The sequence below is a fragment of the Cnephaeus nilssonii genome (genome assembly GCF_951640355.1).
Source record: "Cnephaeus nilssonii genome assembly, chromosome: 9".
Classification (NCBI taxonomy): Eukaryota; Metazoa; Chordata; class Mammalia; order Chiroptera; family Vespertilionidae; genus Cnephaeus; species Cnephaeus nilssonii.
Window position 1 is genome coordinate 78481257 of NC_137080.1, and position 72089 is coordinate 78553345.

The following is a 72089-nucleotide window of genomic DNA, read 5'->3' on the forward strand; positions in this document are numbered from 1 at the left end:
AGATGTTAGGAGCTCTGCCCACCAAAATGGGAATGGACACTTCAGAGCCCAATATAGTTGCATTGCTAATACACAAAGTGGTTCAACCATTGCTGAGGCACAAAACTCCTAGTACACATCTCCTTTAATGTGAGTGCAATTGAGGGAGAGGGAGGGAGGGAGGGAGGGAGTAGGGAATAGCTAAACTAGTATGAATTTGAATTCTGTAATTTGCCAGGCATTTTGCTAAATGGTTTACACTGCCTACTCATTTTGGAATATTCATATAAAGTGAATATTATAAATCCATTTTGCAGATGAGAAAGCTGAAGCTTGGGTTTTAAGCAACTTTCCCCAAGACCAAATAATTAGTAAGTGATAGAGCCAGACAGGCCTGATTGACTCCCGTATCATCCTTTTTCACTACACAAGGCTGCTCATCTCTCTTTTTGTTTAAGTCAGGGAAAATTCTTACCAAACTTTTCATTTATATCCCAGTTTCCATGTGTGGAGAAGTGCTGTTTCTACGAGGATGCCAGAAGTGTGATATGTGGCATCTAACCAGCTTAGTAACAAGAATAATTCCTGCACGTTCCAGTATTTACATACACATTGAGAACTGTATACCGTGTTTCTGAATTAAATTGAGTTACATAGATATTGACTGAAATGGGCCTGACTTAATGACTTTGGAATACCAGGCACAAGTAATTTGGAACTAAAGAATTACATTTTTTAATTTTATAAATTAATGTTCTGAAGAGGAATAAATAGCCAGGGCTAATTTCTTTCCTTAGGAAGAGAGAAAGCAAACACCGAAAAGTGAAGTCTGGAAATGACAGGTTCTGGAAATGAAATTTAAGCTCCAGGTCTTCAATGATTTTTTTCTAACTCTAAGACCACTTTCCAGAGAATGATCTGGAAGGCTCTCTGCACTGAGCAGATCTCTTTGGAGACAGCTCCGCATTTTCCTGCTCAGCTTCTTCCCTTTCTAAAAATGTTTCAGCTTGTCTTTGAAATGCTGTGGCATTAAAATGCAATTCTGTCTTCCCTCTTGCCTATTCTCTGAGCAGCAGTCCATAATTACTCCCTCTACCACCACCCATAAACCCCGAGAATGTCTGCATGTATAATGTATCATGCATGTGCTCAACAGAATTTTTCTATGTAGAGAAAGCCTTGGAAATCTGACAGTCTTCAAGTTTCTATAACAGTATATTTTTTCCTGCATTTAATATTGACCCCAGGCATCTTCTGTGGCTTTAAAGTCTACAGAATTATTATTCAATTTACATTCTTAGGGTTACATGAATGCCAGTTCCTCACAGGCATTGTGGCTAGCTCGTCTTGGGATACTTGAGTGGCCTTACCCCCATTTCTCTTACAAACTTAGTCAAGACTTTTAAAGTTCATGATTTTTATGAGTCTTTTGGATGTTATGTTTCATGAAGTGCCTCAAGCATGGTCTGGAGTTCTAAACTGTGTGCACAGTCACGTGCATCATCAACAGAAGCAACTTTGCTTTGGGTGTTACACCACTTGGGAAAGCTCCAGATAGAGGAAAATCTATCACAATAATAATATAGTATTAAGCGATTTGCAAAGAAATGAAATACCAGATGAATACCCAGCAAGAATATTGGGTGAATTAGACCTGCATGCCATTTAAAGAAAGAAAACTACTTTGTAATAGGAAAATTATTTTTATATCTCTGATCTCACCTGCTGCATTTCCCTTCCATTCTGCTGATAATTTCATACACTTTTATGAAGAGCAATTCCAGACTCCATTATTGTTCCAGAAGTTCTGACATTCTCATAGAAAATTAAAAACTGCCATAACAGTCCTTCCTGCTCATAAAAGTCCTAGAAGAGGTGAATCATACCAGAGGATCTTCTGACTTAGGGTAATTTTTTTTTTTATTCTTCTACATAAGTTCCCCAGGCAGGAAGAAGAAAGAAGTATTTCAAACCCAATTCCAAATATTTCACTTGGAATCACTCCTTGAGAAGAATGGAGCAGCTGCCAATTAGCATATCTGCAAATTTTCTGAACAAACTCAGTAATATTTTCATTAATAAATTGACTGAACAGAGTCCCCAGCTGCCATCTGGGTACACACCCAACAGGAGAATTTTAAAAATAAAATAAAGAAGGTCAGGTGATTATTTCTTAAAATGCCTTTGTAAGACATGGAGTCACAGGATTGAAAGGGCTCATAAAGTTCACCTGGTCTACCCTAGCTCTCTTATTTGATAGATGAAGAAACTAAGGCCCCAGGAGGTAAGGAGAGCTATACAAGGTCACAAAGCCAGCACTGGTGCCCAATATCCTTACCACTGATCTAGGTTTCTTCTCATACTGATAGAAATAATCTCTAATAAGTTGTTTCATTATTTTCTTCGAAATTAAAACAGTGATTTGTTTTGTGTTTCTCAAGAGGTGTTTTGTTTTTTTTTTAAATACATTTTTATTGATTTCAGAGAGGAAGGAAGAGGGAGAAAGAGGTAGAAACATCAATGATGAGAGAGAATCATTGATTGGCTGCCTCCTGCATGCTCCCCACTGGGGATCGAGCCCGCAACCCAGGTATGTGCCCTTGACCGGAATCGAACCTGGGACCTTTCAGTCCGCAGGCCGACACCCTATCCACTGAGCCAAACCGGCCAGCACTTTTTTTTTTTTTTAATATATTTTATTGATTTTTTTACAGAGAGGAAGAGAGAGGGATAGAGAGTTAGAAACATCGATGAGAGAGAAACATCGATCAGCTGCCTCTTGCACACCCCCTACTGGGGATGTGCCCGCAACCAAGGTACATGCCCCTGACCGGAATCGAACCTGGGACCCTTGAGTCCGCAGGCCGACACTCTATCCACTGAGCCAAACTGGTTTCGGCGCTTTTTTTTTTTTTTTTTTTTTTTTTTAATATATTTGTATTGATTTCAGAGAGGAAGGGAGGAGAGAGACAGAAACGTTGGTTGCCTCCTGCATGCCCCCTACTGGGGATCCAGCCTGCAACCCAGGTACGTGCCCTTGACTGGAATCAAACCCGGGACCCTTCAGTCCGCAGGCCGACGCACTATCCACTGAGCCAAACCAGCTAGGGCTTCAAGAGTTTAATTATACTTAGTAATCACATATTACTGCTCTTTCAGATATCCACTTAAACTCTATAATGTCACTAAAATGTAAATGTTGTGGTCCCATTTTCTTTTTTATCCCAAATGTTTATTGCAAAGGTCTCCCACACATCTTCATTCAGGGGCTTTTAGTGCTGCTTCCTTCTGAAGGAGCATCCTCCTGACAGCCTGGCTTTTCCTTCTGGAAGCTGAGAGAGCACAGTGGAGCAGCCAGCACACAAAATCGCCCTTGTGCGTGGCTACTGGCAGTGATGGCTTTATAGCACCCTGGGAATTTCATATTCATGAAGTAGGAATTGGGGCTCTGCACCAGGCACTTCTTGTATTCCCTCTTTTCTTCTGGAGAGGGATAAAAGAAATCTTTTATGGGAAGCATGTTCTCATGGGAGGTCGTCTCTGCAAGCAAGGTTCTGGTCCCATTTTCTGTTAAGAATACTGATATCACAATCACAAGCCTTAGTCTATACTCCCTCCAAAATTACCATATTATAGAAATAAAACTACACCATATCTAGTTTTTGTTGTTTCTTATTGCTCTCTGATTACCTCATGGATGCAGCAATTCCCCTCTTTTATCATGTCCTCATTTTGTGCATAATCCTTGACCTGTAACAGGCATTCTTTTCTTATTACAATACTAGCGTTCCCGTTGCAGGAAAAATCCTGCAATAGGGTTTCCTGCTGCACTCTACCCCACCCTGCCTGCTCTCCTCCCTTGTCCCTCGCCCCGCGATCTCCGCCAGCCCCCCTGATTTTCTAACTTCTCCGCCAGCCCCTCTCCTTCCTTCTCCCCCGGCCCCGCCTCCGCTCCTCCCTTCTCCCCCGCCCCGCCTTCTCCACCAGCCCGCTCTCCTTCCTTCTCCCCCGGCCCCGCCTCTGCTCCTCCCTTCTCCCCTGGCCCCGCCTCCGCTCCTCCCTTCTCCCCTGGCCCCGCCTCCGCTCCTCCCTTCTCTCTCGGCCCGCCTCCACTCCTCCCTTCTCCTCCCCCAGGCTTGCTTGCTTCTCTGCAGCTTTGCTCCCTTCTGCAGCTCTTGGCTTCTTTCTACGCTGTCGCAATATGCAAATTAGCCGCCATCTTTGTTGGGATAATTTGCATATTCATCCTGATTGGTTGGTGGGCGTGGCTTGGCTGGTGGGCGTGGCTTGGGTGTAGTGAAGGTGCGGTCAATTTGCATATTTGTCTATTATTAGATTAGAAGTTGAATTCCTATACAAGACTTCCTTGGTGAGCAAAAGTAAATAAGTAAAGTCATAATTTCAAGAATGTTTGGACATCCCTTAACTGTTTCAACATCAGAATAGATAGGAAAGGGCAAACACAGGGCCATGAAAGTTTCTGGAGTAGCCATGCGTTCAGCAGCCCCTACATCAAGCTTCAGAGGAGCCCAATTTGCAGAGCCCATTTCAGATGCACCAGAAGCAAACCCTTATGTAGATGGCTAAATGAAAGGAAACTTCTTTCTTCAGAAAAGCAAGTCATACTATTTTGCACTACCATTAAAAGCCTTTGCAAAGAAAAGAAAAAGGACGACAGACAAATCAATGTAAGATCCACCCAAACTTAAGTCAAATATAGCCTTTTCCCTGGCCCATGAGACTGACTCAGTTGGTTGACCGTTGTCCCATGCACTGAAAGGTCACAGTTTGATCCCCAGTCAGTGCACATGTCCAGGTTTCAGGTTCGGATAGGGGTGCAAACAGGAGGCAGCCAATTGATGTTTCTTTCTCACAGTGATGTTTCTCTCTCTCTCTCTCTCTCTCTCTCTCTCTCTCTCTCTCTCTTTCTAAAATTAATAAAAACATATTTTTAAAAAATTAAAAAATATAGCTTCTTACCTCAATAATCATAAAATGGTTCTCTATCCGGTGATTCGGGCACAATTAGTGGCCATTGCTTATTGTCAGAACTAGTGGCCTGGTGCACAAAATTCATGCACATAAAGGGGAATTAGAGGAAATATTTTTAATATTGCTATTTGCCCTTTCTCTATAATAGAAGTGTCAGAGAAAGAAAATTAGTAAAATGTATATGAAAATCTCCCTCCTGTCAGAGTCTGGGGCACACCACGGGACCTAGAGTCAAGTCCCCACCACCCGCACACGCTTCAAAAACCCAGCCCAGACCCAGCCAGCCTCACCCCCATTGGGTGAGACCCAGACCTGGCCGGCGCCACCCCCATCAAGCCCTTCCGGGCAGGGGGCGCAGCCTCAGGTCCCCTGGCCCTGGCGCCAGGGTGGGGGGGCGCTGCATGAGGTCCCCCGGCCCGGCACTGGGGCAGGGAGGGCACAGCCTGAGGTCCCCTGTCAAGCCCCGCAGGGTGGGGGGCACGACCTGAGGTCTCTCACCCTGGCCAGGCACCATGCAGCCTCAGGTCCCTGTTGTTTGGTTGTGACATTACGGCGTCCCAGCTAATTTGCATATTTCTCTATTATATATATAGATTATATATATAGATACCTGTAACAAGAGGAGCAGCCAACCAACAAATCACAGTACTTACCTGACTCTCAGTTGTCCTCAAAAATCACACCAGCTTTAAATTACAGTATTCCTAGGACATCCGAAACTCAGGTTGAGATCAAATAGGCCAATACCAGAGGCGGTCTTTCTGAGGACCTTAAATGAACAGTTAAGTAAGGGCTGATGAGATACAATGTCCTCAGTGTAAATTTGCCCAAACTAGAAGAGAACATCAAGTTGGATTCCAGGTTTGAAACTAAAGGGTTTATCTCAGGAAGCATCTTAGCTCAACCTGCTATAACAAAAATAACATGGACTGTATGGCTTATTAACAACAGGAATGCATTTCTTACAGTTCTTTTTTTAATATGTTTTTATTGATTTGAGAGAGAGAAAAAGGGAAAGGGGGAGAGAGAGAAACGTTAATGTGAGAGAAAAATATCGATCAGTTGCCTCCCACATGCACCTGAACCCACAACCTGGGCAAGTGCCCTGACCAGGAATTGAACCAGTGACCTTTCGGTGCAAGACTTTTCTGTGCATGTGATGCAACCAACTGAACTACACTGGCCAAGGCTATTTATCATAGTTCTGAAGGCTGGAAGTCTAAAATTAGGGTGCTAGCATGGTTGAGCTCTGGTGAGGCTCTCTTCCAAGTTGTAGACTGTTGAAGACGTGTCCTTGTATCCTCACCCTGGCCAAGAGCAGAGAAAGGAAGCAAGTTCTCTCATGACTCTTATAAGGCATTAATCTCACTATATGTGTTCTCACCACAAGGTAATCACCTAATCCTGATTACCTTCCAAAGTCCCCATCTCCTAATAAGGGGGTTAACGTTTTAAAATATGAATTTTCAAGGACAGGAGAAATTTCAGCAATTAAATTGTCACTCTTCGGGAAAAGAATGTACTATTTAATAATTCTTTAGTTTTAAAGAATTATTGTACTTCATTTTTAAAATATGGCCAGAGCCCTAACCGGTTTGGCTCAGTGGATAGAGCGTCGGTCTGCGGACTCAAGGGTCCCAGGTTTGATTCCGGTCAAGGGCATGTACCTTGGTTGTGGGCACATCCCCAGTAGGGAGTGTGCAGCAGGCAGCTGATCGATTGTTTCTCATCAGTTTCTAACTCTCCATCCCTCTCCTTTCCTCTCTGTAAAAAATAAATAAAATATATATTTTTAAAAATAAATAAATAAAATATGGCCAGATACATCCTTATTAACCATTTTAATCTTCTGGTACTTCAGATATTGCCCATCATCTACTCCAATTTTAAAATGCTCCTACTGATCTGGTACCAATGCTCCTAAACATGTCAGCATAGACACACAGAACACTTTGCCAACAGTTTTTCTCTTTTTTAAATGCATTTGTACCTCTAGGACACAAGCTCTAAAGTAATTTATGAATATCACACAAAATAAAATTAAAATATGATATGATTAATATCATAATACCAAAATCTAGAGAAAGGAAATATGCTGTACAACATTTTTAAGTATTTTACCCTGACATATATTTTTACATTAAAAATTATATCTGGGAATTCTAATAGTTCCCAAATTACCCTTTGATGACAGACTTCAGAGACTGAATCAATTGGATTTTGGTAGCAGCAGGTACTGCGATGTTGTGTTAATAGAAACAGTAAAGTGGTCCCTCCTTTTAACAACATCCTCTCCTTTTAACTTAGTGCCAAATAAACACAACTCCTGGAATAAAGATTTAATAGGGGGGGAAAAAGGGAAAACTTCCCAACAAATAATAGCAGCAGCTTTTAAAACACACGAAGAATTAAGATACATCTCTGCCACCAGATTAGTAATGAATAAACAGGGCCCACTAATTTTTATTGTGCTTGCAGTAAAACAGACCACACAGGCCTTCTCTTCTGGAATCTGTAAGTGGTACTTAAAAATCCTTACATGGCTTTAGCACCTGTAATGACTTAGGATGTTCAGGGATGTCTAGAGGAAAAGGTACTCAGCATTTTCTTGCATATACAGTTAAAAATAATTTCCTCGGTGTTAGCTACTGTGGCCCAGAGAACAGCTTCAGGCCCAAACACCCGGGGTATGTTTCTCTTCTCACTTATTATCTCCATCCGCTTTTCTTCAATGTGACTCATCAATTACCTCTATATAAATTCATCCTCCATCCCTAATGATTGATATAAATGTTCCCCATCCACGATAACATAATTTACAGTGCTAACTTCCTTTCATCTACAATTCTGCATAGGTTTTTGACTTGTACTAACATCCCATATCACTTTAATTTTTCATATTGAATTCGTTTCAAGAAGTGCACCCTGGGATCCCCACGCACATGACATCTCATTTTCAGGACAATCTGTAAACACTATGGCAATCTGTAAGCCAACCTGATAGGAGGCTATGTTTATAGAAACCCTAAGGAACTGCTGCTGCTGAAGGAAGAATCTTCTTACTGTGTGGCTGTCCCATATTTGTGAGTTCCTGCTAGCAGCTGGGTTCTGACTGATCTGGTACCAAGCTAATTCAGATATGACAGAAATCACTCTCTGGTGGATGTTTGGACAGTTGTACAGCCTTTAGTTCTCCAGGAACAAGGGAGGATCAGGAAGTTTATGCACAGGCAGAAAACCCCTATAGTTCCCCTTCCCAACCCCAAAATTCCCACTGTCGTTCTACTCTCCAGCTGTCTATGTTATGGAGGAAATTTGACAGTAAATAATTTCAGGGGGTCCCATGGATTCTGTGCATTGGCAACTTTTTTTCCCTATAGCACAATTCTAAAACTGCTGTTTTTAAAAAGAGGCATGCTTTCTAAAATTAAAATTTGGATCTAGGACCTATGTCATGTGAAAACCCACTGAAATCACTGGAAGGCATATATAGGACATATTTAAGAGGGCATGAAACAGTTAAAGAGCAAAAGCCTGTCAAGGCAACCAGTGAACAGCTTTTAACCAAGGCTGATGTCATGGGGGGTCGCTGATAGCAACACACAGGAAGTAACAATAAAGTAAATGACTTCTGAGTAGTGGGGGAGATGTTTTTCTGTGTGGTTTTTTTAACTAGTGCTCAGCCTGAACTTAGTTCCATTTCCCACCCCTAGAATCCAATAGGATCTTCAAAACCTCTCCATTGTTACTGCAAAGGAGAGATATTTATTTCTAAGCAGCTGTAGAATAACTGAACAAGTACCAAATGGGAGGCTAGTCACATTTCCAGGATTACCATGAATCCATGTAGCAGGAGATGGAAAGCAAATAGCTAAAGTACATAGGAGTTTGCACTTCAAATGCTAAACTTTGTTGTACATAGAGTAAGAATTCTCTATAATTCGTATATAAGCCCTGACACAAATAAGTGACCAGGCCTGTAAGGGCCTCTGTAAATTGTAAAGCATTAACATGGGACATGGATCAATGGGACACCAGGTGATAGAAAAAGCAAGTGGCTGGACCTGGGGCAGGGCACAGATGTTTTCCTAGCTGTGCCTGCTGCTTCCCATGGATATGGTGAGAAGAAATATAGAGAGACCACAGAAGTGGAATATCATTATTTTCAAATGTTACTTAGAGTTTGTTTGTTTGTTTTTACAGCTGTGTTTAAGTTAATGATTTAGCAAATACAAAATTTCATTGTATAATAAGCACTTAATTGTTAATTTTTTTATCTTTTAAAGAATCTTGATAAATGTTTTCAACAACTCCATGTCACCATTTTTAAAGAGAGAAAAGTCTACCAAAGTTCCCAAATTAGGTTTTGAAACAAGATCTTTATGTCCAGGTAAGCATGTTAAACAAAATGAAGTCTAACCTAGGCCTAGCTCTGTGTGAATATATCTTACAATACTTATTCTTTCATGCTGAGGACATAATATTATCTCATATATAACACATGTGTAAGCTATGCTGTCTGACCAAACTGGACCTTCAAAAATGACTAGCATTTTGCATTTTATGTAAAGAAATATGACATTATCTAAGCTTATTGCTTTTATTCACCAGTGAGAGCTGCTAAGTTATCAGTTATAGAAATACAGCCCAAATGCATAATTTGATTTTCCCCTCTTCAGCAGGAAAAAATAATCCTCTGTAAAAAGAAAATGCTTTCTCCACCTTTTAGAAACATTTTTTATGTAGAAATATTATCAAACTTACACAAGTATTGCATGAATAAAAGAACTTTTGTATTCACCCAGATTATCTATTTTATTATATTTAACTTCTTCTCTCCCTCTCTCTCCTAAACTACTTGAGAATAAGTTGCACACATCATGCCCTTTATCACAGTATGGTTATCAAATCACAAAACTGAACATAGATGTAAACTATTTTCTAATATATTGATCATATTTAAATTTCACCAACTTCCCCCAATAAATCCTTAAAATAACACATTTTTCTTTGATCCAGGTTCTAATAAGGATCATAAATTTCATCTGGTTGCATGTCTCTTTAGTCTTATTTAATCTGAAACAGTTCCTTGGCCATGCTTTGTATTTCACAACATTGATATTTTTTGAAGCATTCAGAGAGACCACTTGTTTTGTATAATGTCCCTAAATTTAGGTTTGTATGATGTTTCCTTGTGAACATATTCAGATTGTGTATTTTTCACAAGATGTCAAAGTGCATAATGACAACACCAGTGACATCTATCACATGGGGAGGGCGGGCACATGGAACTGGTTAAGAGAGTGGGATTCAGTAGCAACTCCATCCCATTATAGAAAACACAAAGAACATTTTAGTTACTCAACCTATACCCAAACAGAAAATAAGCTGAAATCATCCTTTATACTTTGACTAAAAATAATGTATACTATGTACTGTTTTACCTGTATATTTGTGTTTTAAAATAATTTATAATAAAGAATTAGAAAACTGCTGGATGTCAAGAAAATTTCTGGCATCAAACATCAAGTAGAAGAGATATTTAGGAGGAAGAAAGACAGTCTTCTTATGTCTCAGAGTCTTACTTAAATGTCTGGCTGACTCTAATTTAAACATAATATTTCAGAGTCCTAAAAACCAGGCTTTTAGTAAGAAAGAGCAGTGGTATTACTAGCCATTTCACTCACTTGCTCATTCCTTAATCCAATCTGTCCTTTATTTCTTCTGACTTTCTATCTTGCTTTCCTTTCTATCCTTATATGCCTTCAATCCTTCCTTCTTTGAACCATCATTTAACTTATTTTTTGTATTTCTATGCTTCACAGTCCTGATGGTTAGACGCCAGAAAACCATGATATGTTTCAAAAATCAGTACCCTTTCTTTCTCCTGTACCACTACCCTTGACCTGGACATAAAACCCCTCCTTAGGTACTAGATGATTGGAAACACACACACACACACACACACACACACACACACACACACACACGCTTTAAAATCATCTAATTCATTCTTACATTATTTACCTAAATAGCTCCAAACTGATAACTGTGCATTTTGTATTATTGTTTAGAGGACTCTAGTATGGCAGGATGTCTACTGCCAATGTGAAGTCTAGAAGACTTTCTGAGAATCGGCTGAAAATCTCTTCATTGCTTATCTCTGGAAGAACCTATTAACTTTCTCCAACCTCCTTTTATTCAAACAACTCCCTGTGACCCACAGTATTTCATAGAACTTGTGGAGGATTAAGTGAAACTATATATGTAAAGCACACTATAAACTGTAAAAAGCTAAACAAATTTAAACTATTGTTTTCATTATACTTTTCAACAAAAGATTTTCCTTTGCGTTTGCTTAAGGCCCAAACTAATATGCATGCTTATGGACTGATTTTGAATATACCAATTAAAAGAAGATATAGTGGCCCTAGCTGCTTTTGGCTCAGTGGATAGAGCATCAGCCTACGGACTGAAGGGTCCCGGGTTTGATTCAAGTCAACGGCACATGCCCGGGCTGTGGGCTCAATCCCCAGTAGGGGGTGTGCAGGAGGCAGCTGATCAATGATTCTCTCTCATCATTGATGTTTCTATCTCTCTAACCCTTTCCCTTCTTCTCTGAAATCAATTAAAAAAATTTTTTTAAAGAAGACATAGTGTCTCAAATGGAATGGTGAAATTTTTAAATAGCAAAATATACATAGATTTTCTCTATGTATATCCTAGGAGTCCTACCTTTGAAAATGAAGATTTGGTTAAGGAAGATGAAAATGGAAAAGAGCATATTATATATCTATATCTATATCTGTCTATATATCTTTATATAAATAGATTATATATGCACATATGGAGAGATAGATGATATAGATAGATAGATAGATAGATAGATAGATAGATAGATAGACAGACAGATAGATAGACAGACAGACATACAGACTGAGGGAGAGAAAACTTTTCTTGGCTTCACTTATAAATGTGCCAGAGAAAAAGAACAACAAGACCAACAACAACACTATAAGACAGAATATCCCTGGGTCTGGACAGTTCTGACTACACACTGAGGATTTCTTATGTAACGAACCCAACTTTAATGCTGCTTCTACAGTATACCTGATGATGACCCAGTGTCTTCTGATGGATGCTAAGTGTTAAGTTGCTTGTTTTTCTTCCCTAAACAAAGAGCCAAATACATTGCCTGTGCTTTGCTTTCCTTAATGCCACTATTGTTCAGGGATTCCCTCAGCAGCAAGGGGAATAGCATGTGGATACTGAATACAAAGAGGCAGCAGGTTCCAAATGCAGCCTCCAGAAGATGAGGCTGCTCCTGCACCCTGCATGGGATGAAACTGTTTTGTCCAAAATTAGAAAGCCTGACCTGCGGGTCCTTAGAGGAGAAAAAGATTTCCTACGAGGTGACATCTGGATTCTTTCCTTGCTTCTGCTACTACTGCTGTTTTTACCACCATTTTCTATATTCCCATTTCTTTGCTGAAACTGTCAAAATTTAAGTTTGGAAATATTTTACCCGGCCCTCTTGCACTAAATTGTTTGGGTAAAGGAAAAACTTATGATTTCTCAAGCGGATGTATTTTAAAAGGGTTTAAAGGCCCCACCATTTCTTCCAGAAATTTTAATAAGCATATAGAAATAGCCAGCTGGCTAATCCTGGGAATATCCCTCCTCCCTGTTCATTTTATAGAAAGATCCTGTGGTCAGGAAATATAAAGCTTTCAACACATTGACCACAGCTAGGATTATAGGCTCATATGGTAGAGATTTTTCCCACTGCCTTTTTCTGGGTGTTGGCAATATCCAGCCACCCTCTCATCATTGTTGAAGTCACCTTCACCCTTCACTCACCGGGGAGAACTTCAAGATTGACTGCACTAATGAGGGAGTCTGGAATTGAGACATTACATGGAAATCCATCAGTGTGATTAAACTTAGCATGCACACTGTGCATGCTTCGTACTTTCAAAGAGCCTGGCTATTAAATGGCTTCATATTTTTATACCTTTTGGCACCCTCATAAAAGGACTTAAGGAAACAGAATTTTTCCCTCCACTGCTACAGATGGACTATGGCAAATCTATGCTAAGAAGCTATAAAATAATTTGAAACGTCTCAGGTTCATTGATAAATCAAGTCAGTAGCTCTGCAGAATATTTTTAAATGTATAAAATCATATATATTAGTAAGGTTATATGTATATGTAAAAGCAGATATATGGTGCAAAAAGTTATTAAATTGCAAATAAAGTAAAACCTCATTAATTCAGACTCACTTAAATCAGAATTTCTGATCTAACAAAGGTCTGGCTGAGCAGAAGTTTGCCTTTACCATATCAATGGAGAAAAGACTTGCTGAACAAATTACTAGTGTAAATAAAGATTATAGGGAGAGTATATAAACTGCTTAAGAGGATACACTGTTTTTAGTATCCTCAAGCATTTAGGAGCACCCATTTACATACAAATAATTGAGAGTATAATTACAAAGCAACCTTAGGTATTAATCAAAGTTAGCATTGTAAGGACTTCTAAACAGAATCTTTCATTACTGCAGGTCCACTTCTTCTATATATTTGAAATAAGTAAAGTTGAATCCTTTTAAATATTGTATCATTCAAACTTCTCACATACGTATGCACATCTTTGTCCAGTCAATATAAATTAGTAAGCTGTTAAAAATATATCATGTTATTTATTCATTAATATGCTAAACTTGTTGTTTTTGCATTTCAAGTACTGTAACAAAACTTAGTATTTCTGCATTTCTATGATATGCATGGATACATACTTACCTTACAGCAGTATGGAACATAGAAAGAGCACAGAACTTAATCTGCTCCGCCACTTTCTTGCAAGGTGAGCTTGTGTCCCAACCAGAGCCTAGGTTTCCTCACCTGTAAAATCAAGAGAGGGGCTTTAGTACTCATCTTACATCTCAAAGCAAGGATCAAATTAAATGATGTTACCTAAATAAATGAAAGTATTTCATAAAGTAAAATGCAAATAGTTTATAATTGTGTAATCTATATAATACTTGTCTTTGACTTAGAAGGAAATGTTGATGAGGCATACCATATTAAAATATCCAGATTACATGAAAAATATACTGTGTCCTAACTCAGGGTGAAATGATAGTAAAAGAAATTGAAGCAATCTGTAAATACTTACTCATCCCATTTATCATCTAGAGTGCAGCATTAGGGATTAAAACCATAAGGTATTTTAGGAATTTGTAGAAACCTTTTAGATTTTGCAAATCTTAAATTCCTTGTGTACCTAAGTGGGTTTTATTTTTTTAATAATTTTTTTATTAAATATATTTCTTTATTGATTTCAGAGAGGAAGGGAGAGGGAGAGGGAGAGGGAGATAGAAACATCAGTGATGAGAGAGAATCATTGATCAGCTGCCTCCTGCATGCCCCCTACTGGGGATTGAGCCCACAACCCGGGCATGTGCCCTTGGGCAGAATCGAACCTAGGACCCTTCAGTCCGAAGGCCGATGCTCTATCCACTGAGCAAAACCGGCTAGGACCCTAAGTGGGTTTTAAATAAAATTATCACAAATGTACAGGATTTAGGAGTCACAGGGTGGGCCAATCCAAAGGGTGAATAAAACAGTCTGCCCAAACCAGCCTGGTTCATCTGTCCTAATGCAGCCAGAACCCAGCACAACGTCTGGAACATAAGAGGCACTCAACAATTATGTTGTACTAAGATGCCTCTTGGCCAGCTATCAGCTAATCCTAGATAGATTCACAAATTCAGGATCAACATACTTGCCTTCAAGGATAAAAGACTATAAATTTCACAAGATAAAAAAACAGGTCTGTCTTATTACTGATGTAGCCCCAGATTCTACAACTTAGTAACTGCTCAGTAAGAATCTATTGAATGAATGAACAACTACTACAAGCCACATTTTACATAAGCTGATTAAGACATGGTCTTTAAACTTAATATTTATAATTGAAGTGGCCAGAGAGAGACTTACAATAGAAAGGTAAGTGACATATTATGCAGAAAGTGCTCTGAGAACATAGGCATTGGTCTGTTATACCAATTAGAATCACCTGGGGATCTTCTGGAGTAATACCAGTGTCTCCGATTAAATAAACCAGAGGATGTGGCTTGGACATCAGTATTTTTTAAACTCCCTCTAGGTGATTTTAATTTGAGAATCAGGGCAAGAGATTTTAAAAAGAGTAATTATAACAGGAGGTAAAAAGAGTTAGGAAAAAAAATTTTCCCAGATGAGGTGATAATTATACTAAGCTTGTTTATTCCTATGATCCATCGATCCCAGAAAAACGCTAAGATTTCTTCCCCTTCCCTATTTCCAATAGAGTGTCTCTTCTCCAGGACTATGAGGACCAGTTCCTCCCACACGCTGTTCTTCCAGGCCCTTTGAAGTTCTAAGTCCCAAGGATTTAAAGGGGCCTCAAAGAATCTTAGGAGTCCTAAATCACACTTCATTGGAGAATTAGATTAAATATCTCAATGTGAAACAAAGATGAAAGAAAGGGAAGAACTAGGATCTTGTGATTCTCAAGTGGATGAACTGCCTTATATTGTCTAATTTTCTTCACTTTTGGAGTTTTTCATAAGTAGTCATACTCATGATAGCATGAGGACTGGCATGATCTGAGAAAACATTGTAAAATTTCAATCATGGTCACAGTTATGTTAACTTATACTCTTATTTATAATAAGTAAACAACCTGGTACATCATATTAGGAAAGAAAACAATGCAGTTCTTTATCTTATTATCCTGACCCTCCAATCCCAACAAAGTTGGAGGAACAATTTTCACCCTATGCTTATAATTTATGCCAAAAACTGTGATGCCAAAAAGTATTCGTTGTAATGGATCTCATTTTTAAAATACTATACTTTAGTCCTATGAGATCAGAAGTTTTTAAGCCCTCTTCTTAAAACTACTGAAAGACATGTAGAAAAAGATTCAACACTAACATATCTATAATAATAAACAGGTAATATGCTAATTAGACTGGCTGTCTTCTGGACGTCACTCCAGATGTCCATCCTGACAAAGCCGGGCCTGGAGGGAAGCAGGCCAGGTCCCGGGTGCCTGCTGGCAGCTAGAAGCCCAGGTCCTGGGTGCCAGAGGGAAGCTGGTGCCAGCATCCAGGGGAAGGAAGGCCTATTCTTGCATGAATTTTCATGCATCGGGCCTCTAGTCTATACTAATAAAAGGGTAATATGCTAATTAGACCAGACATCTTCCAGATGTCCTTCCGGACAAAGCCACGGTGGTGGGGGCTGAGACAGAGGCGGTTAGGGGCCATCAGGCTGGCAGGGGAGGGCAGTTGGGGGTGATAAGGCCGGCAGGTGAGCAGTTAGGGGGTGATCAGGCCAGCAGGCACAGGCAGTTAGGGGCGATCAGGCAGGCAGGCAAGAGGTTAGGAGCCAGTGGTCCTGGATTGTGAGAGGTATGTCCCAGATTGGAGAGGGTGCAAGCCGGGCTGAGGGACCCCCCTGGGCCTCTAGTATATATATAAAAGGCTAAGTGTCCATCCGTCCAACCAGTAGCTATGATGCTCACTGACCACCAAGGGGCAGACACTCGATGCAGGAGCTGCCATGATGCATACTGGCCATTTAAAAAGAAATGTCACCATGGGCCTGGCACCAACAAACCAACACTCGGCTTCTCCCAAGTGGGACACAGGCCCCGCCACAACCCCGGAGCGACACCCCACCAAATTGCAGCCAACACTGCCAAGACCCCATGGCGCAAAATGCGGCCCACAGCCCAGCCCGGAAACAGTCGCTGTGGGTGCTGGATAATGATGTCACGTAGCAACGCCCGGCTTCCTCTCCGTAGCAACCAGCCTCCTTGGAGTTTCTTCAGCCCAGGAACCTGACTTGCTTTATAGCCAGGTGCAAACATTTTACAGTTTAACCGAATATTTGTGAAGCGTTTTCCTGTGCTTCATCTCATTTGATCCTCACAGAAGTCCTGGAGTGGGTAGATAGGAGACTTGGTAGAATTCTACTTTTTTTTTTTCATTAAGACACAAATAGCAATATTAAAATATTTCTTCTAATTAATTTCCTTTCAATGTGCACAAATCCGTGCACTGGGACACTAGTATTAAAATAACAATCAAATTCCTAAGCTCTTTTGTAGAGGAAAAGAGCATTCTGGAACTAAAGTTCTAATTGCAGGTCTAGCAGGAGCTGCATGCATAAGGTTGGACAAGCCATTCTCTAAGCATCTGCAAAATGAAGTAATCAGGTTGATGATGTTACAAGAGCTTTTTCTATACTAGTATTCTGTCCCATTTTAAACTCAACATATTGACAGTTTCCAAATGCATTCAAGGCAGGCAAGAGAATATCCTGAGGTAAAAATAAGCCAAGCATCCCCCTAATGCTTTCAACCTTTGTTTATAGATTTCAACATTAAAAACCATTTGAAGCTGGATCTCACCACCACCACCTTTGGATAGGGCCTTTAATGTGTCACTCTTGGTATCTTCGCACCAAGGCAGTTCTATCCTAAGTTCTAAAGCATCCTGGAAGACTTTTTACATATGTAATATATACCTACTATATATATATATCTACTATATATATATATATATATATATATATATATATATATATATATATATTTTATGGGGATGGGCAGCCCATGTGGACTTTATTGGTCCCTAGAAACTTTTTCCTACACAGCTATCACCCATCTAAATGAAAGAGCCATAGCTCATATGCTCTAGGTCTCTGAGTAAATAAGGCTGTGTGTGGATAAAACAAAAGTGCTGCTAGGTAGAAGGCAACATACAAAAGGTGGTTATTATTACTGTTACAGGTCTCATCATACTTATTCAAGGACTATAAATCAATGAATAAAAAGTACATGTGAACAGAATGACAGGACAGGTTAGTCCTAAAGACAGTTATACCTTCAGGCCAACCGTCAATGGATCCAACAAGTGTGTCTAATTCATCTGTGCACTTACAGACCCAACAGAGCCTAAAAGAATTCATGACCACTATTGCCTGTGTAAACTCAGAAAAGGTGCTTCTGAGGGCGCATAACCTCCTCTCTCTATCCCTATGATTTTCACAGGCCCTTTTCTCTTATTAGCAAGATTGTGTATATTACCTACAGTACCCCTAAAGCCTTTACTATCTGCCCTTTGTGGACATGTGCTTAGGGACCCAAAACTTGTCCAAGAACCAGTTGCATAGAAAAGGAAATTAACATGCATTTGATCAGCATCATGAATTATATCATTAAACCAACCCAGGGTATGAATGATGGCAGATCCATAGGAGAATTAAAATCACCGAAATCATCCTCATAGCTGAGAAGGGCCACAAAGGACCTGATTGTAAGGTTAGAAATTACATTTTCAAGTTCCCATCTGGAGGCATGTTTGTTTCTTGCTGTGTAAGTTTGCTCCTCAGGTCTTCAATGGTCCGTTTTGAAAGGATGAGACTGACTGGAACACATGCCTCTGTCTTAGGACTTAAAAAAAAAAATCACTGAAAACAATGTAAGATATAAATGTCTGTGCCCACAGCCAAGATAAAAAATGCAAAGTCTGGGCCACCTTGCCTTTAATTTTCTAACTGCTGTTTTGTAAGGCTGTGTCATGCTTCTCAGTTCAAACACGCTTTGGCTCTTTATTATTCATGGACCTTTTTCTCAGTCAGTGGTGTTGAATAATAAAACAGCCCAGGATCAAATGGGCCAATTCTCCACGCCTGACACCAACTGCTACTGTTCGCTGGGCTCTGCCAAGCGTTGCCTCTGATAATGAGTGGGATTTGGTTAAACAGTAAATTAATGAATAATGAAATATCCAGGTTGATCAGTTAGAGAGCACGCTTGCTTTGCCCTGGGCTAAACGCTTGGGGCAGAAATTACTCTCAAACGGCACTTGCCTGGCTGCTGGTCTGGATAACTATTTTACAGCCTATTGCTTGACAGAATGCCGGGGTGGGGGGAATCAGTGGGGGAGAGGCAAAGAAGAAGGACAGAGTTATTAACGGGGGGGGGGGGGGGGGAGGAGAGAAAGAATAACCTAGTTATCACCTTGTAGGTTTCTAAACTGCATATGTAAGAACAAAGTCACAAATATGATCTAGCGCAGTCAGAATTCCAAAATTCCCAACACATGTTTAGCATCAAGGAGAAACGATGAATGAAAACAGTCTTCTGTCTGTGCCTATACACATATGGGATTATATGTAGAAAAATTCAACTGAAAACTTATGTTTCTGTATAGACCTTAGAATGATGACATGCAGGAAGGACATCCAGTGTCCAGTTGACAGGAAAACTCTGCCCTCACTCTTAGACATATCCCTTCTACAAACTTGAGAACACTAGACAGAGGATGGGTTTTCCAAATCATCATTGCAACTGAGATTCCAAGAGATACATATACAGTTATAGACATAGACATAGATAGTTTCATTTTTTCAACTTTAACATCACCCAGGCGTTTTAAATTGTTATGCAGTTTCATGCACCCATATGTGGCTAATATATGATCAGATGTATGTCCTCTACAAGAAACAAGCCTTGGATCATAAATTATCCACAGCAGAGTGCCATAAGGGTAACTTGTACTGAGAAACGTGTTATTGCAACTCAACATTTGTTTTGGAGATACATGTCTCTAATTGGTTATATCTGTAATATCTTCTTTCAGAACATTAACCCTTTCAAATGGCATCAAAATTGGAGGGTTTTGCAATTTTACACACTTGAAAGTGAAACGCTTCAATTGATTAACATGCAGTGGGTGTTCATGTTTTGGCAAATTGTTGGGGTTTAGTTTGATTTTAGTTTGTTCTTAGGTGGGAGAGAGAGAAAAGCCTTTAAAAAAGAGGGAGAATGTATTCTTCAGACACCTCATTTAACAGGCCTCACAGCTGGAAGTAAACGCAAAGGCTGGAGTGAGGTAGACATTATCTTCTTTTCCTGGTTCAGAGGGGGCAAATGACAGGATTGAGGGGAAATGTCCACAATCTAATAAGGAAAGGAGCAATATGACTTACCTGTAGCCTCAGTGCCCATAATTGCCACCCTAGATTCCCCAGAGCCTGCAAAGTACCAAGGTCTAGTGGCTGTTCCCTCCGTTTCATCGTGCAAAAACAGTACCATAGACAAAGTTTTCACCTCTCCACACCGGCACCCAGACCCCTCTAGCCCAAGAAAAAATAAAAAGCTCTAATTGTCTTTATTACTTTCAGACACTGGCCACGGAACACAGATGTTCACTATTGAGAATTAAAGGAAGGGGGAAAGGTCACAGGGACCCAGATCAGCTTGATCCTTCTTTGGATTATTTGGCCCCATTGTCTTGAATGGCCCTTATCTTTGAAGAAGAGAAGAATATTTAGATTGAACATAAAAGTAAATGAATCACTCAGGGGGCCCATTTTGTTGGTAGGGCTCCTGACTCCTACACCTCCCCCTCCTAAAAATAGCAAAAAGGGAAGTGTGTGAAACCACACATAAAAAGAGTGAACTGTGCTTCTGCCTCAAATCGTGAACATTTCCTGTCTTTAGGAATCTCTGGCCAAAATAATTCTATCTTGAAAGCAAAAGCCCTAATCCCCAAGAAATGGGGGAAAAAATAATCTTTTCTTGGTCCCTTAACACATGGAACTCTCATGACAAAGTAAATTCACATGAGTAAATGTTTTGATGTGGTTGTTGTATTAGTGCAGGTATTGGGGAGTTCCCATATTGTGATATTGTGTGTTTGTGTGTGTGTGTGTGTGTGTGTGTGTGTGTGTGTAAACAACCCCAACCAAAAAAGGTCTCACCTAGTTTGCTGGTAAAATCATTTGTCTGGGAGGATAACATACTAATATACACAAAATTCATCCTGGTCCAAGATTGATACCTTGATCTCCAAGTTAGTGCTGGCACTTTTGGGGGGAAGGGGGTTGCTGGAAGGAGGGGGGAGGGGATGGAGAGGCTGACTAATGGAGCACTGAGGTTTGGTTTGGTTTTATGGCTGTTTTCTTTGTACTGACTAGGATTTTCCCAACCATGTGGTACAACCCCGCTCTGCCCCTTTCCAAACCTAGAACAGTTTAGCAGTAAAATCCACCGCTGTGTATAAACTATCTAAAATCCTATTTCCTTGGAAACTCTGATTACGCTGGCACACATTTTGCCCACTTGAACAGCTCAGGCCCTTGCTGTAATCGGGTGTTTCCCAGCTGCCCACCTCTAATTGCACATCTGGACTCAGAGTTCTGGAGCTAAGGACTCCGTGGTTCACATGATGAGTGCTAGAACTCATTGGGTTGACCTGGTCCTCCACCTCAGTCTACATAGTACACCCAGTCTGATGTGGGTCCTAGTTTCCACCCCGGAAAGACTTGTATGCCCAGTGCCAGTCAAGCTCCCCTTCCCACATTTCTGTATCCCACTGCTCATGTGCCAGCGCCCGGAGAGACCTCATCCTTTACTCCAGCCACTTGATAAATGTGCAACTCAGAACACTTGGCTATAACACAGGGCAGACTCTGACCTCCCCAAAATACCCTACGCCCATATGCCCTGACCATGCCCTCCTCCCAGTTAAGTGCGTTGGCTAATGACATCTGGCAGCCACACCCTTGAAATGTTTGTTAATATCCCCGTGAGCAGGCACGTCCAGGACCAGGACGTTACCTGGTGGTCGAGTCACAGATGACTGCCAGAGCTGCCCTCCGTGTGCCTGGGCAAGTCACGCTTTGCTAAGTCCATTGGCTATTCCACTGCTTAAACAAAAAAATTTTTAAGAACATTTTTATGCAGAGGCCTCTCCTGGCAGCAGGTGTGACCCCTATTTGGGTTTGGTCGCCTCTCGCCTGAGTTACAGCTCCAGAAGGCTGCAGCCCTCGGAAGAGAAGAGAAAAGGCAGAGTGTGCAGGGACCAATAGGTTTCGAACAAGTGGGCAAAAAGTTGCGGCCTGACCTTGCTCGCCTCTGACCAGCGTGGAACGTGCTGAACTTGTGTGACAAACCTGCTCCCTCATTCTGAGTGTAAACAGCTTGCCCACGCAGCAGTCCTTGGCAAACTGCGCCCCGACTCCAGAGCGCGCACCAGAAGCCCGGCGGGGGAGGGCGGGCCAGCCCTGGGGCCATGCGGGGGCTGGAATTATGCCCCGGGGAGCCCCGGGGCGTGCGTGTGTGTGTGTGTGTGCGCGCGCGCGCGCGCGTGCGTGCGTGTGAGTGTCCGCGCCTGCGCGCTGCTTGAACCCTGCCTGCAATCCCGGGAACGTGCCTGCGCGCGGGCAGCGGCGCTGTGTGCGTGTGCTGGGCGCAGGCGGGGGGCGGCGCACGCGCGGTACGTGCGCTCGCGGACCCTGGCAGGGTGTGCGGGTCAAGGCGCTCCGGCCCAGGCTCCGCATTGCTGTCCCTTTTGGAAACGAGGGCGTGCGCCCGGTTGTGACCTGGGGGAGGGGCAAGGAGGGACGCGAGCTGAGAAAGTGGACCCGGGGAGACGCGGCGCTGACCTCATCCTCAGGCAGCCTGCAGGTTATTTATGAGGTCTGATTTAAAAATAGTGGCTGCCAGGGAAGTGAAAAAGGAGCTCACCCCAAGCTATGAGGGAAGTATGGTTGCAAGAATGCTGTTTATGACGATATAAATCAACGTGGAGCTTGTGATGGGAAATATGGAGAGAGTGAGTTTGGGGTAGAAACAAGGAAACAAAGTCAAGAAGGAAAAATGAGTTTTCCTCCTCCGCCCTGCCCGCTCCCGCAATCCCTCCCCTTCCCCGGGCGCCCGCGATGCCAGCGGGGAGGCTGGCGAAGGGTGAGCGCACCCGTCCCCACCAGGGTCTTCCCTAAGTTAAATGAGGCTCGTTAGAGGGCGAGGGAATACATGTAAATAAACAACTTGGAAGATTTATGGGAAGGAGTTCAATTTTATAGGGACTGTATTTATAGAGCCAGCGCTGGCTCACTTATAAATAGATTAATGGGAAGCTAAAATTAATGGACTTGGGAGCTGCGCGTTTAATTTCTGAGGCTTCAACGTGACAGACAAGCGCCCTCGAAGACCTAGCGCGGGAGGCAGCTTGTGTTGGGGAGTCCAGTGCGCCCTCAAGAAGGGGCAGATCCCATTGGGCCAGCATTTCTCCGGTAGCTCTAAGCTCAGGCTGCCCTGGGTCCCTAGGAAGAGATCCCACGGGGCTGTTATTTGCACATGAAGAAAAAGAATGTGGCCTCATAAAAAAATAATGGGATCTTCCTCCTAGCATTATTTTTAACCAGGGCCCTTAAGCCGCTAATACCGGCAGGCAGGCTTTGGGAGAACTGTAAACAGCTCGCCCGCGCGGGCTGCCTCCAGGCAGGCAGGGGCAGCAGCGACACTTCTCCAAGGTCACCTAGGGTCCCCGCGCTGGGCCTGTGGTCAGGGTCCACTGCTGCAGCTCTTTCCGCACCCGCTCCGCAGCCGGGTAAGACAGTAACAAAGGGGCTGAGGCGCTCACACAGGCAGCCCAGGGCCTTGTCTGTTAGCCAAGGCTGTCTCGGCTTTCCTACCCTTTCCTTCCCTTCCCAATTTTTCCTTCCAGCTCTTTCCTCTAGATTTTTGTTGTTGCTGCTTGTTTTTCCCCCCTCACATTCAGGGCCCTCGGGATCTTGGGTTTTACCCAGTACAGGTGATTGTCTCAGATCCTCTCCTTGTCCAATGGTGATGGGTAGGGGTGAGGGAGGTCTATAATTTACCTGTGGGATAATAGATGGCAGGTCTGTTTCTCCAGAGCTAGAGCTAAACTTTAAGTAGAAAAATTTGCCATAGGATATGGAAATTACTCACCACCCTCTTTGTATAATCCCAGTCCTAACCAAACACTCACTCTTCAAAAAGCAAATGAAAAGGAAGCTCAATATAATACAGTTGAGCCAGAGACATAGATTTATGCCTGTATTCTTCCTAGATGAATGGATTGCATGCCTTCTTAATCACACTTCCCTTGGTTTTCTTTCCTTCCTCTACTTCCCTTCCTTTAGAGAGGATCTTTTCTTTGATTCAGTCATTTATAGTTTTAGCCATGATGCACCCCCTTTTAATTAATAAAGAAGACATGGAGTGGGAAATCGCACATAAACCAGATTACATTGTCCCTTCTGACTTTCCTTATAAGGAAGTCCAACTGGGAATGATTATCTGAAAAACACAAAATTGATATAGGAGGCATTTTAGTAAATAACTGAGCACCAACTATATGTTAAGTACTCTCATAACCTGAGTCTATCAAGATTTAACTTTGTCTATTTTCCTCAAACGTATATACATATTGCTTTTTCTGCTTGTAATGATTAGGCAATGTTGATGTTGGAAAGGACCTTAGGAGGCCCACATTTTATAGATAAAGACCTTGAGTTACAAAAAGAAACAGTGACTCGTCCAAACTGTGTAACATCTTGGACGACTTTATTTTCCTAGCCTCGGGGAAGACGCCCAAGCCTTGGGATGAAATACAGATTGAGATGTTTGGTCACTGCAGCCCATTAGGACTGGGCTGCAGCCCATTAACCCAACTGAGAAAAGCTCTGGCTTCTCTAAGCCTCTGAGCCTAAGGTAGGAGCCAACCTCCTAAGACAGCTCTGCCTTTCCTCCTCTGGGTCAAGGGTCTTTTTCCTCATTTGTTTATGGAGGGCCTTGCACTGCTTATGAGGTCAGGGTTGTGTTCAGTCCCGAAGTGAGCCAGTTGGCTCCTCCAGGTCCCAGATCCCAAGGTTTGGGGTGCAGCAGCCCAGACCTGGCCCTATGGGCATCTCTCATGAGCCCTCTCCTTCAAGGAACACTGTGCCAGAACGCTGTACTGCCAGCAGTGAGGAGAGGAGCATCATCTTTGATTTGCACCTGGAGCCCCTGTAGTTGCTGACACATGTTTGACGCCTCATTCTTTAAAAGGGCAAAATAAAGCAAGAGATACCATTAACATGAGTTTTTATTGCAACTTGGTTAGAAATAGGAGAGAAGAGTGTCAATTTGGAATTTTAAAACACCTCTACTGAAAACAAAAGTGTCAGTTTTTCTGAGAAGCAAAATTTATTGTATTTATGATGTAACAAAGACATTGCCTGTGTTTTGGTGAGGGGGGGGACAAAAAAACAAACCTCTTGGCTATGGTTGGAGTTTTCTGTCTGTTAATTTCTGGATGAAACAATTTCCATATTCAAGAAACTGAGGATGAAAACACAACAAAAACACAACGATCTTTTTATTTATGTAAATCAGATCAACACTGGACAATAAACCAATTTCTACCCATTACCATAACAGCTTGTCTATAAAGAACAGAAAAATTCAGATAGGATTCTATCTAGGGTCAAGCGGGTTTTTTTTTTTTTTTTACCACCCATTCACAGAGGTATAGATTCACAGATAAATAATCCCAAACTACTTGCTCGCCATATTTACACATTCCCATTAAATTAAGCATAAATAAATATATACAAACTTAACATGGATACCCTCCAGCGCTCTTCTCCTGAAGAGTCAACAGATTGAAGTTATGTGGCAAAAACTATGTTAGTGAATTAGAGACCAACTCAGCAGAGGAGTCAATTTTGGCCTTTAAAGAATAGTTCTTGTTCCGCTTTAAAAAAGAAAACAAAACTAATTTTGGTATTTTTTTTCTTCTTTCTCCCCCCCTCCCCCGATAATTTAACATACTTCAGCACAGGAGGGAAAACACTGTGTGGGCTCTTGAGGCAACATCAGATGGTTTAAGGTTATTTCCTTTCCATGTAATGTATTACCCTTCCAGGATATCAGATGTGATGACAAATTCTCTATAAACACTCCAAGTAGGAACAAGTTGCCATTTTAAGTAAGGCTTTGTACCGGAGAGACAGTGTGTAGATAAGTTTGGGGTTTCAGGTTTTCCATTTGACCAACGTTTTCTTAGGATATGAAATAATTGCTTGAGAAAGTAGTTTCCATGGCCAAAGAAAATAAAACAGCCCCCCAGTCTTTGAAAAGCCTCTTCGGTGCTTTATGTGGGGGCTGGAGAAAGCTAAGGATGTGGAGCCAGAAAGGGGGAAAGAAAGTTCAAGGTAATTGGGGCAGGGCAGGGGTGGGGTACCTTCCGAGTTGGGGGGGGGGGAGTTCAAGATCACTTTGAGATGGGATGCTCACCCAGAAGGAGATCACTATTTGGGGGGCAGGGGGGAAGCTCCCCTGAGACTCACAATTCCTATAGGAAGAGGCAGGTGGACAGAGAATGGTCGGGAAATCTTTAGAACCTCCAAAGGAACTTGCAAAGTGGAAGGTGTGAGGGACCGCGCGGCTGCGTCCTGACTGGTCCTTTCTGTCTTCAGTGCTTTTGGTTTGGGACCGAGCATTAGGGAGGGGGCCCGGGGCCTGATAAAATTGTCCAGAGAGGGTAGGGTGGGGGGAGAGCTGCAACTCACCTGTTTGGTTTGAAAACAAAACTCAAAAAAAGCTCGCTTTCAAAAAGGCAAACTCTTGCGTTAATCCTGTTTATTGATTTATGGGCCCAAGGAAACCCAATCTTTGAATAACTCAATTATCAGATAAACATAGCGGGCCTGGCTAAGGACAGCAAGGGGGCGGGGTCGTACAGGAAAGAAGTGAAAAAGGGCGAGGGGGCCAGGGCTGTCTCCAGCCGGGGTTGGGGGAGGAGGAGACGCGCATCCACCCTACGTGGTGGGGCGTGGGAGGAACTTGGGAATGAGGGCGAAGGACCACGGAAGGCTGAGTAGCCAAGGAAGACCATGCCTGTCCCATCACCCGCTTCTGGAGCCTGAGGATGGAGAGAGTTTTCGTCCTAGCAAAGGTGTGGGGGGGGAACTTCCGGTTCCCTGGACAGTTCTAGGCCCCTCGCCCTCCAGGAGCAGGCGCCCGGGGTGGCCGCTGGGAGCAAAGCGCCTAGGCGGTGCTGAGACCCCTCCCGCCTGCAGCCCCCAGGACGCCTCCCCATTACCTACTGGAGAAGGGGGCTATCTCGGTCGCCTTAGCCCTTAAGATGAGACCGAGAGCGGGGAGGGCCCAGGCGGCCCGCGGCCCCTCCAGCGGCTGATTCTATGTCCTCAACACGACTGGGCGCGAGTGGCCCACGCGCTCTCAGCACCTGCACAGTAAGAGCAAGGCGCGTCCATCGCGTCTCTCGCACGTCACACGCGTGGGGCGCGTTGCCCTGCAAGGAAAGGAGACGATGGTTTTCAGTGTGCTCTCTCCTGGCCTTTGGCAATCAGAATACACCTAATCCTAGCGGCCAGGCCCTCGGACCGTGGCGCGGGCTTCTGAGCTGGGGAGAGATGGAGTGCCTGCAGCTCTCCGGGAGGTCTAGTTCCCGGCCTTGGTCAGCCTTCCCCTCTCCTAGGGCTGAGCCCCCTCCGAAGGAGCTGGCAGTGTCACATTAACCCTTGCTTGGGCCCTCCTGGTGACCTGAAACCAGCTCCCTACCTGTCACCTCCCCCATAAAAATGTCTGCGCAAAGCTCTCAGCAGCTTCCTACTCCCAGCCCGTCAACCTTCCAAGGCCAAGACCCACCCTGGCGGCAGAACTGAGCGTCCCAGGGGGTCCTAACTGGAAAGCCCTCTATCTTCAAGGAATGTTGCAAAGGTCCTAAAGTCTACTTTGTATAAAGAGGTGCCTGTATGGATACTAAATTTAGAGAACTACCTCACCCGCCCCTCCCCAGGGGATTTCCCACCGCTTTGGGGAGGGTGGGGGACAATGGGTTCCAGATCTTATTTCAAGATAATGCACAGATAAAACTCAAGAAAGGAGAGGGGCTGCCAGGAGTGAGAGATCTTAAATGCATGAAACTTTATCCACTGGGAATAGCCCCAGTATATCCAGACGGTGAAATTCAAAGCTGAAATACATCTCCTTTCACTTTGCATTATTTTACCATCATATACCAACAACAAGTGCACGTCTGGGAGAGGGAGGATGCCTCATTCATAAAGCATCTTGTAAGAAAGCAATTGTTGCTGAAACATGGGAGCTTGCCCCACTCTCGTCCCCACGACATTCCCAAAGCTGCTCCTCTGCCCGCTAACATAGCAGTCGCCAAAGAGCCCAAGGAAATAGGACCCACTTTAAAGGCAGGGAAATACTGTTAAAATATTGGGCTCCAAGAACCCTTACTCCTCTCCCCTAACATTCGTTTTGCAGTTCAGCCGTTCCTCAGAATTCCGAGATGAGGTATCTGCTAGCAACTAGACTCAGAGCTGCTTCAATCTCTCATTGGCCACTTTCTAAATTATTCCCTTTGAGCTTCTTTAAAGAAGTGCACCTGCCGAATTCTGACACACAGGCTTTGATTAAAGAGGGATCGGATTTTTTTTTTCTCTGTACCTTATAGATTGTGTAGGAAGCCCCAGTCCTCTTTGAAGAAGCTCATAAACCATGCGGGCAAAGCTTTGGAAAACAGAAGAGAATGAAATGGTACATACCCCTCCGAAGGAATTACATACTAATCAACGTATTCATATCGTGGTGTGGGTTTTTTGGTTTTTTTTACTATTATTCTTAAAAATTGGTAGATGACACAAATATTATAACAAATGCAAGATTCTCTGTATACCGATGCCGGCAAGGCTGGGAACTAGGAACATTTCTGAAAAGAACGGAGGGTGAGTCTGAATCAACCTATTGGTCCGGATTTTGCTCAGGGCGGGTACCCAAAGCTGCAGCCACCGCCGCCTGCATCTCCGATGGCCTCCCACCCCGCCCTTCCCCGCCCTCCCTAAGCAGGCAAGCGGCTGGCCTGGGAGCCCGCACCGGTGAGTTTGAAATGCGGGGCGGGGCGGGGCAGGGGGGGGGGCCGAGGGGCCTGAAACACAATGCAAAAGGCCTAACCACACTCTTGTTCATCCCAGAAGATTCCCAGGACAGCTCGAGGAAGGGAGGGAGGGCAGAGTAGAAAAGGGTAGTTGGGAGAGGGGCGAGGTGAGGGGGGGGGAGGGCGGGGACTTCGAGACAGTTTTCCTAAAAAAAAATAGTAAAAATTAAAAAGTTCGTGCGATTCAGTCAACCAGCTGTCAAAGCACTGACACCAACAGTTTCTCCGATTTTCTTCCAATAAGTTAGCGTTTTTCTCATGTTTAGTCTTATGTTTATTTTTCCAAAGGGGGTGGGGGAAAACATGGTTTTCTTTTTATTATCAGTATTACTAAGCTCGAAAGAACCGAAGTGGAAAATCCGGACGGTGGTCTCCCAAGTGTATCTTGAAATAGACACTGAGAACTGATACTGTTGCTCCGTGGTACGCCTCAGTTTTTAAGTTACTTAGCTTTTCTGGTTTAATTTTGATTGCATATGTATTCTACCTAATATAATTCTTCCAAAGCCAATCCAGTATTTTAAAGCTAAAATTAATTTTTTCCTGTTTTCCTTTTGTATTTAAAACATTTTTTTTCCTTTTCTTTTTTTTTTTAATTTTTCATTTCCTGTGTTTCTCCTCCTTGTCGCCAGTTTTACTACCTGGGCCTTCCCCAGACGTGTGCCTGTTAGTGGCGGTGTTGTTCAAGAACATCTTGTCCATGCCTTTGAGCGCCTCGGTGAGATAGTTCTGCAGGGCCGTGAGCGCCGCGCAAATGGCCGGGGCGCCGAAGCCGTGCGTGATGAGGCTGAAGTGCGTGAGGCAGCTCTGGATCCCCGGCTCCAGGATGGGGCTGGGCCGGCTGTTCCCAATCGGCGTCCGGTCCTGCGCCAGCAGATCTGTAAATTCTTTACAAAGTTGCCTGCAAAGGGGTGGGGAGAGGAGCAGGGAAAAAAAAAATCACCCTTAGCGTCGTTGTCATTGACATTAGAAAGGAGACGCTCACACAAGCCCAGAGGCGCCCGGTCACCGCAGAGCCAGCCGGGGAGCGAGGCTAATGGGAGCGATTCCGCTCTGTTTCCTTTCCCAGTGCTCGCCCTTCTAGAGCAGCTGGGGCTGGAAGGAAAGCGGGGGTGGAGAGATTATACACCCCTTGCATCCCACAGCCTATCCTCCCTCCCCCCACCCCCTCCAGTCTTTTTTTTTTCTTTCCTTCATTCCAGGACTGCATAACTGCTTTGAGAAATCTGCTAGGCTTTAGCGATTGGTTTTGAATATTCAGGAATTTTTTAGCTCTCACCTGGCTGTTCTTTTAAAAACCCTTCCCCCCTCCTTTCCCCTGCCTCTCCAACCTCTCGGTTATCAGGCTCAAAAAGCCCTGAAAGATTTAAGCCCCTGGGCCACAAGCCTGTCCCTGGCACAGAAGCAGATTGCTGGAGCCTTGCATGGCCCAGGGCAAGCAACTGTTTATTGCAGGAGAGAATGCTGATTCCGTTCAAAGCAAAAATCTGTTTACCTGCAGTATTTGGGAAGGGAGGTATTTTTCCAGTTCCCCCCCCCCACTTTTTTCTTTCAAGTGTGGGTGACTGAAAACCTTTGTACAACACAATTGTCGTCAATATAAAAGGAATTCGACGTTGTTTAAATAAAACCTAAAGGTAGATGGTTAAGACACTGGGAGGGGAAGATTTTTGTTTGTTGAAGGTTTTTGTTTTTTTTTATTTCCTCAAGGCACCTACAATTTAGAGGAACCTCCCAGCCTTAAAAACCCTGTGGGCCTAACTATAGATTGAGCTTATTTGAAAAGATTTTCATATAGGAGGTGGGCAGGAGGATTTTAGCCGGGCAGGTCCAAAGGCTTGGCTCTGCTGGCAGTCAGAGGCATGGCACCCAGAGGCCACAGCCTTTCACCCACTGGCAGGCTCATTCCGTCAGCCTGCCTCCACCATATCGAGCGGGGGGGGGGGTGGGGGGGGGGTGGGGGGGGTGGTGAGAAATGAAAAAACGACAGAATTCCAGCCCCAGGCCCCCTTGGGATAATCTGACACCTGGTGACACCTGGCCTGGCCAACAGGTAATGCAGGCAGGTACCTGGAGGCTAGTGGGAGTGACCCTTGGGCGTCCTTTCCCAGAGTACCCCCAGGAGGAGTAATGGCTCACCTGGATGGAGAATACCTCCTTCCCGTCCCCACAGGAAAGGTTTTTTGTTTTAAGGCTGGTGGCTAGAAAACACTAACAGACATCCTCCCTCACCCCCTTTCTTCTGGTTTCTGCATTCAAAATGCACACAGACATCCTCACACCAAAGAAGAAACATGGAACAATTCTGACCTAAATAGGGCAGTTCTTAAACCAGAGGTACCCCAGAAGCATCGTGGGGTTCAAATGAACACCCACTGATTCCAATTCAGGGGGCTTTGGGCTAGGTCCACACACAAAAATATCTTGATACAATAAAGGGGAAGAAAATATCTTGATAAAGCTCCCAGATGGCCCTGAGACTCACCCCAGGTTAAGAAGTGCTGGCCTAAGAGAAGCCACAAGGGGGGAAGTTACAAGCATTCCTTAGGGAACTGACGGAGTGGTTTGTGGAATCCTGTCATCGAATTTATACGTTTGGTTTTATTTTCCCCCCAAAGTACCTTTACTCCTTTATAAAGCACCACTGGTCCCCCCTCCCCCGCCACCAGACATAAGGCAATGGGTAGGAGGGCAATTTACTGACAAAGATCTATTATATTGCTACTGTTATAGCAGAGGAAACCCTCCTAAAAATAGGGTGGGTGCCAGGTTTGGATCCTTGGAAGAGATGGTTAAAGTCTTTCCTTAAGTTTGCACTCATTACCGAAGTGCCAATAAGGAAATTCTGAACTGGGGAGAACAAATGCTTAAAAGCCAAACATTTTCAATCTTCAAAGCCCAAACCAGGGTCTGTAAGCAATTAAAGTTCTGGGACATTAATATTTTTTGACCCTGCGGAAAGGGGCAATCAAATTCCAATCACGTCTCAAAAACATCTGGACAAATTTGAGCAAATGATTTTTCAGCCTTCCATATATTTCTTTAAATTACGCTGTCAACGGAGCAAACCGCGTCCTCCAGCGCTAAATAAATGAGCGCCGCTGCTTGGGCCGCGCCTGCCCAGCGAGAGAGGAACGTGCGGGCGCACGCAGCGCCGCCCACCGCAGGCCTGAGCCGGCCATAAAACACCAACAATATGACACGGAAGCCAAAGACGGGAGTAAATCAAATAAATAGAAAACCCACTGTAAAAGTTCAAATGAGCTCTAGACCTAAATTTAGCCAGAGATTTACTATTTTCCCCTCTGGAGTTGTAGTAAATTTAACGTCTGTGGAAGATGCCAAACAGCAACGTTGGAAAGAGAGTAATTAGAGCTGCGGGTAGAGATGGGCACACGTAGGGGACATACAGACACCCTGAGTGAGCACACGTGGCTCTGTGGGTGTGACAGGGAGAGGTGAAACCCAGGCAGAAATGTGCACGTTGGGATCCAGGGAAGAAGTGGAACAAGGACCCACCGAGAAGAGATCTGCCCGATAACTACAGGGTTGGAGAAGAGAACTCTGAAAAGCCTGGATTCAGAAGCCTAAAGCCATCCTCACCAGAAACTTGGAAATAGACCAGACAGAGACTACCCCAAACCCACAGCCCATAATCAACAGGGGGAGGGGGGAGTGGAGGGGGGAGGGGGGACTGAGGGCAGAGCGGGGAGGGCTTCCAAGCCTGCAATACACAGGCTGCCAATCAATCCTACTTCTTTGGCTGAGCACTTTCTCTGCCCCTCCGCCCCCCCCCCCTCAAAAGGAGGTCTGCACTGTCCTCCCCTCCCCTCCTCCCAAACCAGGTGAAGCCAGGGATTTGCGACACTCACTTGGTGGCCAGCAGCATATTCTTTCGGGAGTGCAGGTCGCTGGGGTCCGTGTGCTGCCGGTTCAAATACTCAGAAACAGCTTTGGCGGGAAACTCTGTTTCGCAGATGTAGCCAAAATCCCGAGCTAAATGAACAGCTTCTCCTGGAAAAGCAGCAGCAGAGGTAATCATCAGCACCCAGCCTCTCTCATCCTGCCAGGGCAGGAGGGGCTCCCTGGTCAATTCTTATTACTTACAGAAGAGGCCAGCTGTTGGGAGGCAAAAGCAAAGGTGTGACAGATGCCTGAAGTAAAAATGAATCTCAGGCTGTAACTGACTTGATGGAACAAACTTTGCTCCTGCCTCTTTTTCCAGTCTCTCCCTGATTATCCTTCCAGCCAAATCCTAGTTAGATATTCCCTGAATAGCTTCAGGCCTCCCACACCCCATGCTCTGTCTTAAGGAAAAGTAGGGCCAATAAATTCGGAAGCCACTTTACAATTGCCCATAGACACTAGGTTGGATATTCAAGACAGATACCACTCTTCTTAGTAGGATTATACCACTTTCAATAAATATGAAAGTCTTCCTATCTTTGGTGTTATCTTTTGTATCTTCCTATACTTGTATTAGGAAAAGTCTCTTAATAATAACCAATATATACAAACACAAATCATGTGTGCAGATATCCACCTATATTAAAGATGTCCCATATGGAACATTAAAGATATGTTCCATAAACATTTTACACATATGAGTATTTCTATCCAGCAATGAAATATTTATTCTCCGTGTCTGTGTCTGTTTCCAGCTAGTTAGGTTTCAGGTTTCTCCTCTTCAGAGGTCCCTGTTATCATCCTCCTACTTAAGGACTTTCTACTGCACAGGGGTGGCAGGGCAGCTATAGAAAACTTGGGTATCTGAGAGGTTCCAGCGTCTGTGGAAGCCCCTCTCAAACAAGGCATTATCACCCTTTAAAGCACAGCCTTAGGGGTTCGAGGGAAGATCCCAAACATGAAAAAGAAATACGTGGAATTATCCCATAGCCACATTATTTTTAAGGACCATGTCTTACTTTAATCATCATTATGACCGTAACAACAAAAGACCAGAAATGGTGCTTGCAACAACTCATAAAACTGAAAACTGCCAACCAAATATTGGAATTTCAGTTCCTCCCCTTTTCCATCCAAATCCCTGTCCTGGGTTGAGATTACCGTGACTGCTTTTCAAAATGAGGGTTGTGATATTACCAATTCCCTGAAGGGCAAAAAGTAAAACCCCCAGGCTGCGAGTCAACCACTAATAAATGTGCTCTGGGTATTTGGTGACTGTTGCCACTGGAGGGTAAGTTTGGGCCAGGCAACTTTGCCCTAAAGCTGGCAAAGTGCAGTGCCTATAAATGTGATGACTTTATGGTTGCTGCTTAAATAGTCTAAGACCCTGTCCTCCAAAAACCAGTTCCCCACATGAATGTCATAATATAACACCCATGAAAATAGAAGAAAAAACATACATGTTAGCCTCTAGACAAAATTCTACAACTTCCCCCATTAGGACCATCTGGATGTATTTCCTGTCCTTTCCTCATCATCCCACAAATTCAACAGCAGATCCTCTTGCTCTAGACTTCAGAAGATCCTTTTTATTATATACCATAAGTATCATCCCCAACCCCAAAATGATGAGCAAATTATAATGTGTTTGTTACAATTACGTTCCTTTAATTCATAACTGATGAATCTATATTGAAGATCATACATGACTCCCTTCCATGTTTCCCCACGCCCCACCCAATTTTCTCCTAGGCCTTACTAAGCTGTATTTCAATCACAATAAGTCCCATGTAATCAATCAGCAGGAGTATAGGGCCCTGGGAGTGACATGAGTTTAAAATAACCATGAAGAATTATGAATGTAATAATAGTTTCATAACTAGACAACGTATTTGCTACTACTTACTGATTCAGATGAAAAATCTGGGAAGGAGAAGGGGTATAGAATGGATGGCTATTTACAGTGACTCTTGCCAGAGTTCAGAGGGTATTTCAGACGCTCTGTCCTGCACCTGGCAGCAGAGGGTGACCCCTGCACTGGCTTGGAGGCTGAACCTGAGCACTCTTCACAGCACAGGGACCCTTATCCACCTCCAGTGGCCTCTCTACAATTGCTGGCTCCCTCTAAGTAAAAAGACCTTTGAACTTCTCTCTCCACCAGTCGCTTGACATCTACTCATAAGGGCACAACAATTGCAATGATTTCCAGTTAATCATGAAATGTGTAAAATGTCAGCCTTCAGTCGACAGTTAAGCTCAGCCACTTCGTGAAATAGCCACACGTCTTGCTTACCTTCCACCAGGGAGGTGAGTAACGTGACATTTGCTGCTTTGCGCCTGCCCGCGGGTAAATTCAAACCGATTTTTTCTAGCCTTTCCCGCAAAGATCTCCCCCCATTTTTCGATTTGGCTCTGAAATTGCAAGAATTAACATTCTGATTAACCTCGGAGTGTTCCTGAAACAAAGTTTAGACTTAGCAATCTAAAGCCCAGTGGAGCTTGAAGAGGTTTTAACTTGAGGTTAGCACATTTCCCCCCTTCCTTTTGGTTATTTGCTGATAGTTTGCTGAGGTTTGCTTAATTTCTGCAGTACAGGGCATAAAAAAATTGAGCATTTTCTTTTTTTATCTCATGAGTTAAAAATGATAGCAGATGGGAATAATTAGGGTGTAGGTTGTGGGTCTAGAGAAGGTAGATGTTGCACACACACAAGCTCTTTCCTTGTCACCGAGCCAGTTAGGTGAGCAGAAACGGGGCGAGCACAACCAGGCAGGAAAGAGGAAAGAACTGGGTGGTTCAGAGAGGAGACGGCACTAGCTGAGGTGGGCTTTTCGAGGAAGGGGTCAAGAGTCGCTATAAGCCCATCCAGGTGTGGCTCAGTGGTTGAGCATCAACCCAGGAACCAAGAGGTCACCGGGTTCGATTCCCAGTCAGGGCTTCATCCCCAGTGTGGGGGATGCAGGAGGCAGCCAATCAATGATTCTCTCTCATCACTGACATTTCTATCTCTCTCTCCCTCTCTCTTCCTCTCTGAAATCAATAAAAAAATATATTTCAAAAAAAGAGTTGATATAAAATGGAGTTGGGTTAAAAGGGGAAGGAAGATTGAAACATGAAACTAATGGTGATGCTAATCATAACAACAGTAAAACTAACACTGTAGGGAGTTTCGTTATGTGATAAACACTTTATATTATCTCAGTTAATCTCATAGCAACTTTTATACACACACACACTTAAGGCCTGGGGGGGGGAGATTGAAAGAAAATTCCACACTCTGGGGCTCAAAGGACTCACTTGAAAACTGAGCCGAAGTAGAGCACAGCTAGAGGACTCAAAGTGAGAAAAGCCCGCAGGTCACCCCCTTACTTCCCCCCAAGGCTCTCCCTGTGTGTGCTAAGGTAAGCGCAAAAATACAAGAAAAGAACCAGTTACTCTGACCTCTCTTGCTATTCACACAGCCACTTTTAGCAAAGAAAGGGACCACCAACCCCTGAAATGGGCTAACGGGAACAGTTCACCTCATACGATGTCACCTTCATGTCAGTGCCATTACCAAAGGGTTCTGGCTTTGGCAGGGACTTTGGGGGAGGCTTTAGATCTTAAGATAAAAGCCACCTCAATTTTCCACAAGGAGCCTGTGGATAGTCTTCCTCCAATCTTAGGGAGTATCTTAATGGCCCCAAGGAATAACTATTGATACTTCTAAAGCGGTGTCATTGTGATTATTGGTGGTAATATTACTGAGGAAAGAAGGTCACAGGTCTAGAACAAAGTTTTTCCAACGGTGGGGCACAGTGCGTTCGTGGGTTGTGACCAACTTAGACGCCAACTGCATTTTAATCAAAATAGAGAGATTGATCAGAGTACCTTGCTCGGTGAAACTTCTGTGTTAGATAAGTGTGTGTAGCTTTTAGGTCTCACTCAGGCTGGAAGGCCTTGGAAGTGTCCTGGGGCTAGGAGGGAGCGGGGCGCGGCTGGGAAAGTGGAAGGGAGCCAGGGCTGGGCAAGGGGAAGGTTCCCCGGGGCGAGCACCCGCGGCCGCGCCAAGCAGCGCGGACCTGCAGGGCGTGGGTCCGAAGGAGGCGACTGCGCCCCGGGCCCCAGCGCGTGCCGGCTGCAGCTCCCCGCTCGCTCGGCGCTCGGGACGCCCGGTTGCTAGGCAACCGCGTCCAGCTTCACAGCGGTTTTGGCGCGAGCCCGCTCCCCCTCGCCCCCATAAAAACTAGCGGGGGGCGGGGGAGGGTTGTTTTACCTTCTGAGGACGCCGCCGAGGAGAGACGCATTGAGGCATTCGGGGGGCGAAAGCCGTCTCTGAACTTCCCCCACGGTTACTTTGTACTTTGACGTGGAACTGAGCAGAGACAAACGGCCGGGAACCGAGCAAAACACCTCGCCCGTGTTGACGGACATGCCTCCCAGGAAGCCATCTTTATTCATCATCAGAGAAGTCACAGATTTGGGAGGAACCGGAACTAGAGAGAGAGAGAGAGAAAGAAAAAAAATGCCATAAAGGTGACCGGGTTTCGATCCTGGTGACCGGCTGATAGAATGTGTCCGTGCGTGCGCAGGGCCCCGGCCACAGGACGCGCGCTAAGCGGAAAGCTGCAGGAGGAAGTGTTTGTGGCGCTGCGGTGCGTTCAGAGCGCTGTGTACCAGCAAATGGAAAAGCCGTCCATCCTCTGGAAATTTACCCCGTGTGTGGAGGAGACTTATGAGTGTCGCTGGCCACGGCCCCCTTCGTTGCATACATAAATAAAGGCGCAACCCAGCGTTTGGATTGTGCTAGGGAACCGGGCAAATCCTATTCCATCACATACTGGCTTTGTGACCTTAAGACATTTCACTGAACCTCTCTGAATCTTGCCTGGTTTCTTCCTCTGTCTCCTGAAGGTGATTGTCACTATGCATGACATAAAATGGTAATGCCAGTGGTCTTCATGGGAGCCCCTCCCTCCTCTCCCGCTGGACCCAAACCTGGTCATCACTGGAGAGGATCAGGAGGGTGGGCCCCATCAGGTGCTGTGACCAAGACCCGCCAAGTAATACCATTAAGCTGGGGAGCTGGGCCCCAAAGAGTTGCTCATTTCTCTACAATGAATCCCATTCTTTCCTACCTCATAACACCAGATTCATTTAGAAATGAACCCAAATGCTCCTCTCCCGTGAAAGCAATTCCGCAGTGACATGAATTTTGTTTACAAATTAACACAAAGCACCGGCTGTGATTGTTTGGAGCAGTTATGATTTACAACAGGTGCCCTGATCAATCAACCAATCACTCTAATTCATGTGAGCTGCGGTCTTGCCTTGCCCCAGTTGTTTCATTTCGGCAAGTAATTGATAACAAACCGCACTCAAGGTATGTTTTATGCAGAAGTTAATAAGAGCTGACAGCTGGTTGCCACTGCTACCCAGGCGCACTCAGTGTCTCCAGCCTGTATTTCTGTTTAATTGTCTCAGTGTCATCTGCACCCCGGGCAGAGGCGGGGCTCAGTAGAACCAGAAGGCTGGGAATGAGGAACAGTGAACGGTCAGCCACCCAGTTCCCTGGCACTCTTGCTCCCTTGGACTTCTACACTGCTGAAACCCATTTGCTTTCGGCAAGCTCTAGAAGCCACCGTGCGGGCGACTTCTCCCGACTTGCCCTACACCTTAGCTTCTTCCATTGGGTAAGGAGGCTCCAAATATTCAAGCAGTATTTGTTGATCACCAGTCCAGGGAATTTGTTGAAAAGGGAGGCTTCCCTTCCCCCTCTTTAATAAAGACTCTGTCTCTCCCTATAATCCTGGTAGTAGAAAGATGTGCTCTTTCTGCCATCTGAAGCCTAGAACTCTATATGGTCAAACAAGTTGTATAATTTCCCTTGTATAGAACAGACTAACCAACACAATATTGTAACAGCTTATTCTCTGTACCACAGATTCCAGCATTCAGACCTTCATGATTGTTTAGAGCCTCCTAAAAGCCAGTTAGGTCCCAAATCTTTTATTTACTATGCATTGTATTCAGCCCTTTATAAAGACTTTGTGGAAGGGGGCTTTCCTAGGGCAGTGGGTGTAGGGACTGAAGCGTTCCCTTCTGCGACTGCTTAGCAGATATTTTTGGATTCCTGGCTCTGTCCACAGAGTCCCAGACCTTATCCCAGGGCAGATGGATGATGGCAGCTAGCAGAGTGGATCTTGTGCACTGACCTGGTGGAGGTGGTAAGTTACAGAGGGGCTTGCTTCTTTCTCATTCCCCTCATCATATTCTCATAGTGATGTTGCTTCCCACTTAAGAGTGAACCGGTAAAAAGTTGAAGTGTGAGTATTAATTAAGTTTGAGTTAAATTCATTTAATAGACAGTGATTGGGATGGGAACATCCATCACTTAATTCTCTTATACAGCATCCACATCTGTTTTAATCAATCTTATTCCTCACAGCAGTTCTGATTTCCATATGTCAGATTCATATTCAAGCATTATAAACAAATAAGGTATGATCATGGGAACTGACATTAGATAACCTTGGAAAACTTTCCCCCAAAATATAGATTGCCCTTTGTATTCTGACATGGTATGAACTGTAGACATAAACTGTATAAAAATCTCACGCTGGATACTCAGCAACATTGTCATATTTCAATACTACTTAGAATATTTTAACAGAAGAAAACCCACTAATCTAAAAATAGTAAGTTCAGTTCCTAGTTCCTGGATAACTGAATATCTCCTGAGGATTGGAATTGTACCTGCTTCTCACAGTCCCAGATGTCAGATCTCTTAAAAGAGCCAGGCCTTTAGAGACACTTTATAACTTGCCCTCTAATTTCACTATTGTTAATTGCCTGATTTACCTGACAAGAGCTATTTCCTTTGGGGAATGTGTATTGCTCCCTCCCGTGGGCTGTACCTTCCTTTCCATATATACATTATCGCCTAAATATCACCAATCCGGTCAGCTCCTGTCAGCACACTACTGTCTGGGGGAGAAGGGGAAGGAGTTTTTTGTTTGTTTTTATCCATAAACAATTATTTTTAAACAATTATTTGAACAGACATGCATCAGATATTTCTGTTTTTAAATGTAAGTGTCCATCATATTCCTATCCTGTATTTTCTCAACCTCAGGTTATAAAGCTCTTTTCCACCTGGACCTTAGCATTGGTCACCTAGACTAGAGCCTACACACTTCTAGTCCCAACTTTCCTTTAAGTCCATAGCACTATTACCATCTACCTTCCCCTCCACTCTCACACCTGCTCAGCTCAGCTGATTACCCCCATATTTTATTCTTGGTCTTTTTCCTTCTGCTTTCCTCCAGTTTATCAATAAACCCAGAGAGCAACAGGGCCCGGTTGATTTGTTAGTAATTATGAGTACACTGTTCCTGCTCACGGAACCCAGAGATGACTAAGATAGGTTTAAAGCGACAGCAGGAAATGGTAAGGAAATGGAGCATAGCAAAACTCAGCACGAAGCTCTCAGTTCTTTACATGTTTACAATTTTCTGTGCATACATTAAAACTGTTCTGTGGTGTGTGTTTTTTCTCTCCTCAGTTCTCAGTTGGATAGCATGGCCAACTTCTGCATGTAACACCCTCAAAACTTGCTCCCCTCCTCCCTTTTCCCTTGCATTATTTTTGGGGGAAGGAAAAGGTTTAAAAACTGAATAATATTTCATTACTGTGACTGGAGTTTTATTTAAGAAAGAGGAAAAAAATTATTAGAGGGACTATTATTTATTAGTGGACTATATAGAGCCAAAGTGTTAATAGGCTAGCTCTTAATCTGTATTCTTTAAACTTAAGTGTGAAATTGTAGCTTTGAGATCTTTGTGTTTGACTGGAAACAGACCCTCTTAATCTGACCTGCTGGTGAGGGAGGAGGGAAGAAATAGACTCAAGGGCTAAATCCTTCTGAAAGGTACATGGGCTTAGATATGTAAACTATACCAGGAAGCCTCCAAGAGGTTGAGCACTGCTTGAAAAGAATTACTTCTCACCAGCAGAGCATCCCTTTCCTTACACTTGCATTGTTTCTCATCTACCAGAGGGCTAAATTTTATTCCAAATGCATATATAACAATTGTACAAAATGAGCACTGAAATCCTGGAAAGACAAATAAAAGGATTCTCACAAAGAAAGGTGGAACATAAGAAAAGCTGCAGATATCCAGTGCTGGCACCCTTTAGGGGCAAAGTCTAAAGAGGCTGGAAACTGAGTTGGGTCCCATCGCTTACTTGACACATGGGACCTTGAGAAAGTCATTTACCTACTCTCTGAGTTCCCACACTGGAGGTGGTGTGGCGTGTGGAAGAAGAGTGTCTAACCTTCCCAGCTTTGAAATTCTCTGCACTCTGATTACTCCCTGGGTGGCTGGAATGTATCTCAGAGTTCCTACTTGAATCAATAAGGATCCAAGTCAGCTCTGGGAAGGCACACCTCTTCGCTGGAGAGGAAACTCATACCTTTTCAGACTCTCAGTACTCTTTACCTTTTTAGTCAGAAGGAAGAATCCCAGCAGAACCTACTGTAATTGAAATTGGCAAATTCTTTATTCTCCCCCACCCAAAAGAAAATCCACACCAATCAAAGTGTTTATGTGGGGAAGGGGCCAGAACTAACGGGAAAAGGGAGAGAATGGAGGTTACACTGAAACTAACCAAACAGGATATCCCTAAGACCAATGAAAATGCCCCACAGTCACATTTGGACCTTGGACTCCAGCCACACTAGCCTTTCCAAGAAATCCCAGCATTTTTTTTTCTGATGCCTAAGGTGTGAAACCAATTGCATATTGGCCTCTGATTGCACCAAAAACTTTTTCTTAAAATCTAGGTGAGACTTTAAAAAAAAAAATTAGTCTGTAGGATGTTGGCAGTGATCATGGTATTAGCTGGGCACCCTCACTCCCAACCAGCCCAGATTCCCAATCCTAATGGAACTGAGAGTTAAGCATGATTTTTTAATGTCTCGTTGGATTTTTAGACTGTTAATGTACCGAATCCTTCTCATTATTACTTTATTGATTGCTCATTGACCAGCCCCCTTCAAATCGTATTAACCACCCTCTGCCGGTTTAGATTAGGAGAGTTTAAAAAGCACCTTTCATTATTCCCACCTCCCACCCCCCACTCCTGCCATGGAGTTGAGACTCTGAGACTTGGCAGCTTAATGGGAGCTCTAATGGGGCAGCTAAGAGGAGAGGGGCCACGGTCCCTGCCGATTGCATTAATAGCTCAAAGGGGGCCAATACAGAAAATTAGCCGTAAACGAGCTCTGGAGATCCTCAAATGAAAGAGCCATTTATCACGCTGGCTACCTTCACTCCACTCGTTTGCTCTCTCTACTGGGAACAACTCATTTCCTCTTAACTAAATTACTTCAGAAATGTCAGCTAAGCCCAGATAGCAAACATAACGAGAGAGCTAGCCTATAATCTATGGGGTGATATCAACACGGCTGAAAAATTGGGAGTGGTCAAATTTTAGAAGTGGGGTGTCATTCCATAATGAGAGAGAGAGACAGAGAGAGACAGAGAAAGATGAGAGAGGGAAGGAGGGAAGGAAGGAGGGAGGGGGGAGGAGAGAGAGAGAGAGAGAGAGAGAGAGAGAGAGAGAGAGAGAGAGAGCCTTTATACCTAAATTTCCTGGCTTCATAAACACAGGCAGAGACCCCAAACCTGGGCCAGTTGGGGCAATTTTACTAACAAGGTAGAATTTTTAAAAATCTCTTTAAAAGCCCATTAGAAAATAAATTAAGCAACGGAGTCCCCTGCCAGTTATTGAAATTTAGAATATTTTGTTCAGAACACTTTCTTACCTCCTCTTTTGGAGACATCCCTCAAAAGGTGGGGGGAGGGACAAAGTTGGAGAACAAAGAGCAGAGAAGGAGCTAATGAACTCATAACCTTATTTTAAGTGGCACACAGTAATTTACAAAAGCCAATCAACCACTTACTCCTATTTTACCCATAACTCTCTAAAACTAAAATTATGATCTTGGGATCTTTTCTTCATGTAATATTAAAGCAAATACCTAAAATATTAAATAATGGAGTAAACCTAACACTTCATATTCATACCACACCCCCTAAATCAATAAAGTGACAAGGGTGCCACTTAGATGTTTTAAGCTGCATATTATTTTAAACAAAACAAAACAAACAAACAACAAAAAAAAAAACACAACCTTTTAGGGCCATAACAAGTACTGCATGTTTCCAAAACAAAACCAGTAACTTTAGTCAATATCCTCCTTTTCTTATTCCTGAAGATACCTTCACACATAAATATTCACATTCTGATGACAAACACATACAAGCCCTGAAAGGAAGCCTCACACATCTGAGAGTATGTTCAGCTCCCTTTGGTTAGGCAAGCTTAATTCCAGTTATGTTTATTGGCCTGGCTATTAATAACATTTCTGATTGGTCATCGGTTGGCATGCCCCACTGCCAGCCCAAATGCTGCTTCTAGGATCTGGAGCTCTGAGCTAAGGAGTTCTGGCTTTCCATGAAAATGAACAGGAACTAAAACAAAAAAGAAACAAAAGCAGGCAATGAAGAATTAGCCCCCCCCCCCCCCATTCCCCCATTAACCAGCAATTAACCAAAAGAGAAGACCCAAGAGGAAATGGTGAAAGTGAGCTGTCAGCACAGTTGCAAATCTAGGCAACCAGACACTGGAGCAAACCCAAAAGCTGGCATTAAAAACAGAAGAAATGATACTATCTAAAGAAGAGAGGGAGAGATATTTAAAGCAACACTTAAGTACTTTTGCCCCAAACCTTATTATTCACCGGTCATTCCAAAGCCAAATGGCATCATTTTAAGTACAGCTTCCACCTCCCAGCTCCCACCTCTCAGAGCTACTTTCTCTGCCTTTTGTAAAAGAAGAAAATGTAGAATGCCTCACCCTTCTCGGAATCCTCACTTCACAACCCTCCTACTGTATCAGCTTGACTCTGGATTATTTTCCAAAACATCTTTCATTGTTTCTGTGCAAGTCATTGTGTCTCCCATGAATCATAAATGACTGAGGTTGGGGCTTGTTGACAGCAAACAAGGACAGGTCTTCTCCAGCATCGATGAGAAAGGGTTACTGTAGTTAACATTGTATCTCCAAACACCAGTTCGTGTGATAATTAAAGATCGTTCTGTTTACACATTCAAGCTCCTAAATTTGTGGCATGTGAGTGACATTCGGGCCCTGTGACAGCCACACTAATAGCCACGCATTCTCTCAGTGACAGAGAAGAAGGGGGGAAAATTAAGCAGCTGCAATACGCCCGAAATGAGTTATTGTAATTACATTTAATTAGTTTAATTAGTTAATTATTTTGCTTACAGCTGTACAAGAGACTGCAAACATTTGTTAATATCGCATGCCCTTTAACAGTATGGGGTGATTCCACAGTCACACTAAATCATGAACGCATATGTAGGAAGACTTAGAAATGTGCATAGGCTGGCTCAGCTTCTCAGGATGCGCATGTTTAGCGACACATTTGGCACAATTAAACAAAATAAGGAACAACTCATAAAACACAGAGTACTGGGAACAAAAGTACCACCGAAAAATCAAATACAAAAACAAGGAGAGAGGGAACTGTCTCAATGACCTAGGGTTGAGTCCAGCAAACTCCAGTTATCAATGAAAGAATTATAGTATATTTTTGAAAGCAGTGTTTCCCAGCTAGTTCCATACATGATGGTAGTTCAATTACTTGAGACAGTATCTAGAATTGCTACCAAATGTACCAGGAGAAAAATGGCAATAGTCTCTGTCCCTCTGTCTCTCTCATCCGGGTTTCTGCCTGCGGTTTTGTTTTTCCCTCCTCCCTCCCCATTTCCTTCTTCCCGACATGCCCTTTCACCCAGACAGCCGCTGTTCTATAATTGTGAACAAACATTTGTGTCTTATAAAATAATGAATTGCCCCAAAGTGAAAACTCATCATGAAGACATGAATGCACAGGAGAACTTTGTTTACTTTTGGGGGGGAATAATCCATACCTTTTTTTATGACAGACTGGTCCAATAGATTCATGCCGCTGTTATTGGCATCTTCAACTGACTGTGAATATAAAAACATCACTATTCAAATTGACTGGATATTAAAGAATCGCACACATAAATCATGTCATTCCAAACTGGAGTGTCTGTTATTTCCATTTATATTAATTCACAAAGGGAGGTTTTATTATTATCATTATTATCTCTAAATCGGCATAGAGATGAAATTCACCCAAATTATACATTCTTCCAATGAAAGAGGAGGAAAAAGGAAACTGTGAGAGTCATCTGGGATGTGGTATTGGCTCAGTGATTATATTCAACACAGATATTACATAGACATATAAACTTTTATATTATTTGCTCTTATGAATTGTGAAAATTTGGCAACAGCTGAAAGATTTCCACCCATCTTAGTAAGAGCAATTTCAGTTTTCTGTTCTATCCCTGCACATCTTAACTCCAGAATCATTTCACAAATACATAATAGTTTACATTATGGGATTTTAATTAAAGTCTGAGCAATTTGGAATGGAATGCAAACAGCAACACATAGGAACATGTTTGCAAGCCACCAGGACCGCACACCCACTGCAGTCCATACACATCCCCGTGCAGTCCATACACATTCCCGAGCGCTGTGAACTTCCTGCTGTACAACAGTCCCTGGGAGGAACCTGCACAATTTGCTCCCCTCTCAACCCAGCTTCCCAGCAAGAAGCACACCTGTTAGGAAGGCAGCCACTACAGATACACAGACACACACAGAGGCCCCGGATGCTCCCAGTCAGCACCTGGGGATTGGCAAGAGCCTTCATCTTCTGTGCCACAGTTTCATCCCTCAGAAGGCAAGTTTCCACCCTGGGTGTTGGCAGCACTTCTGAAGGGAAATAGCTGTTGGGATGGGTTTCTCACTGTCTGGCTGTGCATCCCCGGGCCTCCAAAAGCAGTGGGTTCCCTTCCCTGCCCACGCAATGAAAATAAATGCTAGGTCCTTCTGAAATGGACACCTGCTTTCCTTGATCCACAGAAATCCAAGTTTGGACCAATTCGTCACCCACTGTACAGAGAAGTCCAAAGCAAAGGGCCCGGGAGGGAGGTGGTGTTTTTACTGCACCCCCCACCCCCTCCTGCTGCATCCCCCGACAAGGTGTGTGTTCCTCACAGGGGAGAGACTGCCTCCCCCAAACCAGCAGCGTGTCCGAGGCTAGAGATGAGATGATCTAATCATGGAAGGGGCAGATTACTTTGTTTCTTTGGGTGTTTCATAGTCAGTCACTCCTCCGTTCTCAGCAAGGTGAGGAAAATTGTTATTCTCAGTAAGAACCGTTTTCCAAGTTGCAACATGCCGTGCACATCTTAAGAAATAGCAAAAAGCCTTTAAAAAAAAAAAACCGACTTCGTGGAACTTGTTGGAAACTCCTCAGGAGACCCCACCACGCACACGCGCGCGCACGCACACACACACACGATTCACGGCTCTCTGGGGCCACGTGTCTACAGTGGCGACGTGTCCACGCGGGACAAGAGCATTCGCCTGTGTCCGTGGGCGGGCAGCCCCGCGATCTCACGCGCCCCCACACCTCACTCACGTCGGTGCGTAAATATGTATATACGCCTCATCAGCGACGTGGGGTAGTTGTGGTAGTTAATGAGAAGGCTCTTGTCTGATTTTCTATCTAATTACGGCCGCCTGCTGGGTTTTTGTACAGGATATTCACGCAGCATGCTGGCGCTTAATCGTCACAGGGAGGATCGTAAAGATTTAATTAGGACTGCATGCGGAAGCGCAGAAAAACAACTCAGACTCGTAATTACTAGACTTCTTTAGTTAAAAGTGATACCAGGGGTTGCTTTAAGACACGGGGGTGTGTTGGAGTGTGTGTGTGCCTGTGTGTGGGGGTGCGCGTGCGCGCGCGTTGGGAGGTTTGACTGAACATCCTCATATGTTTATACTCATGGGTGGTAGAGGTGATGAGAGGTGAGAAAGCAACTGATTGGAAGAAGAAAAGAGGTTTTCCTGGTAACTAAACAAACTCCAAACGAGGTGTCATCTCAGTCCCTCTTTCTTTCTGATGCTGTTTGTTCTAAGTTTTTTTAAACACTGCCCCCACCACCACCAACACACACACACACACATACACACACACACACACACACACACACACACAGTGGGTGAAATGTAGCATACCCAGAACCCAAGCAGCGATTTGCTAGTTTAATAGCCCCTGTGAGTAAATTGAAATAGAAATTGACAGGGTTTTATAGTTTCATTTAAAAAAATATTAGAAGCATTTGGTTAATTAGCTCTCCTCCTTCTCTCATGGTTGGGGTGGTGGCCATGAGTGCGTGTGCGTGTGTGTGTGTGTGTGTGAGACACAACAGCCCCTCAGCCCTTGGCCAGATGAGGAGCCCTGGTTGTGAAGTCCACCGTCAGTCAGCCCTCTCGGGATCTGTCTGGTCGGCAGGTGGGGTGGGGGTACAGGGGGTCAAGAACACCACTAGGCCCTTGAGACTGAATCAGTGACGACAGCCCAGGCCTGAAGAACCCCGCACAGCAAGCCCATTCTGGCTGCGAGGAACTTTGAAACCCGACAGGTTCCTGTAACTTTGGGCCCCCCAAGCTCCAGATCCTGAAGCTGGAAATGGAACCTCTGGATTCGGGGGCCTGGTCCTGGGTACATCTCCTCTCCCCCGTCTTTGTCATCTCCCCTGTGTCAAGACAAGCACACCTCACGAGATGGGCTCCGTCTGGGAAAGGTACGGGGTGTATCCTTCGCCACCCTTAGCACCGGGGGTCATCCACACAGAGTCCCAAGAGCCTCCCCACTTCCCCAGACTCCTGGCTGGGGTGCTTCTGGGGAAGGAACTGGGCAGAGGTGGGGTGGGGCGGGGAACCTGTGAGGCTGGGCCTGCACCTTCTCCCCTCTGAGCTACCTTCACCTCTGTGGTCTGTGTTCCCACCCACAGCAGCTGGGCCCACCGGCCACGCTTGGACAGGGGTGTTCTCCCAAATGCACAGACCTGGCCCCGTTTTTCTCTCGCCCTTCGCATTTGGCCAAACACTCAAAACGCCTCGCAATGATCTCTTTCTTTAAAATCTGAAACCAAATAAATCCGTTCCCTCTTTGGGGGGAATTCCTCTGTTGGGTCACCTGAGCCACTCGGCCAGCAGAGGGGGGGGGGGGGGAGGTGACAGCCAGTGTCAGCACTGCCAACAGCAATGGTGATGAGCTGATCCACTTTCATTATCTAGCACTTTGAACCGTACTCAGAAAGGTTAATTTAAAAACTCCCTCCCAGACACATATCACCCCAATGCATTAAAAAAAACACCCACAACTATTAAATATTTCTTTTCTCATCTGATATTCTGAAATGAGCATGATCTCCAGACAGGGACAGTCAAGCTCGATTAAGTCAACAAAACTATCATTCTTATTACAGTGGGTAAATTCAGCCACAAATCAGGTGAGACCGTCGTTTTTTGGAAACAGTAAATAACTGAATTTCCTTTAAAACAGTAAACCATCACAGACTACCCACAGACCGCATTTGATGCTGCCACCGCATTTTAACTGTCCAGCATACATTTTTTTTTCTTCATCAAAATAGAGAGGAAGGACTTGTGCCCCCTTGTCCCTTCCCCATTTCGTTTTTCCTTGCCTCAGAGGTATGCCTACAATAACGCATAAAGTATACAACTATGCCAATGAGACCAAAGTGTCAATGAAATACCTTTCAACCATATTTATCTTTTCTGGAGACTATTTAAACTCAAGAGCCAAAGGGGACCTGCTTAGAATCACCCAGACAGGCTTTAAAAAGCATTTCTTTGATGTTTCTTTGTTTAGTTTAATCAAGTATTCTCAACCAAATCAGGCTCCATTGTGTAGGTTGCAGATGGGATAGTGTGTGGGTAGGGGGAGTGTTTTGAGCCTTTTGTTTTAAGAAATAAACACGTGATGCCTTTCCTTTGGGATGGTAACATTGAGGAGGAAAGAGTATTAATGGAGGGGGAGGGTTGAAGAGAAACGTGGAGAATATTGCTCCACAGTCATTTAATGGACCGAAAGGTGAGCAGAATCTCTCAAATAGTAGTTGTCCTCGTGGGCTCTCAAACAGAATTGTGGCTTTCTGGGTCTCTCCCCACAAAGATTCCATTTCTTGGGTGATGATTCTGGAATTCAAACATCTTGGCAAAGGGACCTGCAGGTTATGGGACATTCGAAGGAATACCTGGCTTGGATCAATATAGCCCATGTTTTTCTTCTTCCAATGTGCACTGTCCTGCTTAACAGAGTCTTGGCAAATCCAGCAGAACCTCTGAGCCTACAGAGGACCCTGTGCCTCCATGCAGTAGCCCCAGCCCCTAGGCAGCTGGGCCTTCACCTGCCAAGCCATGGGGCCAGGCCCACTACAGGACGTGTTGGGTGAGGCGGGAGGGCCCCCAGGTTGCTCACCCAACACCCAAGAGAACAAGAAAGGGCCGGTAGCTAAGGCAAGACAAAAACATCTAGCCTTGATGCTGATGATGCTAACCGACCAAACGACATACACATAGTACTTCCCTCCTTCACGATCTCATTCCTAGCGGTTCTACTTTCATAATCGGACCTCCAGACATCGCCACTAGAGAGCCGCCCACGTCCCTACAGACATGAACAGTCACCTACGCTGCGTCCAGCGGGTCCCTGTTCTAAAGATGCAAACGACCTCCCCCGAGGAGACAGCCGCCCCACCCCCGCCGCTCCCCTCTCCCGGAGCCTTCGCGATGGATTGACTGTCATTTTCGTTAGTTCGGTTGGCGGTTACCTGGACGTCTTCCATCCCGGGGTGGCCGAGGCCGTGCAGCGAGAGGCTGTCGCCCATGCCCGCGTCCAGGCCGTGGTGCGCCGAGTGCAGCAGCACGTCGGGCCGGCGGACCGAGTGGTAGTCCCTCCGGGGGTCGAGGCCCGAGAGCTGGGGCAAGGCGGCCCGGGGCTGGGGCAGGAGAGAGCCGGCTTCGGAACCCACTTCTTGCCGCTGCCGTTGGCCCCAGGGGTGCTGCTGGGGCTGGTGCAGGGGGTTCAGGGAGTAGGGGTCGTTGACGTGGGAGTAGGGGTCCTGGCTCTGGTGGTAGGGGAGCGGCTGGTAGGGGGGCGGAAAGTAGGGCGGCTGGAAGTCGGACGACGGGGTGTGGGACAGCGGCGGGGCGCTCGAGTAAGGTCCTTGGGACACCGAGCCCAGCTGGGAGAGCCGGGAGCTGTGGCTCGGGACGCCATCGTGCCGGTCCTGGGAGCCGAGAGAAAGGGGAGAGAGAGGAAAGACAAGGGGAAGAAGAAGAAAGAAAGAAAAAAATACAAGCGACAAATGGAGAACCGGCTTCAGTGCGTTCCTCCCGGGGCAGGGGAAGCAGGAGTCTGAAACTTACACGGCCAAGTTGGCTCAGAGGGCAAGTGATTTTCAGCAATTCCCAACGCGAGGCTTTGGCGGGGAGGGAATGGGGAGAATCACCCACATCGGAGCCTTCGGTGGGGAGTGCAAAGCCAGCAAAAAGGGCGAGGGGGAAGTCACTGTGCATGGAGTGAGGTTCTAGATTCCTTCCTTAAAAACAGAGCCGTCTTACGTACGGTCTGTGCTCTTCTGGGTGTTTGGGGCAACGGTTTCTAACTCTGCCAGGGTCCCAAAGCATAACAGATGAGACTTCACACTGTGCTGCCCCCCCAGTTCAGAACCAACTTCTTCCTTCACTGGCAACCCCGGGGGGCTGCCCGGGAGCCCCCCACACCGCCTGACAATTCCAGGAGCTGCGAGGAAGCTGTGTGATCTGGGTTCCCAGTCTCCCCCCCCCCCCCCCCCACCTCCCGGCCCAAGAGGAATGAATTTAAATAGTGTTTGATTGAAATGGATCTCATTAGGAATCCTATCCTAAGCCCCTGTGAAGTTGAGCTGTGGTTTGAAGGAGTTATTTCGAAGGTTGCTTTTCTCTATCTAATGCTATTATATACTCCAGGGTGTGAAAATGAAGGACTTGAGGTTGGAAGGAGGGGAAATAAAAAAGCCCAGACAACTCCCTGTTGGTCCTATCTGGGGTGGTAAACTAAGTGAGAAGAAAAAGAAAAAGAAAAAAAAAAAAAGAGGAGGTCTGTGTGTGAGAGAAGGGTGTTTAAGTTTCTCCCTCTCCTCTGTGGAAATGCCATGGTAAAGTCCCTGTGTATCTTTTTGGAGAAACAGTCACCTAAATTTCCAAACTGCAATGGCAAATGAAAAGTTTTCTCTTAGGTTCCCCCCCCCCCCCTCCCCAGCTGACTCCAAGAGCTCAGACGGAGAACACACAATGCAGAGAGAAGCAGCTGCAGCCTCGTCCAATTATGGTGCTAAATTACCAAGCCAAAGGCGCTCCCAGGAAGACAGAGACTGAGAGAGTGAGACACGCACACAGAGACCGAGAGACGGAGAGAGAGACAGCGAGAGGGAGCATGCAGTTCTGGTACAACGTGAATCCAAACTCACCATGGATGAATAGGTGTGGACTAACATCTGGAAAAAAAAGCCTGGTTACTGCTCAAAATCAAACAATGATTTAAAAAAAAAATTCAAGGAGTCCAGCAAAGAAACGAGCTGGACACAGAAGCTGAGCTTGAAGTGTTTCCAGGGCAAGCCATCAAAAAAAAAAAAAAAATCCCCCCCCCACCCCCAAACAAGATTGGCGCTGCCTGTCACACACAGAGCTGTTCATGGGTCTCTTGCTGTCTTTTTGGCCTTTTTTTTTCTTCTGCCTTTTTTTTTTCTTTTTTTTCCCGGGCTCCAGAAGCAGTCCTCTTCCACCCGCAGCTGGGCTCAGACTGCTCCGGCGCCCCTTGCTCCCTCCGCTTGCCTACACCGCCTCATAATAATTGATATTCATGACTATTAATATTACACGAGTACTTTAAAGGGAGAATGGAGGACAAATGGAGCGTGAAGCAGCAGCCAGCGCGGAGCTCCCCTGCTATTGTAAATGACGTTCATTCAGTGGAGAATTACTAGATGTAATCAGACGAGGGGGCTGGCAGAGGCGGCCGGGGGAAAAAGTTGGGCAGGAAAGAGGCAGAACTTCAGTGAACTGAGCTGGGCACAGCCGCCCGCACCGCAGCCTCTGCTTCCCGGGACGGGGCGGGGAGGGAGCGCCTCGCGGGGGGGCTTGTGCAGCACCGAGGTGTCCCGGTTCCCAGAGAGGGGCTTTCCTGACGGGAAGAACTGGTGGCCCGAGGTGCTTTGTGTGCGGATTTAAAAAAACAACAACAAAATAAGAAGGCGTTGGCTGGTCGTTTGGAGGGGAGAGAACAGGAGAGATGTGTGCGGGCAGCCAGCGAACGCGGGCGGTGGTGCTTAGGTATCAGAGGACAGAGGCGACGGGGGGGGGGGGGGGCGGGGGGGGGGCTCGTGCCGCCGTCCCCTCTCCAATGCTCACACATTGAGTCTGTGATTTTTACCTCAGTTTAAAATACATGCCATCAATCTTCGGGCACGCTAAACCTATCCTTCCCAGGCAAAGCCAGGGGCAACAGAAAACCTTTTCGGATATTTCAGGAACCCGTTCGACTGGCTTGACTGCCATTTCTGTTAAAGTTCAACCTTCCTCCCAACTTAAATGGGCTCCTTGCACCAGGCTGTGGGTTCTCCTGTGTATTTTCAGCACAGAATTCAGCAGCTGAGAATACCTGCAATATCCATTCTCTCTCTCTCTCTCTCTCTCTCTCTCTCTCTCTCTCTCTCTCTCTCTCTCTCCTCTCGCCCTCCTCCTTTATTCTCTTCCACGCCACCCCTTCCTTTTCCTCTCGCCCTCCCTTCTTTCTTCTCTCCCCCCCCCCCCCCCCCCCCCTTTAGCGTTCAGCCCGTTCACTTTCCACAACCGAAGCGCGCCTTACGCCCGGCTTACTTTTTCGTACCCACCGAGCCCGTCTAGCTACCCCACGGGCTCGGCCCACCAGGGCCCCTTGGCCGCCCGTGGCGTGCCCACCGGGCCGCTCACCTCTTCTTTTTAACGCGGGTTCTACCGCCTTCGGCTTTGCCCTCATCCCGCGCGGCAAAGAAAAGGAGGCCGAGCCGAAAGGAGCACCGCACGGCGGAGGCCGGGCTCCTCGTTACAGTCAGTACAAAACCACAAAGAGCAAAGGAAAGCCCCGAGCATCCTGTATCATTTGCAGGAAGAGGACTCTCTCTCTCTCTCTCTCTCCTCTCTCTCTCTCCCCAAAATCAGGATTCAGGGCTGGGCAGAGCTGGGGGGCCCTGGGCGCGAGCTCTGCCTGCGGGCGGGCGGGCAGGCGAGCCCATCTGTCCCGCGGGGGCCGGGGCCGGCGGCGTCCGTCGGAGCTCGCGGCCGCTCGGTGCGCGCCGGTTGCCGGCACCGCAGGGCGGCTGGGGCCGGGCTTTCCCGTCTCCCCGGAGCCGCGGAGTGGCGCTTCCCCCAGCTGGGGTGGTGGTGGTGGTGGTGGTGGTGGTGGTGGTGGTGGTGCGGAGGGGGACGGGGGCTGGAGTCCTACCGCGACCGCTTCTCCCGACCCGGCACCGCCCGCGCTCGCCGCCCGGGCCCGACCTTCCTCCCTCCTCTCGCCCGTCTCCCCTTCGCACTCCCGCCGCCGGGCCCGCCGCGCCGGCCTCCCGCTCCCTGAGTCCGCTTGGCCCGGCGCCTTTCTCCGGGCTTTTCTTTCTTCGTCCCCCGACGTCTCCTGGAAGTCTTCGCCCCCCCCCCCGCCCCCCTTCTAGCACCTAATTCGGGGTCTCCGAGCCCAGCCCGCTCGGGAACCCGGCTCAGCGGGCGGCCGCCGGCCTTCCCTTCCCCTCCAGCCGCGCGCCCCGCGCCCCGCCCGGCCGTCCGCCCGCCCGGCCTGGGAGCCGCCCCGCCGCCGCCGCGTCGCTCGGCTCCGGAGACCGAAAGGGCGTCGCGGGCGCGGCCCCTCCAACCGCGGGCGCCCCGGGTCTCGGGACAAGCTCTCCGGGCCGAGGCAGAGGCCGCCGGAGAACCGCGCGCTGAGCAGGGGCAGCAAATTCGCTCAAAATGCCCAAACGCGGGGCGGTTTGGCCGCTCTGACCCTCAGAGAAGCAAAACCCAAGGAAAGAGAAAAAAAATAACCGTGACGACTCCTTGGCGTGTGCTCCATCGACACCCATCTATCTACCTCCCTCTTTCTATTCCCCGTCCTCTATTGGGATCCGTTTGAGGTCGATTACAGAAATTTTATTGAAAAAAATTTTTAAAAAATTAAAGCCTGAGTCCAACGAGACTTGAAAAGCTAACCCTCGCCCACACTCCAAACCGGGGGAGCCTCTGCCCTGAGCAGCCTCTGTCTTCTCTGCCCACCTTCCCCATCCGAGTCGAAGGGGGGTGATGGGGTGGCGAGGAAGAGAGAAAGCAAAAGGAAAGAAAAAAAAAAAGAGAGAAATCTTCTAAGTTAGTCAGATTTCAACCTTTCAAGTCCTTTCTCAGAATTAGCGAAGTCTCTTCCCCAAGCCAGCTTTTCTAAAAGTTAGAGAAAGCTGAGAAAACCGACCGGAAATCTGCGAGGAAAACAGCTTTAAAAAAAAAAAAACAACACAAAAACCCCACACAAATGTATCAGTTGGGGTGTCAAGAAGCTCAAATTCTCTATCTGCAAAACTCTAAGATGCATCCGGGGTGTGCGCTCACCTCATAGATATCTTCGTACTTGACATTCTCCACGAGCTTCCAGAGCATGATGGCAGCCTGGTCTCTAGGAGGTGAGTGCATTCATGTGAGGAGCAGATGTCTGGCTTCTCAGGACTCCGCTGTCTGTAATGATCCATCTATAATTGGAAATGGGGGATACACACCAAATCCGACGCTCCTCTCCCGTCGCAACTTATATCTGTTGTCTCAAACAATAGGCTGGACGAGCCAGCCTCAGCAGAGAGAAGAAACATGATTACACACTCAGGAGTTAGATGCAACCCGCAGACATATATATATTATAAAAATCATAAACACGGATTTACACCCAGATACCCACATTTAGTTATGTAAGCACCCCTTGGGTCACGCCGTCTGCAGACTCTACCCCATGCATTGGAAGGAGAAAAAGATGGTTGATTCGTGTGATTAATAGAAATATACACATTTAAAAAGCCTCTCTCTATGGAAAATGATGAATCATTGTAGCCACTAATGAAAAGACTTTAAAATTCATAATGAGAAACCAGGGGGCCAACAGCCCCCCCAATACACACACACACTTTTCTATCTAGATTTTAAAAGGGAGACCATGAGTGAGATTTTTAAACACAAAAGCTCCTATTCGTATGTGTTCCGCAGGAGGGTATTTTTAAAGCTGGATTTTGGGATTTTAAGGGTGATCTCTCTGTGTGGATGGCTATATAACTTTTTTTTTTTTTTAACTGTGCCTCTGTCACTGTAGAACAAAAAGCCAGCTCACCAGAGTGACCATTGCTAACGTTTTTTGGTCATTTTGATGAACACAGTGGATAACTTAAATACTATATGAACACCTCAGTCTGCACTGTTTGCCATTTTACCGCTTGTTTGTATGTATTTTCAACAGATCCCATGTGCCATCTTTTCCTTGGCTGGAGTCTCCATTTTATGAAGTTATTTTTTTTCTTTTTTCAGATATTGGGAGCAACACAGGCGCATGCCCCCATCTACACAATGAGTGGCTCTGGAGCCTTCTTTGCCGAAAGGAGACATAGTACATTTTAGATTCACAGCTGTTTGTCTATAACTAACTTTTAAGTGGTTTTAATCACGGAGGATCAAAAACAGTCACCTAAACCTTTGGAAGGTTTGAGCAGAATGTTCTTTAAAGGCAACCTGAAAAATACTTCGGGGTTTGTGGGTTTTTGTTTGTTTTGATATATTTTTTCCTAGTAAGGTGATTTGTGTAGTGTTTGTTTTTCTCTTAATAAGGACAACTGTCAACAACAACGATAACAACGAAGTTACCCAAACCTGGAGCCTGGGAGCCCTTTAAGGCACAGGGTTTCTGAATTTCATCACAAGGGGACTCTTCACCTCATTCCCCTCTTTCCCACCCCCTCTATTTTCCCCCCTATTCCCTTTCAGGGTGCGGAAGGATCCCCACAGCCAGAAGGGAGGTCCAGCGGAGGATCTCCGCCCCTGGGGCAGAAAATAAATGACAGGAGGGAATGAGGAGGGACCAGGGCAATTTGGGGTGGAAGTTATTAAACCTGATAAGAATGAATCTGCAAAGGGCGATTGTCTGTAAATCTCAGGACTGCTGCCGCTGCGCGCTGGAGCAGGGACGCCACCGAGGAGAGGGCTGCGGACACCGCTCCGGACACCGGCTCCGCAAAAGCCAAGGGGATGCCTCATATAGTGCAGAATGAACAATTCAGCAGATTTTAAATTGAAATTTTTAAATGCTAGGTGAAATGAAAGGAACACAAAGAAGGTGCTTCCAAAGGAACTTTAGAAAGAAACCCTACCTTAATTTACAGTTTTAATTTTTATGCTTTGCCTTTCTGTCCTTCCTCTTTCCCTCCTTTCTTCCTTCCCTTCCTTCCTTCCTTCCTTCCCTTCTTTCCTTCCTTCCTTCCTTCCTTCCTTCCTTCCTTCCTTCCTTCCTTCCTTCCTTCCTTCCTTCCTTCCTTCCTTTCTTCCTTCCTTCCTCCTTTCCTCTGCTTTAATACTAACACCTTAAGTTATACAAAATCTATTCAGATTTTCCACTAGAAACATAAGCAAAGATTTATTTTCTTGGCCCCCAGAGCTGGTTTGGACATTCTTCCTAATTTTATTGTGTGGTGGGACTGGAGACGGGTTTTACCCTCCCTTCCCACCCTTTCCAGTCCTACAACCAGTCCCAGATCAATATTTTGCAAGATAAAGATTATAGATTTGGAAATTCAGGTTTTCTAGACACAGTTTTATTAATGGGAATAATTGTCTTCTCACTTTCAAATCAATACCTCCATTATCTTTTTTTAAATCTAAAGATCATTCTTACCCAAAATGAAAAGCATTTGGAAAGATCTTAATTTTCTTTCAAATGCTTTAAACAGATTCTCCTTTTTTTTTTTTTTGGTATATCATTGATTAGCCTAAAATAAATAGACTCTAAGGGTTAAACCAAAAAAACAAAAAACAAAAAAACAAAACCTGAGAGAGATACTTCATATATAAGACTATTTTAAAAATACATTGGCATAACTGCTTTATAGCCTTATTTGTGTATCATTTCAAATTTTGCACATGCCAATAGTGGGTGTTTTTAAAATTAGAAACGTCTTGAAATATTTCGTTAAAATGTGTATAAATTCTTTAAGAAAACGGAAAAATAACCAATCTAGTTTTATTAAGAATGAAGCACAAATTTAAAAATATATACACACATATAAAGAGATAGCCAAAGAAATACATAACAATAATTAAAACCGAGTCAATTTTTCAACGTGGGCATTATTCAAAAAAATCTTAAAAATTGCAAGGGAAATCTTTCCTAGGGAGCCGCCTCTGTCATTGAGCGGGCAACAGCGCCCTCTGTCGGGATTTTGTACAAGCACACCATGCCAGGTTGCTAGATTTCTTCTACTGCAATTTCTTTCGGTTCTTGAAAACCTGTTATTGCTAAGAGCGTTTAAATTGAATTCGTATTATATCTACTACTTTTAGAAACGATTGTTTCAGCATCTCAAAAGCTTAAACGCCTTTAAAAATGTACAAATAAAAGCTCAATCTCTACCGAGAAAAATTTCCTAATTTGAGCCGAATTTTCTTGCCCTTAACTTTCTGTTGTATTTCTGTTGTATTTCAACCTCCAATCACGTAATGTAAGAAAATATTCCCACAATAACTCAATTAATGCAAACGCATAGACAAAACAAACTCTGGGTTAGAAGTGAAATTTAGAGACTAATATGCATTTTCATCATCATTTCGTTTTTTCTTGTCTTCTTGTTTTGTGCCCGTATTTTATTTTATTTTTTATTTTTTTAGGGCGCGCACAGGCTCGCCTAGGTCCAAGCGTGCTGGAGAATCCTAGGCAGTTATATTTGTATTTCCACTTTCACTTATATTTATGCCCGTTTATAACAGCAGACGGAAGAGTTAATAATACCTTCCTTTTCTCAGCCTCCGATATCGGAGGGAATATTTTAAGATGAATGTCAGAGACACCGATGGAAAGCGAATGCACTAGCATAGAGCCCTCTGCTGGCGGTTCTTGGTTGTAGGTTTTAAATAACAACAAAAAGTTACCGAAAAGTGTCTTACATTCAATCAAGGTCAACTATCAGCACTGCCATGTCTTATTTCTTATTTCTTCTAAAAAAAATATAATTCTGGAAAAAGAATAACTGGAAGGGAAGGGCCAATTTAGATGGAGTTCGTTGAGGAAGCCACATTGATGCTGATGTCTGACTACTGAGATTGAGATGCAAACTGTCATGCAAAGAGATTTGGAAGATCCCTGGCCAGGGTAGGTCAGTTGGTTGGAACGTCATCCCATTCACCAAACGGTTGCCAGTTTGATTCCAGGTCAGGACACATGCCTAAGTTGTGGGGACTTAAAAAAAAAAAATTCAAGCCCAGCCAGTGTGCCTCAGTGGTTGAGCATTCCACCAATGAACCAAGAGGTGATGGGTTCGATTCCTGATCAGGGCACATGCCCAGGTTGGGTTGCAGGCTTGATCCTCAGTAGGGGGCATGCAGGAGGTAGGAGATTGATGTTACTCTTTCATCAATGTTTATACCTCTCTATCCCTCTTCCTTCCTCTCTCTCTAAAATCAATAAAAACATATATTTTTAAGGATTCAAAAAATAAATAAAAATTTAAAAAATATAAAACATAAAAATATAATTATGAATTAACTAAATTTCTCAGACTTCCTTCCCCCATTCCTATGAGGTAAGGCTTCATAAACTATCTCCCTTTGAGGCTGCCTGATGGACTGCCTTTTCTTTTACACATTACATGCTTCACCAGGATTTCCCTTTTTTATCTTCCAAAAATATAAAAATAATAGAATGGCCACAAAAAAACCCAAGACTTAGAATTAGGGTTATTGTGTCAAGTCAGGACCCTGATTCTTCTCATTCTCAGGAGGGATGGGGCAAGCCACTTAATAGCATGAACTTCAGTGTACTGAGCTATGAACTGGGAATGATTGTGAGAATTCAATAAAATAATGCTTGTGAAGGACTATTTGATACTGTCACTTTGCACATCAATTTAACTTCTCAGCATTGACACAAGGCACTGGAGCTGGGTGTCAGCAAAGTGAAGACTTCCTTCAGTCAGGGAACTTGCTAAATTATCCTGGTTAGAAAGTGGAGGTGGGAATCCCATTTGAGGTCTTCCCACTATGCACTCAGCAATTCCCCCACAGCATCAGGATGCTGTCTGCCTTCCTTCATTCTAAATTAAGAGGACAATCTTTGACCCTGCTGGTGTGGCTCATTTGGTTAAGTGTTGTCCCATGCACTGAGATCACCACTTCGATTCCTGATTAGGGCACATGCCTGGGTTGTGGGCTCCATTCAGTAGGGGGTATGCAGGAGGTAGGCCAGATGTTTCTATATCAATAAAAGCATATATTTTTTAAAAAGGCAGCATTTAGGGACTACTAAGTTTTTCCAAAGTTATCCCCCCCCCGGATTTATAAACAGGCAAAGGAAGAGAGAAAAGGGAGCACTGATTTCTTCAACATACCCAGACACTACCCCCACCTCTTACCCATCAGAAAGAAACATGATTGTCTCCTGAGTTGATTAATAAGACATGACAGTTGCACTTTTTATTGTGATGACCTGACTCTATTTTCCTCCCATCTTTCTAAGATCAAGGTTTTTCATCATATTTTGGGGGAATCTTGGTTATGTATTTTTATCATCAATTTGGAAAAATTACTGTTGAATGTAATTTTTGTAATGAAACTACAATTCAAGCACCTGCGCTTGGATTTATAGGGCTTTGCTACCACAGAGGTTTTAGTGATCTGGGTTTGAGGAAACAAAATGGGAGCAATTGTTTGCCTTATCAGTGTTTACAAAATTAAACCATCTCTAGACATCTCTAGATTGATTCTTCATGATCATACTGATGGAGGCCAACACTGCAAAGGAAATCACATTTCTTTCTTTAACCATAGGATTCAATCAATGAATTTGTAAAAGCTGAAATCACCCGTGAGAATGAAAATCATTGTGACTATGGAAACTCCTGCTTCTCTTGGATTTTGGGGGAGCAGGAGTAATTTTATCATACATTTGGGGTGTTCTGATGTCCTTAGGTTTTTCTGTTTAATCGTGGGGTATACAATTGCCAAGCGGACATTTTTCAAATCTCTGTTTCCTAGAGATAAAAAGGTTAAGGAATGGAAGACTGGCGGGGGGGTGGGTGGTGGGGGGTGTTGGTTAAGTGATGCAAACAGCCACAGAACAGTTGTTTCCGACACCAGTGGCTATTTGACATACAAAACGTGAGAGGTGCGCTTCTCTCCTGGCGTGACTAATGCAGGAGGACAGGTGTTTCCATCATTGTGGACATTTCCATGTTATTGCTTTAAGAAGAAGTAATCTCAAAGGGTGAGAACACTAAACAATCTGGTTTCAAAATGCAACCAATAGACCAATACACATCTGTGAGGAAAAATTTGCAAATAAAGACGTAGAAAGATGTAGAGCAGAAATATAACCTTTAAAGCATGAATAAACACATACAATGCACAGCATCAGAGCTGAAGCATCTCTTAAGTACAAGGGACATTCAGGAGAAATTAGCATTATATGGGAACTACTTCCTAAAACTCACATCTATGAATTTTGATAAAAATAGAGAATGATACTCACTTTATGACCCTTTTTATTTCTTTAACATAAGATGATTCTTTCTCTTACCAGCTATGTTATGTTGGGCAAGTCCTTTGGCCTTTCCAGGACTCACTTTTTCATCTATAAAATGAGGTTGATTTACTAGTTGATATCCAAGATTTTTCCTTAGAAATGGACTTGGTGAGATTTATGAAAGCATCAAATAGAAAGTAATGAAAAGTTTAAAACTGAGGTGTTGCTTTTTTAATTAATTAATTTTTTATTGATGAGAGAGAGAGAGAGAGAGAGAGAGAGAGAGAGAGAGAGAGAGAAAGAGATAAGAGAGAAACATCTATCAGCTGCATCAGCTGCCTCTCCCCTGTGAACCCACAGTCTGGGTGTGTACCCTGACCAGGAAATGAACCTGCTACCTTTTGGTATAAGGGATGAGGCTCCAACCAACCCAGCCACACCGGCCAGGGCAAAGTGTTCCTTTCTGAACATGTTGTCACAAAATCTCAGCTCTCTGGGACCCTCGGGGGTGGGGAGGGAGAGGGCAGTTTAAGAGAACTGACTCTGATCTTTTGGTAAATGCTAATCACACACAAAAAGTTTTTAGGAATATCATCTTAGAAGAAAGCAAACAAAGGAAAGAAAAGAATACAACTTGAGGGAAGAGGATATCATTTTAACAGTACCTCATAGGCACTTTAAAGAAGTCAAGCATCTAAGTCTAGAAGAATGACATCCTATTGCAGTAAAAGGGGTTGCAGTTTTGATCTTGACATTATGGTCAGTAACCTTTGATCAAGTATGTGAAAGGAAGAAATGTCTACTAGCAGAGGCTGGAAAACACTTCATTTTCAGAAAGAGGGGAAAAGATGGGAACTGGAAACAAAGATCAGGAATCATGCTGTTGTTCTCCTCCCCTACCCGACGGCCCCCACCCCTCAAATGATAGTGTAGGTTGTCAAGGGGTTAGTCCTGCACTCTGGGAGGGAAGGAGGAGATGCCTGGACACCAGCCTGGACTCAGGAAGAACAGACTATCCGCGTTCTCCTTTCCTTTTGTTATGGATTTACTAGGCAGGGGACACAAAGTCCCTGCAGATCATGAAGACACTTCAAAAATGTGTCTCCGGCTCCTAGTTGAGTGATAATATTGGGGGGCAGTCTGCCTTTTGACTAAGGACAAGAGCTTTGGAGTGGACAGATGGGTGTGAATTCCAGATCTGCCACTTACTCTCCTGGACATTTGGGAAATTACTGAACCTCCCTGAACCTCAATTTCCTTATATGAAACATCCTATATAATAAAGAGGTAATATGCAAAATTGACCATCATGCCCTTGCATAAGATGGCTGCCCCCATGTGGTCACAAGATGGCCACCACAAGATGGCTGGCAGGGGAGGACAGTTGGGGGCAATCAGGCTGGCAGGGGAGCAGTTAGGTGTTGATCAGGTTGGCAGGGGAGTGGTTAGGGGTGATCAGGCTGGCAGGCAGAAGCAGTTAGGGGCAATCAGGCAGGCAGGCAGGTGAGCAGTTGGAAGCCAGCAGTCCCAGATTGTGAGAGGGATGTCCGACTGCCGGTTTAGGCCTGTGAGATCGGACCTAAACCAGCAGTTGGACATCCTCCGAGGGGTCCCAGATTGGAGAGGGTGCAGGCTGGGCTGAGGAACACACCCCTCCCAGTGCACAAATTTCATGCACCAGGCCTCTAGTTTGAAACATTTTCATATATGAGACATATTTATTATATGAAATATGTACACAGCAATAACCATTGCATGGAGGTGGTCATAATGAGGAGATAATACATATCATAATAACCTACTGCCTCTAGCATAAGGAAATACTCAGTATATTGAATCTACTGTTACCATCACAGATTTGCAGCTACTTGAATAATTCTCCCCACCCCCCAATAAGTTGATTGATTAACAAAAACAAATTTGAGGCAATTGCTTTCATAGTTTACCATGAAACTTTGTTCTTAGTCTTATTCTTCTTTCTAATGTTAAAAAAAAATTGGTGACTCAAAAGAAGAATTAAAAGATGTGTTCATTATTTTTCAGGTGCTAGACATTGTCGGGGAATAGTCAGTACAGTGGATTACAGAATGAAGATTCAAAAATATTTTGACAGGCTAATATTCTGGAACAAATTCCCAAATCTAATTTAACAAAGATAAAAGCAACTAAAACATAACTGTAAAAGGGAGGATTCCAGACTGGCAGAGAAAGACATGAAAATACCTACAGTTTTCCACTGCTCAGGGTTCTTATTGTTTCTGGAACACAATAGTCACAGCAGCATCATACACAGCAACTTGTTGAGACTGATAAACACAGATAGTGAGTGAAATCCCAGGTTGCATTAGTAAGGATTGTATGTTCAGGTCCAGATAAGTTGCAATCCCACAGTCAGACTGGATTTCTGGCATTGTGTTGAATGGGTGGCCTGCTTTAGACTGTCCCTGATAAACCAAAAGGTCTCTAAAAGACAGTGACAGGATTAAAGCAAGTCCTAGAAGCCATGCCAAGGGAGAAAGGGTTAAGAAAACTGGGATAGTTATCCTAGAATAGAGAAAACTTGGGGATGTGAACTCTGTCTTCTACTATTTGGGGTTAATCTTGGGGAAGACAGAGTAGAGGAAAAAAATTAGCATATGTCTTATTCACTGCTATATTGCCTGCATAGAGCAAAGCAGCGAGCCCAAATTCAATCAAATCATTTTAGCTAAAAACATTCTCTTTCCCTCTAAAGCAGGGGTGGGGACTTCTGCCCAAGGGCCATGTAAGGCCTGAGAAATCATTTGGTCTAGTCCTGCCAAGGCATTAGGGTTGAGTTCATTAAATGTTTGACCAAATATAGCAGGCTAATGTTTAAGTTGATAATTTTGTACGACCCACAAATGATGTTATATGTAAATATCCAAATGGTGCTTGGCAGAAAAAAGGTCCCCCACCCCTGTTTTAAAGATAGAGGATAAAGATCATTAGAGAGAAGTTATTAGAAGGCTGATTTAACTCAGTGTGAGGAAATAATTTTCTAAAAATTTGTAGGACTGGACAGGGCAGCTTTGATTGAGGTCTTCCAGGATGCTAGCAGAGCCTGGGAGGCCTCTGTCTGGAGTGGGGTAACGCTGGGCAGGAGGTCCTTTACAACACCATTTTGAGGTTAGCAGGTTAGTAATTGTAAAGGACTGGCATTGAGATGTGAGATCCCATTATTTCTGCATCTGTGTAAGTATTATCTGTTTGGGGAATTGTGCAATTACTGAGCCCATATCTTCATGTACTACATATACTATCTGATTTCTATTAGTAGAAATAACATCACACAGTAATTATACTCAATAGCCTTTATTGGTCTGTCAGTTTCTGATTGTTTTGCTTCTGTCATTATCACTTTTTTCCCATATTTAATAGGATTTCTGTGGGTGGCTTTATAGAATGAATAAAAAGGACATTTATTTATTTAGCGTATGGATGAAGGGCCTTTTAGGCTTTCATTTGCAATCATTTTTGAGGGGCATTTGTTTGATTTCTAAAAGAAATAAATCCTTTGCAGAAAATATATCCAATGATCACACTCCAAGCCAAACTTCCTTTGAGCAAGTTTCAAAAATCTTTAAACTATTAGCTAGAGCTTTGTCACTGTAAACAATGAACAATAACTTTTATTTCTGGGTTCTTTTGTATAAACAAATATTTTTGTTCCATATACTACTGTAATACTGTGTCACTGCAACTCACAGAAAGGTATGTTAAATAAATAATTTTAAAACAACAACAAAACATTTTAGGCGATTGAATAAGTGCACAATTAACAGAAAAGCAATTCTTTCTAAATCTTTTCTTTTCTTTTTAAAAATATATTTTATTGATTTCAGAGAGGAAGAAAGATATAGAAACATCAATGATGAGAGAGAATCATTGATTGGCTGCCTCCTGCATGCCCCCCACTGGGGATTGAGCCTGCAACCTGGGAATGTGCCCTTGACTGGAATTGAATCTGGGACCCTTCAGTCCGCAGGCCAACGCTCTATCCAGTAAGCCAAACCAGCTAGGGCTCTAAATCTTTTCTTAACTGCAAAGAAAGGTAAAGATTCTTTAAGAAACTTTCACTATTATTTATAAAGAAATTGTGAAGTATGTTCTTTTTCTGTATTGTAAAATATTTTTTTAACTCTACCATCACAACCTAAACATAGAGTGAAAAAAAATATTTTAAGACCTAATTAAGCATGGGCAGTCAGTTTGAGTTTTTTAAAATGTTTTCATTGATTTTTATTTTTTTTTTGAGAGAGAGAGGAAAGGAGAGAGAGAGAGAGAGAGAGAGAGAGAGAGAGAGAGAGAGAAGCATAGATGAGAGAGAAACATCTATTGGCTGTCTCCTACACGGCCCTTACTGGGGATCGAGCCAATAACCCAGGCATGTGCCCTGACTTGGAATCAAACCAGTGACCTCTTGGTAAATGGGACAATGCTCAACCAACTGAGCAACACCAGCTGGGCAACAGTCAGATTTTTAAAAAATACATTTTTATTGATTTCAGAGAGAAGGGGAAAGGGAGAGAGAGGTAGAAACACCAATGGTAAGAGAGAATCATTGATCTGTTGTGTCCTGCATGCCCCCTACTGGGGAATGAGCCTGCAACCTGGGCATGGGCCCTTGACCAGAATCAAACTCAAGACCCTTAAGTCCTCAGGCTGACGCTCTTTCACTGAGCCAAACCAGCCAGGACATCAGTCAGCATTTCACCAATTTCCTTCAGAATTTTGGTTAATATATGAAACGTGGAGTTTCCAGCATGAGACTATATGAAAGCTTCTAAGGAATTGAAATGAGAACTTGACTTAGGACATATTTACAGCTTCTGAAGCCATTTGATGCTTTTGTGGGGCTCATTTTTTCAATAAATATTTAGTAAGCCGAAACCGGTTTGGCTCAGTGGATAGAGTGTCGGTCTGTGGACTGAAAGGTCCCAGGTTCGATTCCGGTCAAGGGCATGTACCTTGGTTGCGGGCACATCCCCAGTAGGGGTTGTGCAAGAGGCAGCTGTTCGATGTTTCTCTATCATCGATGTTTCTAACTCTCTATCCCTCTCTCTTCCTCTCTGTAAAAAATCAATAAAATATATTTTAAAAAATAAATATTTAGTAAGAGCTCATTTTTTGCAATGTATTGTGCAAATATAAGGATAAGTCAGAGAAGAAAATTTCTTAGAAAGATTCTACTGTCTTAGTAATGGAAATGAAATATAGGATGAAAAGAGTTTGTGATCTTGAGTATGAAACTATTAAGTAGAATTTTAGTTTCTAAGTAAAGTGTTAAGTAACATCACATTCTATCTAGTGTTTATTTGTTTGTTTTATATTTTATTGATTTTTTACAGAGAGGAAGGAAGAGGGATAGAGAGCTAGAAACATCGATGAGAGAGAAACGTCGACCAGCTGCCTCCTGCACACCCCCTACCAGGGATGTGCCCACAACCAATGTACATGACCTTGACTGGAATCGAACCTGGGACCTTTCAGTCCGCAGACTGACGCTCTATCCACTGAGCCAAACCGGTTTTGGCTATCTAGTGTTTAGATATCCTACTACTAACAAATTTTACTTTTTAGGTTAGGAGTTTTGTTTTATTTTAAGTAAAAAACATGATTAGTGATTGGTATATGAAATGCACAGATATGTGTATGTGTGTGTGGAGGGTCTATATGTTTCCGATCAGGCTGTAAGATCCCAGACTTTTAAAAATTATATTTATTGGGGTGGCATTTGTTAATAACATTATATAAGTTTCAAGTGTACAATTCTATAATACATTAACTGTATATTGCATTGTGTGTTCCTCACCCCAAGTCTAGTCTCCTTTTGTCACCATATATTCACTCTGATAATCATGATACTGTTGTCTGTGTCAGACTTTGTTTTGTTTGTTAATTTCTTGCTCTCTGTTTTATATCCTACACATGAGTGAAGTCATATGGTTCTTGTCCTTTCTGGTTTGATTTATTTCATTTAGTATGATACTTTCAAAATCTATCCATGTTGTAGTAAATGGCAGTATTTCCTTCTTATGGCTTAGTAGTATTCCATTGTATATATGTACCACATCTTTTTTTTTTAATGGTTTTTATAAATTTGAGAGAGAGAGAGAGAAAGGGAAAGGGAGAGACAGAGTAACATTGATTGTCTGCCTCCTGCATACTCCCCAGTGGGGATTGAGCCCACAGACTGGGCATGTGCCCTGACCAGGAATCAAACCTGTGATCTCTTAGTGCATGGGACTACACCTAACCAGCTGAGCCACACTGGCCAGGGCCACATCTTCTTTATCCAATCATTCATCAAAGGTTTTTTTTCATGTCTTGGTCACCATAAGTAATGCTACAAAGAACTTAAGGGTACATAGATATTTAGGAGTAAGTATTTTCACATTTTTGGGGTAGATACCCAGAAAAGGGATTGCTGGGTCATATTTTGAATTTTTTGAGGAACCTCCATACTGTTTTCCATAGTGGCTGTACTAGTTTACATTCCCACCAGCAGTGAATAAGGGTTGTTTTTTTCTCTACATCCTCTTCAACATTTGTGATTTCTTCAGACTTTTCATTTCTTCCATATTCTGCCAGTGGTGACTTTGTGCAATAAAGTCTCACTCTAAGCATTCCCAGGACTGGATTTATGCCATTAGCAATGAAAGCCTATCTTCAGGGCTACATCTCTTACCAGTTTAGTAGCTCTTGCCCCTTGGCCCAAGGAAAACAAAGATCATTCAATTGTGAACTGATGACTTGGCCTGGACCCCAATGTACTTTCTGGCCTTGGCTGGTCTTTTACCTCCCTAGGTCTCAGAATCCAGGATCAGGATTGTGTGACTGAGTGTGCCATGTGTTGAATGACAACACATGGGGAAAACTGGACTTAGCAGCAAGTAGTCAATTACTTATAGTTGCTAAAAAGGATCTGTTCCAGAGCTTATGAGGCAGAAACTTCCCTGATTCTCACAAATCTATAGTGCAAGTCTGACCATGATTTATTCTTAACCTGGTATCTAGGAGCAATTACTCTTTTTTATTAATGTTATTTTTGCAAATACTTTTCATTTCAGTTCTAGTTATGGGGACAGTATTAAAAAATGAGGCACACAATTTTAGACCATGTGATGATGTTGGCTGCAATGTGACCTTTTGAGTGACTTCAAAGAAACAAATGATGTTGGCTACACAGAGAGACCAGAGGTCTAATAAATCAGGATGTTTTAAATTTTTTCTCTAAACATTATTTGGTGAGTTAAACTATTGTTTCCAGCTAAAAATTTTTGTCTTCAATAAAAGAAGGGAGCCATTATTTTGGAATGAATATTATACAGGGTGGGGCAACAGTAGGTTTACAGTTGAGTACACAAAACACAGAGTGTATTCTTATATTACTTGTTATTAATTATTGTACTATTTTCATATGAACAACTGTAAACCTACTTTTGCCTTACCCTGTATTAATATATTCTAGTACCACTGACTTATATTTGAGAATGAATGCAGGTGTTCCGATAGTAAAAGTCATATTACAGACACTTTGATTAAATTAGCAAATTTTTTATTTAACATGACAGAAAGACTCAATAGACAACCATCATTCACTTTGCCCTTTATGTTACATTTATTTTCTTTAGACTGATTAGATTCTACCTGTTTTGACAACTAACAATAATAATGCTTTCATTTCTATTATGAACTCTTCTTAAAATCTCTTCACTGTGAATAGTATAGCTTCCTTTTTTTTTAGTAACCTAGTATTATTAAATAATACTTTTCACCCGTTGAAACTTACCATTCCCATGCCCTATGCTAAGCACATTAAATTTATTAGCTCACTTAATTTTTAAAAAATATTTTATTGATTTCAAAGTGAAAGGGAGAGGGAGATAGAAACATCAATGATGAGAGAGAATCATTGATCAACTGCCTCTTGCATGCCCCACACTGGGGATCAAGCCTGGTTCATAGGTTGAGGCTCAACCACTGAGCCATGCTGGCTGGGCATTAGTTCACTTAATTTAATCTTCAAAGGGTCTATGAAAAAGGTATTATTCCTCTAGTTTTTTAATGAGAAAAACAAGGCCCAAAGAGATTAAGTAACTTTTCCAAACTGTAAGGACCGATAAATGACAGAAATAGGATCTGAACCTGACTTTGACTTCCAAGTTGTTCCCTTAGCCTTATGGGTGTTCATCAGATTCAGCTATTTTTTAACTTATACAGGCCAGTGGTTTGGACAATAACAAAGCAAAATCACATGTAGTAGAGTCAGAAAAAAGAAATGAAGAAGAATATCAGGAAGAGAAAAAAGAAATCAGACACAGGAAAGAAAGATGAATAGAGAGAGAAAATGGGCAGAAAGGAAAGAAAACAGATGCAGCATGTGGTGAGCTGTTGACTTTCTGTCTAGGCAGTGGTCCTCAACGTGGGGATGGTCTTGATCCCCAGAAGGCATTTGTAAATGTCTGGAGACATTTTTTAATTGTTACAATTTGGGGTGTGGGGAATGATATTGGCATCTAGTAGCTAGAGACCAGTAATGCTGCTAGACATTAATCAATGCATAGGACAGCACTTAAACAAATAATTATCAACATAACAATGGTGCTGAGGTTGAGAAACCCCAGTCTAGGGTTTGCTGGTTCAATGATTAAGATGGGACATTTGGAATAACCTTGTAATTTTCTAAGGGAATTTAAGTCATAATCCTCAAACAAGTCTATGGTACACAAAACAGAGAAGACTTACCTGTTGAAACTTACCATGTCCCATGCCCTATGCTAAGCACATTAAATGTATTAGCTCACTTAATTTTTTAAAAATATTTTTATTGGTTTCAAAGAGGAAAGGAGAGGGAGATAGAAACATCAATGATGAGAGAGAATCATTGGGTCAGCTGCCTCCAGATACATATTTTCCCCCCTGCAAGATTTGAGAGAAAAAGACTGTATAATGTTTTAGAATGATACATCTTATATTTTTAATATAAATAGAAAAGTACATTATTCAATATATAGTTCAATTCAACTAAATTCAGTCAACTGTATAAAAACAGAACTGGGTTAAACAGTCAGTTCTACTTGTTCTGTGTGAGGACTTTAGAAGACCAGTGTTAGAACTGGGAGGTATTAATGCCAGTCCCATCCTTTTACAGAGGAGGAAGGTAAGGCTCAGAAAGGTGAAATTATTTGTCTAAGGTCATACATGGGTCAGAACAAAACCCCATCTCTTCTACCTTCTAATTTTCAGGGTTGTTTTTTTCCCCCTCCACCAAGTTTTCTCCTGCAATTCACTACTACCTCTCACTGTGGAAACAACTCAAGCATGTTTCTCTTTAATTCCTCAGGTCTATTGGTTACAAGCACATACCCTAACACACACATATTAACATTTACAGACCCTCTTAAAAGTTTTGTGATGGGAGATAAAATATTTGCTCTTTCTTCTGAGAATAGAAATGAAAGAATAATGAAGCACTGTATTTGATAGAACCAGATTATAGTTTTGCTATGATGGTAGTTAGTAAACTTTTATAACATACAATAACTAAGGAAAACACTACTAATCCACCATTTCTCTTCCTTTAATGCAGTTTTCGAATGCGTATAACTTTCTTATCAGCATAACTTAACCATGGAAGAATGGAGCTCAATAACGAAAACCAAATACATAAATAAACCATGCACTAATATACAAACATTTGTTAGATGCCTGTATCTTGTCTTTAGCACCTTAGGTGATAATAGTGATGCTAACACTTAACAGGTGTCAGACAAAGTTCTAAGTACATTTGTTGTGTGTGTTATCTCATGTACTAGCCCACTGTACCATCTGGAGATGAGAAGAAACTGAAATAAGATTCCTTTGATTCTGTATTTAATCAGGGAAGCAATGTATATAAGGCTAAAACCCACTTATATATGGAAACTAGAGGCCCAGTGCATGAAATTTGTGCACTCAGGGGAGGTCCCTCAGCCTGGCCTGTGCCCTCTCGCAGTCCGGGAACTGTTGGGGATGTCCAGCAGTTGGATAGCCTTAGCGCTGCAGCAGAGGCAGGAGAGGCTCCCACCACCGCCACTGTGCTTTCCAGCTGTAAGCACAGCTCAGGGCTTCTGTTTGAGCAGTGTTTTCCCTATGGGAGCGCACTGACCACCAGGGGGCAGCTCCTGCATTGAGCGTCTGCCCCCTGGTGGTCAGTGCATGTCATAGCGACTGATTGTTCCACCGTTTGGTCAATTTGCATATTAGCCTTTTATTATATAGGATAGGAGCCTGACCTAGTCTAACAGGGGAATGGATAGAAGGGAAAGGCAGTACTAGTTGGAACATGACTTGAATCAGAGAGGGTTTCTAATAGGAGAAGGTGGGTGCACAGCTAAAACTTAAGGAAAGCAGAGAAGGAAAAACACAGAGAGAGAGACGCAGGAGAAATGAGTGTCAGGCATTGTGAAAATATAAAGAAACCTCCTCCCAACTGCAACTGGAAAATCATGTTAATGATATTGGAAGGTGCATTTGACTGATAGATATTTGCCCATGGTTATAGTTGAAGGTGGAGTTCTAAAGCCAATGAAATGACTCAAGAGGAATTGGGTGCAACTTGACCCTCCTGAACTTGATACATGAAGATTTCGCGTGCAAGCCAGAGAGAAGCCAGCCAGAGCTAGGCGGGGCTCTGAGCAGAGGATCTCTTCTGGGAATGAACGAAATTTTCCTTGGTGCTAAAGAGTCAGTCCACACCTCCAAATGCATCTAGTAGTTTGTTTCTTCATCCAGCCAACAATCTCACTCAGGGGAGGAAAAAAGAAAAGAAGATCAATTTCCTGGTGACAGAGATGTGCAAAGGATGGTGGATAAATTGGTTCACTGATGTAGTCAAATGTTTTTGTTCAGATGTGTAATTCATTTAAATATTATATAGAGTGAATTAACTAAAAAAAAAAAAAGCAGCAATAACACCACCTTTGTTTTACTAACAGTACTTGATTACTTTAAAACAATATTTTAGAGTAATTGTAACAAAATACTAAAGCCTAGGTACAAAATTTCATTATGTGGTACGTTAAAAATATGTTAAGAACATATGCTAATTTACCATAATAATTTTGGTAAAATTATTATGGTAAATTAGCTACCTCTAGTTGGACAATACAGGGAAGCCTGGTTATTACCTTTGATATATAGGGAAATAGGGTCAAAAGATAGTTCTATGTTAAGAGACCATCCTGAGTCCGTGCAGTGAGTGAGAGACATCTCTTGAGTCATTAGGGAGTAGATTATTCTGTTTTGAAAGCAAGTCCTGCCCTATTTTCACTTACTGATTTTATGTTTGCTTTTACCTCTTTGATTTTTTCCCCAGTGGTTTTCATTTGCCCTGTTCCTTGGATCATTACTCATGTAATCTTTAAAAGGAGGTTATTAGAAACTGCTGATACTCCTTGTCCACAGGAGTTGACATTAGGAATAAATTATATTAAAAATCATATTTTAAAAGTTTTGCATAAAGGGGATCTGTAATTAAAATCAGACATTCCAGATTAATTCCTGATACAAAATG

The 72089-nt window shown here is 43.7% G+C and overlaps 1 protein-coding gene across 3 annotated transcripts; it reads right to left on the reverse strand.

The window, feature by feature from the left end:
• Positions 1-27121: 27121 nt before the first annotated feature.
• On the reverse strand, positions 27122-54441 carry TFAP2B (transcription factor AP-2 beta; the record flags this gene model as incomplete). 3 transcript variants are annotated; one of them, XM_079780147.1, is made up of 8 exons in its annotated part: positions 27122-27144; positions 29442-29701; positions 32673-32814; positions 35000-35118; positions 36962-37181; positions 44709-44769; positions 49524-49982; positions 54361-54441. In XM_079780147.1, 8 exons carry the CDS (start codon positions 54439-54441, stop codon positions 27122-27124), a joined length of 1365 nt encoding a protein of 454 aa, XP_079636273.1. The 3 variants fall into 3 exon arrangements, with proteins under 3 accessions (XP_079636273.1, XP_079636271.1, XP_079636272.1); XM_079780145.1 differs by lacking the exon at positions 27122-27144 and adding an exon at positions 51204-51230 and having other exon boundaries at positions 28887-29701; XM_079780146.1 differs by lacking the exon at positions 27122-27144 and having other exon boundaries at positions 28887-29701.
• Between the last annotated feature and the right edge of the window lie 17648 nt (positions 54442-72089).